Source organism: Miniopterus natalensis, chromosome 15 (assembly GCF_054644295.1).
Source record: "Miniopterus natalensis isolate mMinNat1 chromosome 15, mMinNat1.hap1, whole genome shotgun sequence".
Taxonomy (NCBI): domain Eukaryota; kingdom Metazoa; phylum Chordata; class Mammalia; order Chiroptera; family Miniopteridae; genus Miniopterus; species Miniopterus natalensis.
In genome coordinates this window covers 24213989-24285013 of record NC_142095.1, presented here as the reverse complement: position 1 = coordinate 24285013, position 71025 = coordinate 24213989, and the positions used below count along the sequence as shown (strand labels likewise).

General features: G+C 40.9%; 2 protein-coding genes across 5 annotated transcripts; one reads left to right on the top strand and one right to left on the bottom strand.

Annotated features, from left to right (window-relative positions):
- Positions 1 to 11518: 11518 nt before the first annotated feature.
- Positions 11519 to 51937, bottom strand: CEP63 (centrosomal protein 63). Of its 3 annotated transcripts, XM_016224374.2 has the most exons (16): positions 51689 to 51937; positions 49543 to 49580; positions 43592 to 43660; positions 42548 to 42725; positions 34280 to 34375; positions 33356 to 33478; positions 30703 to 30816; positions 25957 to 26190; positions 25569 to 25708; positions 24600 to 24734; positions 21734 to 21848; positions 20658 to 20855; positions 19217 to 19303; positions 15261 to 15466; positions 13956 to 14235; positions 11519 to 11896 (listed from the first exon to the last, which is right to left on the bottom strand). In XM_016224374.2, the coding sequence occupies exons 1-16, from the start codon at positions 51935 to 51937 to the stop codon at positions 11738 to 11740; spliced, it is 2421 nt and encodes an 806-aa protein (XP_016079860.2). In that variant the 3' UTR covers positions 11519 to 11737. The 3 variants fall into 3 exon arrangements, with proteins under 3 accessions (XP_016079860.2, XP_087681071.1, XP_087681072.1); XM_087824945.1 differs by lacking the exon at positions 49543 to 49580 and having other exon boundaries at positions 51689 to 51849; XM_087824946.1 differs by lacking the exons at positions 13956 to 14235; positions 15261 to 15466; positions 24600 to 24734; ... (1 more) ...; positions 49543 to 49580; positions 51689 to 51937 and having other exon boundaries at positions 42548 to 42726.
- Positions 51938 to 52199: 262 nt separating this feature from the next.
- ANAPC13 (anaphase promoting complex subunit 13) lies at positions 52200 to 59854 on the top strand. 2 transcript variants are annotated; one of them, XM_016224379.2, is made up of 3 exons: positions 52200 to 52216; positions 54948 to 55073; positions 59166 to 59854. In XM_016224379.2, the coding sequence occupies exons 2-3, from the start codon at positions 54975 to 54977 to the stop codon at positions 59289 to 59291; spliced, it is 225 nt and encodes a 74-aa protein (XP_016079865.1). In that variant the 5' UTR covers positions 52200 to 52216; positions 54948 to 54974; the 3' UTR covers positions 59292 to 59854. The 2 variants fall into 2 exon arrangements, with proteins under 2 accessions (XP_016079865.1, XP_016079864.1); XM_016224378.2 differs by lacking the exon at positions 52200 to 52216 and adding an exon at positions 52792 to 52813.
- Positions 59855 to 71025: the final 11171 nt, after the last annotated feature.

The window sequence follows — 71025 nt, the reverse complement described above, 5'->3', positions numbered from 1 at the left end:
AGTGCATGTGGGCCAGCGAGCTCCTTTGGCCTCGTGGGAAATGTATGTTTACAGCAAGAGAGAAGTGGCCACCTGGCTGGGTGCACTCGTGGTGTTTGCCCCCAGGAAGCAATCAGGGCAACCGATCGATCAGAGCAGCGACTTTCTCAGAGGCCCTCTGCTTTCAGCTCTTGCTGGGATCACTCTGTTTCCATCAAGGGCACAGTTGACTGCCTCGGTGACACAAGGAATCAGCCATCATTTCCCCGTGGCTGTGCGGGGACCAAGGTGGTGGCATCCCCTCCGGGTGGCAGGGAGGACTGTGGACAGGCTCGTGGAGCGAGGGCAGCAGGGCAGCCGCGCAGTGAATGACCAGGAACAATTGGGCAGCATAATTAATGTGGCACAGATGTTAGGAGTGGGGGGCCCCTGGCAGCTCCCATATGGACAAAGAACGGTGATAAGGGGAAATGAGGAAACGTTTACTTAATGCAGAATGACTGCAGAGTTACAAACTGCCCAGTGAACGCTTTGCGATGTACATGTATTTGTATGCATGTGAACACCTAGAGGATCCGAAAATTAACATTTTATGATATGATGAAAAATTAAGTGTAGCCAAGGTGCCAGAGGCATTTGAAGGCTGTTCCCCTCCCCCCAGATGCTTTGGATCATCCACCAAAGCATCTGGGGCAAGTGTGGGCACCAGGCAGGCTCTGACTTCCATTTCATCTCATCAGGTCCCCTTCCCCATCTCCCAAGAGAAGCACAGTGAGGAGAAGACGGAGCCTGAGCATGGGAGGAAGTCCACTCAGTCAGTAAAAGCTTCACTCGACATTTTTAAAGCTCAGCGAGAGTGTTAAAAGACCATTTTTTAAAGGAGCGAATGGGAGAGTTAGGGGAAGTGGGTAAATGGTGATGGACGGAGACTTGGGTGGTGAACACACAATACAGTGTACAGATGATGTGTTGTGGAATTGCGCACCTGAAACCAGTAGAATTTTGTTAACCAATGTCACCCCAATACATTCAATAAAAAGGAAAAATAAAAAATAAAAGAAGCGAATAGGCTTCTTTTGGGAAGGTGGCCTCTCAGCCGTTGGTCCCTGTTTGACTGAAAGCTGTCTTGCGCAGTTAAGAGCCGTTACTGTAGGACTGAGGTTTCCGTTTCCTTCTCCAAACATAGGTCTGATTGGGGAGCTGTGCTGCTAGCTGGAGACCCCTCCTCACAGAGCTCTGGCCGTCCTGAGGCTGTGGAGGCCTGGCTCGGACCCTGCGGCATGCAGCAGGAGGGTACACGGTTGAGAGTGCTCACCCTGTCTGCAGCCGGCCACTGGGCTCCTACCCCAGCTCTGCCACCTCCCAGCTGCCTTTGGCAAGTGACCGAACCTCCTGTCAGCTTCCTCAGCAGTAAAATGGGGATGATACCCAGAGTCCTGACCGTGGAAGTCTCTTGTGGGAATGAAATGAGTCAGCATCCATACAGAGAACACAACAGTCCCAGCACTTAGGCAGTGCTCAGTGAGGTCAGCCTTCATCACCACCACACCACAGTTGTGCAGATTTTTGTAGAGTCTTGCATATCTTTTATGAGATATACTTCTAGCTATTTGCAGGCGTATTTTTATGATGTGGTAAATGGTATCAATTTTTAAGTTCATTACCTAATTGTCTCTAGTACATATAAATACAATTACGATGCATAAAATCATGCCATGTGTTCTTTGTGCAGGTGTACAAACAAACACAAAAATACAGCTGTGAAGTGTCAGCGCCGTCACTGGGAGAGTATTGCGCTGGAGACAGAAGAAAGGGTATGGCATGAGAAGGGGCCACAAAGAAATTTTTTAAAATCTTTTATTCTATGTAAGTTTTGAAGCGTATATGATATGTTGGCATTTCTTAAATCTAAGGGAAAAGGAAAGATCCATGCCACCATTTTCAAAAAAGAATCTTTGCCTAACTCAGGGTCACCAAGATTTTCCCGTTTTCTTCTAGAAGTTTTATGGTTGTTGTTCCAATAAAAGTCACTCTATTGCAAAATGAGCCCTTTCTCCCTGGAGGATAGAATACAGATGTGGTGCATGGCCAGCTTTGGTGGCAGCGATGTCCCTTGGAGCCCTCCAGACAAGGGAGGTGGTCTCTCCTCCTGCCACCCTCCCCATGCCCTTTCCTGGGGACCTTGCCTGTGATAATGGGGCTGGCCCACCTTTATTACCCCAACACTGTTGTGGGCAGAGGTTGCAAACTTTACTGTTCAACCTGCACAATGTTTAAAAAAAAAAAGTTAATTAGTGCCAATCAGGAAATTGCATTACAATCTGACCTGCCAGCTTCTCCCAAGAAACTTGTGAATACCTCCAAATGGAACCAAGCTGCAGGCCCCTTTGGACAGACCGATTTGACTGCCCAGGTCACCCCCTAGCTGCCCCGCTGACTGTCTCCCAGACCCTGAGGCCAGGTCAGCTGCGGACGCTGAGTAGGTGCTTTCCCACTGCTTCCCTCTGCCAGGCCTGATGCTACCCTGAGGCCCCATCTACAGCTTTTTTATTCCCTTCCCTGCTCAGGTCTCACCTGGCCCGCAGCAGCCTGCTCAGTGGGGATCAGAGTCCGCATTCTGCATATGAAGAAACCGCCCAAGGACATACAGCTGCTGACTGGCTAGCCAGCTTTGAGGCTTCCTTTTAGCTCTCAAACTCACCTCCCTGGGCCCCATCGCCCTGGCACCGAGCTGTCTTTAAGCATCGGTGATGCAAATTGCTAAGGGCGCAGGTGTGCCTGCCGCGCACACTTGTCAGGCGTTCTGGGAACATGAAGGGAGCTGGGGTCTGTGTGGCATCTTCAGGGAATAGCAGGAGCTCAGTCTTCTAAGATCAGGGCTTTGCTTGATTAAATGTTTGATGAATGAATTAATAAATGGATGAGCTATCATCTGAGTAGCCCACATGTGTTTAACCATTAATCAAAATAGATTTTAACTGCAGAAATATTTTAGCTGAGGCATAAAGAGGCGGAAGGGCTGGCCAACAACACACCAGAACCTGCACCAGGTCCTCGCCACCGAGGTCCTCTCATCCATGGTTGAATATTTAAGAGAGGACCTCCCATGAAAAGCGTAGACAATAATATCTGCACAACCCCCTGGGGTAAACTGAGGAGGATTTAAGGGTGTCCATATGGAACAAATTTCATTACATTTCCCCCGCAATATTTAATTATGACGATAAAAATAAAATGCAAGTATTAGCAAAGACATTGAATTTATATGAAACTTCCAATATGATCTTTTCAAAAAACTTTAATGAAAACTCTGAGCTTTCTTTCGTGACCTTAACTTTTTATATGAGGATTTATGCTTGAAATTGTTACACAGAATTTCTAATCAAGATGGTTTTAATTAACAAAGTCTTTAAATTCTTCATAGTTTGCTTTGATGAGAAACTTTGCCAAGTAGTGATAAGTTTCATTACAACATTAATTTGAAAATTACAACAATGCAAATGATATTTAAAGATTCTAATTGTAATCCCTCTTCTTTCATTGAAAAATTCATTGTTGAAGTTTCTGGTAGTATCATGGATAGATTTTTAATCCAATCAAACATTTTCAGATCTACTGTTGAATAATGCAAAACATGAATTTGGAGGACTTCTTTTCTTGTTGGAGCAGTTACCCTGCAGCTGGTTTGGGGTGAGAGGCAGCAGGGCACACCAGCAGACGGCTGTGATTGTCTGACCATGGCTGGATAATGCTTTTTGCCTTGATTGTGGTATTTATCTTTAGGCCAAGGGCCCAAAATACACGAGTTGAGATTCCAGAAAGATTCAGACTGTTGGATTATTTTGTGAAGACAGAGATTTGAACTTCTGTCTAGAGTTACACTCACAGGAACTCCACCTGGCCCCCCTACATCAACCACCCTCTCCACCTGTCCCTTGCCCCACAGTCTCCAGGCGACTGCACTTGGGCTGCAAAATTCTCCTGGGGTACTCAGAGCACCAGCTCCTCCAGGATGCCACGGGCCCCTACCCATTGTCCACAGTGGGCAGCGGCACCCTCTGCTCTGTCAAAGGAGATGTACAAGTGGTCCAGCTTCTCCTTGGTCGCATGCAGCAAGCCCAAGCTGCCTTATGTCATGCATTGGGCTTGTAATGTATAGAGACAATGGGTTGCTTAGCCAAACCTGGCTTTCCTCCAAGGAGCCCCAGGCCAGAAGCTCTGGCTATCCTGGGCTTGACCTGGCTGCCCCAAAAGTGGAGGGCTGCTAAGACCCCATGGTCCCCCAGTAAGCCAGGTGGAATGCTCTGACTTGTCTAATGTACAACACTAGTTCTCCAAGACATCCAAAGGTGCACCAGGAATAAGTGTGTAAATTGGTTTCTGGTTGCATCCACTTAAAGACTAAGTTCTTAGAGTCACAGGTGACACTAAGCACAAGCACCGCCCCCTCTACACAGGTGAAAGTTCACAGAGAACCAGACTGACCAGATCCGAGGTAAAGCACAAGGAAGCTCAAAGACTGAATTCTTAACCCGGAGTCCACAGGCTCCTTACCACGGGGCCCAAGGACAGAATTTAGGACTCCCTGAATTTGGATGGGAAACACTGACATTCTTATTCTCAGTAGCTCTCCCTGAAAGTGAGCTTTTATTCCATTAGGATTCTAGGCCATAAGCCACCGCAGTGCTGGCAGTGCCTGGGGCTCTTTTCCCATGGAAATCAGATAGTTTCGTATTTCATTACAGTGTTGCAGACATCTCCAAATATTCTTTTCACGCATCTCTGCTTCAAAAGCATAGTAGGTGAGAGACCTGCTGCTCAGTCTTGTTATTTAATGAGTTAATAGAGGCATACATTATATCACAAATTTGTTTTTCTTAGGCTTTGATAACTGAATGCCAATATAATTGGTTTTCTTTTTAACATTGTTTTATTTATGCTCTTAATCATTATTCTCAGGGAGCCACAGGCTCCAATGTTGTAAAAGAAGTCCCTGGCACACAGAAGGTTAAGAACTCTAAGGCCACCAGCTCCCAGTGACTCGGGAAGCAATCCAGGAGGCCATCAGGGAGAGGGATAGAGGGATCTGGCCAGTGGGAGGAAGAGAAAGGCAGCTCTCCCACTTCCCACCTGGCCCTGGGGCTATGGTATATAGCGTTTCCCATTCTGCTTTGACATATTTCTAAGGAGCACTTATTAACACATTGAAAAATATAAAATTTCAGATCTCTGAAAGACAGTTTGAGAAATATGGATTTAAGGAATGACTTAGCCTGGGAAGATACTGGAATTGCTTGGTGGTGTTAAAAAATGTGTGTTAAGCCTTTTTGGAGCAAAATAAGGAGTTAAGATGATGCCTTCTTAGTCTACAAAAGTCAGCTCATGCTGAAGGTGGCAGGTTGAAACTATCCGCAATCTAGAACCTTTCCCATCCTTGGCTCACAGTCCAACATATATTCATATGAACAGGCTGCTGCCAGGGTTCCATGCTGGACTGAGGGACTCTCAGCCAGAAGGGGGATCCCTGGGGAAGCCACAGGTCCCCTGCCCCAGCCACCGCTTACTACCCGGTTACATGGGGACCTGCACATTTGGAGTCCATGCTTCTGCTGGGAGCAAAGGCTACATTTAATCAAGGCTGAAAGATTAATTGGTAGAAGGCACTTCTTGCCTTGTTTGTGGCATTTAACTTTACGCTGAGGATCTGAGATACATCTCCTAGATTGCAGAAAGATCCAGGGACTGGTGAGTTGTTTTACTTTATGCTATTTATCAGAGGCAAGACAAATCCAAGAGATGGCCCACCCAGAGGCCCTCACTGCTCCCCTGGGCCAGTGCCATGGGCATCAGGACAGCACTGGGAACTGGCAATGAGCTCACCCACACTGGGTGCCTCCTAAGGAGCGGCTGTTCTGTGAAAGCACTCGGCAAACTAGTGTCTTAGCCGATCTGTTCTCCAAGCTGAAGACATGAGCGGGCTTGTGTAAGGCACCTGGCTTCTTTCTGTATTTTGCCCAGCCATGCTTGTAGCGATATTGGGGGACTTGCCAAGCAGTCTTAAGGCACAGTCCCATAGTCCCACATTTCCCATCAGGGGTCTATAACCCTCTCTAAAACATTCTGTAAACAGCCCGCCTCTAACCATGGAGGTGAGTGCCGAACACTCCTGCAGCCCCTATATACCATATGCTTAGTCAAGGAGCCCTGCCTGGCTGATTATTATGGACTTTGCTGCCAGAATCCTCAGTAATCCTGGAAACTGCTCCCCTCACAGACAGCCCAAGGCCATGCTTTACCAGAGGGAAAGCAGGAGGGCTGCCATGTGCCGGCCCCGGCAAAGCCCCTCCCCACTTTATCTCGGGGTACAGAACCGCCCCACCCACAGCACTTACTCAGAGCCTGATTGCCACTAATGATGGCTGCCACTGTCACTCCTGAGTGTGAACTGAGAATGGGAAATATGAAATTTTAGACAAGCATGTGCTGCATGTGCTGTGATGTTTTCTGAATTTAAGCTTGGATTTTTAGGTATTGCTATCCATCAGTCCTTTTTTGGGTAATAGCTTTATTAAGATATAATTCACAGGCCATATAATTCACCCATTTGGAATGTACAATTGAATAGTTTTTTGTGTTAGTTAGGCAACCATCACAATTGATTTTTGAACATTTGCATATGCACAAAAGGAAACCCTGTGCCTTCAGTTATCATCCCTTACCCTTTAGTGACTATTTACTTTAAAACTCAGCCTCAGGCTCCTCTAATCTTGTCCCTCTCCCCAGGAAATAGAACAGTATTCTGGGAGAGTTCCAGTCCCTAAAGTTGAGGTTCTTAATCTCGTTTTGGATCCCAGATATCCCTGAGAGTCTGATGAAAACTGTGGCCTCTCTCCCTTGGAGAAATGCACATATGCAGATTTACGCGCTGCATGCAATGTAAGGGAGCCCCTGGACCTAACGCCGCTTGAGCATCGCCTTGATTAGGTTCTTTCTTTTCGTACGTATAAACTTACTTCCGATAGGGCTGTCAAATCATTTGAACGTAGCCATAATGGGCAACATAGAATTTCCAAATTCTAGGTTCCCACGGGGAAAAAGAAGACTGAACTGTGTTATTTGAATTATCAAAATTGCTCTGTGGAGAAATAGCCTTTACAGAAGATTGCTTTAGAGGCCTGCAGGTCATGATCTTCCTAGATGCCCCCCTCTGACCATGCCCGGCCACAAGAGCTTTTCACCATCATGCTCGGGACCCTCTCAGGACTGGTTCCTCCAAATTGCCCTTCAGCCTGTGCATCAGCCTGCACTGAAGCACACTATAAGGAAGCTGTACATACAAATTCCCCGATTATTAGCAGTTACAAAAACATAGGACCTCTCCTAAAGCTCACACACCTAGCTAAATGAAACACACTCAGCACAGAGATGTGCTTCTCCTGAACCCACGGTCTGTTTTCGTCTGGTGGGCTCCATAAAGCTTCTAAGTCATGTTTTCTTCGCTTTTGCCCTTAAGCTCGCAGGTCATTCTTCTGCCTGCCTCTAGCAACTGGACTGGACTAGACGCTCATTTGTGAATCAACATTTACAGCCCTCGTTTCCCCTTTGGCCCAAAGCCACCGCTGGTTCCTTTTTGATGCATTTTTCTATTGCTCTCAAACTACTTCTAGAACAAGCCGACACATTTCTTTCGCTAGCCTTGCCACTCCGCACTTGAATGCAGTTCATGACAACTGTTCACTTGATGTATGTTCTCAATGACAGAGCTTATTTTATAGTTATTTTTCTCACCTGCAACTTTGAGGTGCTAGACTCAGGGTGTTTCACAAACAGATAACCATCACCCGTAGTTTACCAGGTGTTAAGTGTGTGTGAGGAAAGGTAGGATTTTTTGGAGTTAAATAGACATAACAGAAACACAGAGCCTTGTAGTTTTCTATTAAACAAGATACTTCCAGAGCACTTACTAGGCCAGGCACTGATCTAAGAGTTTTCCACGTGTTAATTTGATTTTCACAAATACCCTGTGAGCTAGGTATGATTTTTTATTTCCTCCACTTTATAGATGAGAAAACTGAGGCATAGAGAGGTTAATTAACTTACCCAAAGTCACACAGCAAATAAATGGCAGAGCTAGGATTAGGAACTGGGTCTTCTGCCTGCAGTCCACCTCTAGACCCTGAAGCTCTGCTACAAAGAGCCTGGGCATGCCACTTAAGTCCTCCCTGTCATCTGGGGACAATGGCATCCAGTGCAACCTACACTTGAGATTAAATGAGGCCCATGGAAAGGTAGTGTCCAGCCCACATCGGGAACTCTACCTTGTCCTCTTCGGCTAAATCAGCACAGAAATTCAGTAGGCGTCCAGGCCAAGAGGCCTAACTCGCCCAACAAAGCATCACCGGTAAGCACCAAGAGTAGACCACAGCTCCCTCATCTTTTCATCTCATTTGGGTGCCTGACCACTGAGAGGTTTTCTGAAACGTGTACTAAGAAACTAACTCAAATTTAGTTTTGACACATTTTCTTGTACCCGCACCCGAGGATATTTTTCCCATTGCTTTTCATGGGGGGAGGGGGGAGAAGACAGAGGGAGGGAGGGAGGGAAGGAGAGAGAAACATAGATGTGAGAGAGACACATGGACTGGTTGCCTCGTGCACACGCCCCGACTGGGACTGGGGATCGAGCCTACAACCAAGGTACAGGCCTTTGGTTGGAATCACACCTGGGACCCTTCAGTCCTCAGGTCAATGCTCTAACCACTGAACAAACTGGCTAGGGCAGTTTCGACACATTTTAATATGTGGCATGATCTTTGTGAAAAGTGAAACTGAGAGATTAAATTACAACCAAATGTTCCTACAAACTCAGACAACCAGTTAACCACTTCGGCTTTAAACAGCACAGCATAAATTTAAGGAAGCACATCGTACTTCGTGATTCCTTGGCTATTTCCAGTGACAGACTCTGTCGCTGTGCCTCCTAGTCAATGTGTCCTAGGGCCATTTCAGAAGCAGGGATTGGACCCTACAAAGTTTCAGCAGAAGCTTGGGACAGTCTGAAACTCAAAAGCCCCCTCATGGCAACCCAGAGGGTGTACAGAGTTTTTAGAGTGTGCCAAGCCCAGTGAGGCTGTATTTTCAGTAAACCCTCCCAATGCCATGGGGCATCACCCCCACTTACAGGAAGTACAAGGAAGCCTCGGAGGGACTGATTTTCACCCGCCCAGTAGCTGCTCAGTACCTATCGTGTCTTGGGCAGCATGCTGACTGAGGCCCTGGGCAGGACCTGGCCCCTGCTTTTAAGGAGTTTTCAGTTCAGTGGGAGAGGGAAATTCAAAGAGGAAGCACAGCATGGCTAGTCTTTGAGAGGGGCACACACACGAGAAATGAGGAGAAACTCTCCCTGGGTCTGGTCGGGGGTGTGGGAAAGGTTTCCCAAGTAAGATAATAGAGACACGTGAAAGTACGTGGGAAGGGGAAGCTGACCCAAAGGACAGCAAGTACAAAGGCACGAGGAGAAATGCAGTGCATCTGAAAAAGGACATTTACCCGCTGGTTCAAACTACGTGAGCACCTCCCGAGTGCAGGGGGATGGGCACTCCACTGTGAAGGAGACAGGCAAAGGCCTTGTCCTCAAGGAGTTTAATCCTAAGGTAGAAATAAGTGATAAAAACATAAATCAAATCAAATATGATTACAGAGTGGTGAGCATATGAAGGAAATAACTCGGGGAATGAGCTGGAGAAACAGGGAGGAGCAGATCTTAGGTGCAGCCGTCAAGGACAGGAGGTTTGAGTGCAGAGCTGAGAGGAGAAAATGCCAATCACGGGCGAGCTGAGAGGGACTCCAGGTAAACAGCAAGCACAGGGCCCTCACAGGTTAAAGCTGGAAACAGTAAGAGACCAGTGTGGCTGGAGCACAGTGAAAGAAAGAAGATGCAGTGGGTGATGGGGGTGGGGGTTTGTGGGCTGTGGATTTATCCTGAGTGCAGTAAGAAGCCTTTAAAGGGTCTCAAGAGAAGTAACTGTGAGACTGTTCATTTCCATTTCTAAAGGGTAACTCTGAAGGCACTGAGGAGAATGAATTATTGGGGTTCAGGGGAGGAGTAGTACCAGTCAGGAGGCTACTGCCAGAATCTAAGTGAGAGACTGTGCTTGGATCAGGGTGGTGGCAGTGGAGAAGAGACAGTAGTTGGATCTTAGATTTTGGAGGCAGAAATGACTGGACCTCCCAGTGGCTTGGATATGGAGGTGTGGGTGAGGAAGGGATCAAGGATAACTCCTAGCAACTGACAAACGGGATACTATCTTCACATGGAATATTGTGAGTCCAGAGTTCTCTCTTGGAAATGTTCAACGTGAGATGATCATCAGACATTCAGGTGAAGATAGTCCATAAGCAGGTACCTAAGACAGCAGCTCTGGGGAGAGGTCAACATTAGTTTTGAATGTAGGGGTCACTGGCATGAAGATGGTAGTTGAAGCTTAAACATCGAATGGAGTAAGTGGAGTGAGAAAACCCATGTCAAAGCCTGGGGGCTGAGGGGGGAATGTTAGAAGAGGAAAAGCCAGAAAACTACAAAGAGATGGAGTGGCCAGTGAGGTAGGAGGGAAATCAGGAGTGTGAGGTCATAGAAACCAGGAGACAAAGAGGGAGAGGCCAACTGTATAAAATAAAGCTCAGGGAAAAGTTGGGTCACTGGTGATCTCAAGAGCAAGAAAGCAGTTTCATGGTGGGGATGGAATTGGGGTTGGAGAGAGTTAGGAAGAGAGTGGGAGGTAAGGAAGTATAAATAGTCACTCCACAACTATCTGGAGCACTAGACAGAGAGGCATACGGAGGTTTTGTTGTGTTTTAAAGAAAGGAGAACTCACAGGATGCTTATATGCTGATAGGAAAGGTCCAATGGAGAGAGGGGACACAGGAGCCCTTTGAACTGGCAAGTACACTACAGGTCACCTTGTCTCTAATTGCACATTCTAGCTCTCTGCTGGCCTATTTCCTGTGGTCCTCACATGCTGCCATCCTTCAGGGCTCTAAGCATAGCATTCTGCTCCTCTCTCTTCACTCCCTCCTTGGTAGATCTTATTGGATCTTATCAACTCTCCAAGGTTTCAAATGTCTCCTGCACATGAGATCTTTGTCTCCCACTTGATCCTCTTAGAAATGGAACATTTCCACTGGATCGTCCATGGGCACCACTCACTAGAACCAGCCCATCCCTCCCTCCACCTCTCTCTCATACCTGTGCTCTGAGCCAAGAGGCCTTCCTTCAAAGTTCTTTAACCCCTTTCTATACCTCCAGCCTGGCTCTGCCACATTACCAGCCCAATTGGCTAGTAAGCAACAAAACCAACACATCAATCAGAGCAGTGTGACTCTGAATCCAGACTCCTACATACCTCCCTTAAAGAGGGTCCTGTGGTTACTTCATTTTCAACATGTACCATAAAGTCTTTATGTTAGCCTACAGCTAGTCACATTGAAGTCAGCAAGAGAAAGTATCATCTTATGATAATAAATACCGATGAGAAAAAAGTCTAGCAAAGTGGTTTATTCTTACAAGTTATTGCTGGGAAAGGTCCTTCAAACAGACCAGTGCAGTAGAAATGCCTTGGAGAAGGATCAGCTTTTCAGATTTCTTCACAACAGCTCTATGATTTTTGTATCTCCGTGTCTTTAAAGGGCCACTACTTCAGATGACAGTAACTCTTTGGTGTTTGTTTTTATTTCCAAATTTGTGATTTTTCTGAAGAGGCTACTTTGGGGCTGTGAATTGTTTCACTGTCTTTTCACTCTCTCTTTTCAGTTCCTCAATATGGGCATCCAGGCGTTCTAGAATATGATGAGACCTCAGTTCCTCCTCTTCCAAAAATCGTGTAGCTATTGAACCAAGGGGAGATACAGGCGAGGGACTCTAGAACAGAAACAGATTGGCATATGTAAGTTGAATATTCTGTTTCTAACACATGTTATGCACGATATTTTCTATCTAGTACTATTGAAAGGTGATTTTTAAAAATACCTTTTCCTCTGAAGGGATTGTTTTTGTTTTTATCCTAATGACAAGAATAGTTCGTTTAAAAAGTTCTGCAAAAATTAACACAGATCTCCTTCCTTCTGACCCAAGCTGTGTAAGTGTAAAGCGTCATATAAATATAAGACATTAGTTACTGGTCTGAAAAATGTCTCATTTTAGACTTGTATATCCTTCTATACCCCAGAAGAAAATAACACTTAATGCCTGTTATTCAAACATGGTTTTAAACTCTAAATATGTTACTTTTACTTTAAAACACAGAATATCTACCTATAACATATTAGACACCAGTTAAAATCAATTACTTTTTCCTCCTCCAAAATTTCCATCTGAAGTCCCCTATTTGACACCCTTGGGCTCAGTGGTAGTTCAGAACTCAGACTTTAGAAAAGTGACACAAGACACATATCACATGTAGTCGAGCCTCATCCGCAGCAGTTGTTTTCTATCAAGTCACCTCAAACACTGAATTAGTGAATACAGAATCACTGCCCCTAGGGAAATACACATACACATCTCATACAGATTATCATGCTAAAAACAACTCATCCTAGTAGATTAAGAGAAAATGAGGGCAGGCTGGTGTTGCTAAGTGGTTGAGCGTTGTCATATGAACCAGGAGGTCATGGTTCGATTCCCAGTCAGGGCACATGCTGATGTTGGGGCTTGATCCCCAGTAGGGGTCATGCAGGAGGCAGCCAATTAATGACTCTCTCATCATTGATGTTTCTATCTCTCTCCCTCTCCCTAACCCTTTCTCTCTCTGAAATCAATAAAAACATTTTTTTAAAAAAAAGAGGGACCAAGGTTCAGAAGTGGTTAGTGACTTGCCTGAGGCTGGCCCACTAAGGATGCCAGAGCTGGGATTGAAACCCTGTTCAAGGTGCCCAGAGTCTGAGCTTCTTGCTAAACTGCGCTGCCCATCCCACTCCAGCCTCTGGTCCTCCAGGTACGAGAGCTGAAACAGGAGGGCAGGGCCATGTGGCCACCTCAGCTGGGACTGTGCAAGACTGGTCGCTCAGATTTTTCACAGCTCTGCCCCTGTCCACAAATGATGTGGCAGAGCTGCAAGTACTGACTGGGGGTTACAAATACTTTAAGCAAGGAGGCAAATTCACAAACACCGAATCCTTGATTAATGAGGTTACATTCTGTAATCAAACACACTAATATTTCTGAAGTCAAATGCTGAGTGGGATAAAGTCTACACATATTATCACATTAGTTCAGGGCAGGGCAGGTTTCAGTGCCAAATAAGTGCTGCTGCCAAACTTGGGAAGAAAGTTAGATTTCGGGACTTTTTTGGACTTCAGAATTATGCATAAGTGGGGACTTATTTTAAAACTGATGATGGAAATGAGTGGCCCAAGACAAGTGCTTCAGTACAGAAAGCAAAAATGATGGTGGAGTTTGCACAAGAACAAGGGGCCAGCACAGTGTCAAAGAGCAGCCTCTGCCGTCAGGGCCAACATTGCGCGACTTCGAGTCCGTGTTGTGGACACGTGGAATGCAATCCTTCCTCCACCTCCGCCCACCCCTTTCCCTTTTCCAACAGTTCCTTTTTTCCTTCTTCACTGTCTATGTCTCAGGACTATCCTGCCAGCCAGAGATATTCCTTGAACCAACCTTTCCAATACAAAATGGACCCTCTCTAAAAAACAAAGGAAGGGTGTTTCCAATTAGGGATAAAAACAAAGGAATATCTTATGCTATATTTCAGAACTAAGATGTATTCAGAAAAGTAATCATGGCTGAATGTGTCTTCATAAGCAAAACCATAAGACAGAAACACATGAGAATAATAATAAAGGGTACTTAAGATAGAGAACCAGTGAGAAACAAAATAGAACAAAAACATATCACACCCCTCACCCTTAAAAGTTAAAATCAAACTAAATAAACTTAATAAACTAGGAAGGTCAGAAAGTTTCCATACCGAAGACATTAACTCTTCTTGGTCATTTATACTCTCAGAGATAGTATCAGAAAAAATGGCTTCATTTGGATCTAGCACTGAAGGCAAAGAGTGGGCTTTATACAGAAAGTTGGGAGGCAGAGAGATGCAGGAGCTGGAAGGGCTGAAATGAGAACTCAGGGGGCTGAGGACCGTGGCCACGGGCCCCACCCTCTCCGGCGCCTGTCCTCGTGGAGGACAGAGACCTGCTTGGCGGCGCTCCGTCTTTACTCCATCGCGTCTGTGCTGGCCAAGGGATGGCCTGGAGAGTGGGTGAGGGAACAAAAACAAGAATTGTAGTAATTTTTCCCCTTCAAAACAGAAATGTTGTAGGAAGATCACTTAATAAATGAAAAGGCTAACTAGCTAAGGCTGTAATTTATAAAATAAGCAGTCCACTCAGACCAGGTGTTCTCATTCACTCAGGCTCCAGATGTGCCATCCCCGCTGCCAGGCCACCCTCACGCACTTACAGTACGGCAAGGAAGGCAGAAAGCTGCCAGAGAACTAGCGTGGTTAGTGCCTGGATAAGGGGAAGTGCTGCGCTCACAAGGGCATCTAGCCCCGGCCGGGCAGCTCAGCTGGTTGAAGCATCACCCTGTACAACAAAAGGTTGTGGGTTCGATTCCCAGTCAGGGCACATACCTAAGCTGCAGGTTCGATCCCCAGTCAGGGTATATGTAGAAGGCTACCAATTGATGTTTCTCTCCCCGCCCCCTTTATCTCCCTTCCTCTCTCTAAAAAAAAAAATCAATAAACATATCCTTGGGTGAGGACTGAAAAAAAAAAAAGAAGGGCACCTACCCTTATCTCAGGGTTGAGAAAGGTTAGAGCAGTGAGAGTGTCAGCAAAGGCTTTTGGGAGGAAAACACGTAAATCACATAGAAAGACCTGAAGCCAGGTGGTTTTTCATTTAATGCTGATTTATGGTAACAGCCTATAATTAACTAACCAAAAATACAAAGCAAGCTTTTTCTAAAAAGCCAACTTCTTACGGGGCAAGTGGGGTTGGGGTGGTGGCAGGCAGCAGGAAAAGGCTCAGGGGAATAAGGACATTGTTTATACGGACATCCAGAGTGTCTAAAACCAAAGCTTGAATGAAAGTGCTCTATAACCCCCTCCGTGTTTTAACCTGACAGGAGCCTTACTTGTGCACATTGTACTTCAGAATTAAACATACAGCCCTTTGATGAAGATTTAATATCTAAACATCAGAAATAATTCTCAAAGAAATGAGAATTATATTACAAAGATACATATTTTAAATAAACTGTGAAGAAATGTTACTTGAACTCTGTATTCTTGAACTCAGGTGCTCTGCTGTGTGTCGGTTTTAAGAGCATGTCATGGTTTTTTTTGCACATCTGAGTAGAAATCTCCAGCTTAGATTGGGTGTCCATCAAATCTTTCTGTAGTTGTTGATTTTCAGACACTAATTTATTTAATGCCTCAATATAATTCTCCTGGAGGTCTGCTAGTGAAATCTCTTTTGCCTAATAAAAAAGAATACTAGAGTCACTTAATCTGTATAAAATACTTGTTATCTGTGATATCGCGGCTCGTGGAAAATTACTTCCTTTTTAGTTGTAACTAGTTCATCTATAGCTTTACTTTGGAAAAAGTGAAGATTTGCTTTTGGCTAAGACTAAGAGAGAAAAGGGGTTCTGTCTCTTGCAGTAAGTGGGGTGAAAAGTTAGAGCACAATGGGCTTTAACATGCACCTGGCAGGAGGAAGGCTTAGAACTAGCAGGGAAGAGAGCTCAAAGTGAGAATCAGAAACAGAAAAGCAAGAGAGCAGCCATGGGTTCTTCAAGAAACAGAAGGTTCAATAGCCTGGAATACCTGTGGAAGAAAATCGAGACACCAAAAAGAAAGTAAAGAAATTGAACACAAGTTTCCAAAAAGGAATTCTGGCTAGCAGGGGCAACTTTTAAATACTCTGGCCTTAGACAGTTTTCCATAACGTTTGGCACCTATTTGTGTGTGTGAAATACATTTGGACATGATAAAGCAGCACTCAACTATAAAGTGGGACTGACTGCTCTGATATGGTCTGAATTTTGTGATCATAAACTTTACTGCTCTTCAATTCTAGGTGTTGCCTGGTAATATAGTACCTGGGGGGGTGGAAAGTGGTCTGTACCATTTTTTTCTAATGACAAAATACTTTCATTAGCGGTCTAAAAATTATGGTAATCTCTGGAGTTTAATACAATGTCTACCTTGGTCTTTTCTGTAAATAATTTTCTGAAAATAAACCGATCAAGAGTGGTTTGACATACAGAATTTACCTAACAAAAACATAAACTTTAAAATACAACCTTTTAACTATCTGCGTACACTAGTGACAGTAAGTTACAAAATCTTTCAATAAGTCACCAATGCCAATTAAAATCCACCCCACCCCAAAAGAATTTGCAGAACATAGGATTTAAACTGCAAACTAATGTCAATTTTTAAATGTGGTAAATAATTTATTTTACCAGAGCTATTGTTTTCATTAAGATAACATTTATTAAAATAGTTATTTAACCCTGGCCAGTGTGGCTCAGTTGTTTCCATTCCCAATCAAGGCACATGCCCAGGTTTTGGGTTTGATCCCAAGAAGGGTTTATATGGTAGGCAACCAATGGATGTTTCTCTCTCACATCGATGTTTCTCTCTCACCCTTCCCCTCTCTCTAAAATCAATAAAAGCATATCCTAGGGTAAGGATTTGGAAAAAATAGTTATTTAACCCAAACATTCATTTGTAAAAGCAATTCCACCTTCGTAGGTGGTAAAATACAAAAAGAAACTTTGTAATAACTATTCTTAATATGTACAACATATTCGCACTGAGTGTAACTTCAAAACCAGAGAGAGTTTAAACTGCTGACAGGATTTTCACCAGCCAGAGTTTAATGTCTGGTGTCATTAAATATACTTTTTTTAAAAAGATAATGCTTGCCTTTGCCAGGCATCTTTTAAGTTTTCTCAAGTGTTATTTTATTAACAATTGCAGATAAATGAGTGTAAAAAGGTAATATAAAAACTCAGCAAGCACACACCTGGCTGTATAAAGAAAGGACAGCACTACCACTGTTTGATGAGGTTTCAGGAGAAATAGAGCTGAATAGAATCTCTGGTCATGGTCAGGCTTAAGCGCCCCTGAGAGTTCCCAACTCATATGTGAACAGGTCCTCACTGCATAAGAGAAGATTCTATCAATCAGTTATTGCCAAATCCAGGGTCTTCTGAAGATTCTGTTATAAACCGGTTATTCTTGGCTTTCTCCACTGCTAGCTTGGTACTGGCTTTATCTGGACATATAAAGTCATTTCCACCCCTCCCTCCATCTCCTCCCCTCACAAGATGTTTAGCTGTTGTCTCCTTTCCTATTTTTACCATCCTTGTAAGTTTGTGCTTTAAAAAAATTCCTTTCATTATAGTTTTAGAGGTCCAGGGGGAGGGAGCAAGATTAGAGGCATATTTTCATCTGCCACCTTAAGTGACGGCGTAATATTTCATAGAATAGAGAGCCACAAATTAGCCATCCCTCTATAGATTAACATTTAGTTTATTTCACATTTTTGGATATTGCAAACAATACTGAAATGCCCATTTCTGCATATTTGCTCCTCTAGGATGGGTTCTTTGGGAATGCAGACTGATACGACCTTTCTGGAGAATTATTCAGCAATGACTATCAAATTCAGAAATGCACGAGACTCAGTTTATAGGTTATATATATTTCAAGTTTGATGAATGTTACTAAATTCCCGCTAGAAAGGCTCTATCAATTCACTTTCTCATTTACAGAGCATGAGAGGGCCTATTTCCCTATATTTTTGCCAGCACTGGCTATATTAGTTTTTAAATATCAGTGTCAATCCAATGAGCAATAAAATATTTATTTTGTTTTGATTATTAGGGAGGTTGAGCAGCTCTTCTTGTTTATTGGATTCTTGTATTACATCTATGAATTATCTATTTATGTCCTTTGACCATTTTTGTACTGAATGGTCTTTTATCATCTTTGTAAGAAATCCTTACATATTAATATTTTATGTTAACCTTCGGTCTGTTTATAGATTGTCTCCCCCAGTCCATTAGTCTTTTTTTACAGGATCTTTTGCTGCCCAGAAATTTTACATGTTTAAGTTGTAAAATTCCTTACATTGTACATTCTTCATGGTTTCATGATGTTAGTGCTGACTGTCACAAGTATACACGTGTTTCTGTGTCCGACCATTGCTGACTATTCACGAGATAACTCGTGGCTGCACTTACATTAATTTAAGTAATTTTAAACACCTTGCTGACCGGTCATGACAGAAAAGTTGCCAGGCACACAGGCAAGTTCTGGCTCGAAACAGCCGGTCAGCAAGGTGAGAATCTTACCTTCCCCAAAGATTATAAAAATAGTTCCCCATATTTTCTTTTAGCTGAAATAAAGTGGTCATCTAGTGTTTTGCACTTCCTCCAACCCAGCTTCCATAATCCCTAACTGTGAAATTAGAACTACATGGGAGCAAATAGGGGCACTGAGTAAACTATGCATCTTTGGAGGCCCATGTTCTCTTGGAAGTACAGAAAAGAAGAATTCTACAGTCCTTGAGCATTTGCCCTATATTAAAAAAAGATGGGTTAGAATAGATGGGTCATTCTGCAAGTTATAAGAACTTATAGCAAAACAGCATCACCACTTTATAACTCACTGTTAGCTAATCAAGTTCTCTGATTTCACAGGAGCTGGTACATACTTCTTATCCTCCCTACTAAACTATTCTCATCTCTTAAAGGGAAGAACCCTCTCATTCATCCTTGTGCCATCACCTACTAAAATGCTCCAAACATAAAGACTTCAGAATATTTGAGGGAGTTAATTCAACCTTATAGAAATATAATTAAAACTAAATTATTTAAAAGGTGATATACTTTATAATGAAAAGATATTGTGAACATCATAACTGTAACAATAACAGCACCTAACACTTTTTGTGTGCTTACTAAATGACAAGCATTATGCTAATTCCTTTATATACATACATGTATTTTATCACGTACATAATATAAAAGATATCTTCCAGTTGCTAGAGTGGAGAGTCATGTTTTGCTTGCTTCCATCACTATATTTGAGAAAGTTTCTGCAGGAGGATCATTCCATATTTGATCTTAAGTCTCTCTTTACGGTATCAATATTCACAAAGTGATCTTTTTAAGGCTTAGGTAGCAGAAAAATTTAAGTTTCTATTTATGTACCTCATGTAAACCCACTTCCAGTTTCATCACAATTTCAGAAAGATGACGATTTTCTAACTTGAGTGACTCCAACTGATCCAAAATCTCCTGAGAAGGGAAAAGCAGGAAAAACAAATACACAGAAATAACAAATAAATCAAATATATCCTACACAATGTTTTCACATGTAATTTTCATTAGGCAAAGTTACATTCTTCATTGATAGACATAAATATTTTCTAAAAAGATTTTTTTTAAAAGGTGTTTCAAAGTGAATTAACATACATGTAATTAAAATGTTATTCTAAGAAGATGAATCAGCTCATTGGCAAATCCCTAACCACTCTCCTGTGTTAGCCTCCTGATTGGGCTTCTACCTTCAACATCATCACATGGACTGCACAAAATAATACCTTATTTTCACAAAACAACACCTTATTTTCAGTCCTCATTCTACTCAGCTTTTCTTGACCAAAAAGTCCTGCCTTCCTGCTTCCTTAGTGAAAACTGTTTCCTTCTTTGGTGCTACCATTTTTATTTTTTTTTTAGCTCCATGCCAACTCCTTTTTTACCCTAAATGAGTAATGTCCTCAGTTTGGTCCAAGTCTCTGCCCTTCATACTCTACGCTTTCTCATTATAATCTCCAAATCTCTCAGGATGTTTCAAATGCCAACTTCATGCAAAGACTTCCACAGCTAAATGTCTCATCCTGATTTTAATCTTGAACTCCAGGCCCTCTGTGGAACTATTAGATATTTCCATATGAAAGTTCAGCCTTCACCAGAAGCCAAACCAATGTCCCCTCTCTCGGTTCCCCTGTTTTGTACCTTTCATGCAAATTCATTACCCTCCACAAAACTGCTCCCTATCTTTTTCTCTTTTTCACTAAAGAGCATCACTTTCCACTCAGCTGCCCAAGCTGGAATCGAGTGATATCTTTCTTTAACTCTGTCTAACTCACCTGCCTTGTCCAATCAAATACAAAGCCCCATTGATTTTACCAGCCAAGTATCTCCAGAATTCATCCATTTCCCTCAGCACCTGGGTGGTCTCTTTGCTTCTTGCTCCTTCCATATGATAACCACAGAGATCTTTCATCCTGCTTAAAGCCATTCTCCACTGACAACACTCAAGGTAACACTCAAACTCTTAAGCATGACTGATAGGACCCTTCAGGAGCTAGCCCCTGCTTTCCAGTCTCTTCCACTGTCACCTGCCCCACTTTTACTCTAGCTTGTCACACTCTCACCACACACCACAGCAACAGTCTCTTTCCTTGTATGTGTCTACTCGCACCTCCCCACCAATCCTCACTAGAATGCTTGTTATCAGCATACTCTCTGCTCAAAGCAGGTGTCTAACAAAAACTTACTGAATTAAATGCTATGGAACCGCTATCTTTAATAAATTCAATCTTCAAAAACAAACTTCAAGTAAAAAGAGGTTTTATTCTAGTGTTACCTTGTGCTCTACGGCTTTTTCTTCTGCCTTTTGTATCTCTGCTTTGAGTCGCTTTTCCATGTCAGAGGAAGAACTTTTGGCAGAAGCAATAGTGACATCTCGCTGATGTAACTCCCGAGTCAACTGGGAAATTTCCATCTTCATTCCTTCTAGTGCAGAACTGTAACTCTGGTCAGTCTGTAAAATCTGTTCTTTCAACTACAAAGAAACAGAAAGGAAAGGATGAAAAATTAAGAGAAAGTATGTAGATAGAAAAATATATTAATAGTTAAAATAATATGGTAATTTTTACCGTACCTTCAAGACATGAATTGTTTCCTAGATTCAATTGGCAGAAAATTAGCAATTTACCAAATTGTATTTCTGTATTGAAGGTCATATAGTTATACCCACAATCACTACTAAATAGCAAAACGGGACAGAGGTGATTCAAACATTGAGAACCAGTATCAAAGCCCATGCACACATTATTTAGAGGACAGCACCTGGGACCTTCACTTTTTTTAGCTACAAATCTAAAAATTTTGTTTACATGGTTTCCTGGTCCACAGAAGATAACAGAAAGACAAGAAGAAGAAAGGGGCTAGAAGTCATCTCAAAGAAGTAATAAAAAATATGAGTCAACAAACAGGCCAGAGCCCATTAGTGCAGAGACAAACAGCTCTGTATACCTCAGCAGCCAGCAAGAAAATTAACTACACCACAGCACAGAGAGAAGACATATCCATAACCACCTTTAGTCGGTAAGACAATATTAAGTGCTAGCTCATATAATATCTCTTTGCAAGCAGGAAAGTGTGTACCTTTTACAAATATTTTCATAAAAATGGATTTAAAAGTTTTAGAGTACAAAGAGGGAAGGCCTCAATTCCCTTGAAAATATTTGTGTGGCATCCCTGAGGATGACAAAAAAGACACTTTTCCTAAGCACATTCCAAGTGCTCATCTACTCCTGAATATCAAGTGGCCCTTTGGACTACATTTTCTTCCATTAAAAATAACTCCTGCGACCTTCCAACCTACAGTTCCATTCATAAGCACAAACAATTTTGCGAGCCCAGCATGCAGATGTTTACCTTCTTAACCTCTGCCCTGTACTCATTGTTATGTCCTTCCATCTTCTTCAGTTCTTCATACTTTTCCATTAGTTCCTGGCTCAACTGTTTACATGTTGTACTTACAGATTCCAAGCTGTATGAAAAAAATAGGATCACATGTTTAAAATAGAACCCTAAAACCCACAAACTGAATTATCTAACTTACCTTTTTGATGTCCAAGACATCAAAAACATCACCTCAAATTAAAACTCATTTCCAATTTCCTTATCACCAGAGGCAGCTAAATCCAACTCAAACTCTTAGAGATACTTTTGATTTCTGTGTTTACCTATAGTCTTTCCTTCTGCTTAAAATTTAACTGGTTACAAAATGCTAAAGATTACAGCTAATTTTCCCTCTCTAGTTGTACAGGATTTGCTATCATAATCTAAATCCTCACTGCACTTAATTGCAATCCCAGCCTACACACAGCTGCCAGAAAACTCTTCTCTAAAGAGTTCCCAACTTGTCGCCCTTACTTAAGAATCAATCCCTTATCAGATATAGGAACCTCAGGGGCACCATACCTCTCTTATCTCACTGCACATTTCTACTAATAAAATCATTTGCTTCTAAGTCAACAGGCTTTACTGTCTGTCGTGTGCCATTTGTCACACGTGACTTCCTGTCTCTGCACACATCGTCTCCTTGACCACAAAGTACCTTCCTCTCCCACCTGCAATGGATGGTGAGCATCCTTTCAAGAATCAGATCAGCATTTACCTGATAGAGCTGCCCCAACCCTCATTCCCCTAATCATCTTAAATACAATTTATTTTCCATTTTTTATAGCTTGAATGTACAAATTTTCTAGAATTTTCTATCTTAAATCTCTACTTTAAATTGCTCAGGTCCAAAACATGTATATTTTGTCTACCGAACTACAAATTCTATAATTAAAATAATGTCTTTTACTTCTTGTTTCCCTCCGGCTTTGCCCACCATCCCCCCTCAGCCCCTGGATCATTTGTTCTAAACTGTTCAATAAATGCTTAATAGCTACCTAGAGTATTTCAGCAACACAGTCAACTTACCAGATAAGCTATCATTCAAAAATACCATCTTTACAATACAGCAACACACTAACAATTATTTAAATCCCTCCAGTTAAAGAATATTTTATTCAAACTGAACATCACAAATAAATTATCTAAAAGGGTTCCTCTTCTAGTTGCCTTTCGATACAAAAAAAAAATTTTTTAAAGCCATTGTTTTAGTACTGAACACTGATGTTTGTATTCATTCATTCCAATTTTACCTATCTCTAAAAATCCCAGAGTGCTCTTTTGTTTGGTACTTGGTATGTCAAACACTGAGTTAGAAAGATGAGAGATAACCTTGTCCTATCTACAGTGGAAAAATTGGGGCCTACAGAGGCTAAGTGCCCAAGGTCACACTGCAGGTCAGAGCAAGAGGCAAGTCTCCAGGCCTGAGGAGAGCACAGTAAAATACCGATACATGTTACAGATTACTCAGAAGCCAATCAATGGAAAATCTATGGCAAAAATGTTAAATCAGTACTACTGTCAAAAAGAATAATGAGATTTTATCTTATTTTATTCAGTCTAAAGTGTGCACATATACCTCAACGATGATAACCAGGAATATCTTAAGTATTCCAAGGTGAAAAAGAAATAAAGCAAGAACTATATGCATGTGTGTAGGCATGTATATTTAACATGTAAAGAAAATACTTGGTGGTTTCCAAAAACAAAAATTAAAAACAAAAAAGGTATTACTTAAACTTAAAAGGGTAAAAACAGCAATTTTATTTTTTTTAAAAAAAACATATTTATTGATTTCAGAAAGAGGAAAGGGGGGTGAGAGAGAGAGATAGAAACATCAACAATGGGAGAGTCACTGATCGGCTGCCTAGCCCGCAACCCGAGTATGTGCCCTGACCGGGAATCGAACCCCGATCTCCTGGATCCTAGGTCGATGCTCAACCACTGAACCATGCCAGCCGGTAAAAAACAGCAATTTTTTGTTGTTTGTTTGCCTAAAGGCTAATAGTTTATATTTTTTATCTTTTAGATACAGAAACTGTTAGTGTATAAACAGTCATGATTCGTGTTTAAATAAAATATCAAACTCTCCCCAGTCAAAAAATTTAGAGGTATGACAAACAAAGTTCACAAGTATGACAACAATACAAGTGAGCTTGGCGTGGTATAGCACAAATCAGGATTAAATTAATACCAGGGAAATACCGAAAGCATTTCAGAACAGAGGGAGGGAGCGCCTCATATCCAGTGTGACTTGCCAAGGGCAGGTCCAGTGAGGTGGCTGGTGGAAAGGAAAGCGTAACTGAAGGGGTAGCACACAGGTGGAAGGTGAAGAGAAACTGACAGCACAGACAACTCTTTTGAATAATTTGGTTTTGAGGGAGAGCAGAAAAATATGGAAGTAACTTGATGGGGATATAGGATTAAAGAAAGGTTTAAGTATCTTCCCCAAGATGGGAAACATTAAAGCATATTTTATACAACTGGAAAAGTTATTTATCAGAAAGGAAGAACATTATGATGCAAAAGAGAAGAGAAAAAACTGTGGGAACAGTACACAAGTGGAGTTTTAGGAGCACGGACATGTCACCCATCAATTAATCCACTGTAACAGATTATGGGCACAGATGTAGGCAGACTGATAGATTTGGTGGCAGAAAGATGAGGAAGTTTTCCTTTAATTGCTCCTGTTTTCTCAAAGAAATAAGAAGTTAGGCCATTTGTGGATGCTAGAAGAAAAAAAACTTTGTTTTTTCACTATTAGTTTATCAATATAATGATCAACATCATTTTTAACAACTTGACCACTTTTGAAATGTGTATATGAGTATCTATCTACCTGCTTTCCAGATGAGTCACCTCTGCCTGCAGAAGTTCCTCACTCGTGTGGGTAAAATCCAGCTGGGAGAGCACGTTGTCTAAGTCCTGCTCTTGCGAGGTGTACCGCCTTTCTGTCTGAGACTCCTCTAGTAACCTGTGAGAGGATACAGGGAACTACTAAAGGCCCTTTATCTTTGCATACAAAAACAACACGCAACACGTTCAAATTTCCCAACCGTTTTTTTGTAAACGAAACTCTCTGGGACTCTTCAGTTTGTCTCCTGCTCTAGGAAAAGAACACTGGGGTAGTAAAGAGGAAAGAGATGATGCTTCTAAAAAATGTCAGCAGCAGTGTACCCTTTCCCAACTTGAGCTTGGCCTCATTTTCAACGGGAAAAAACAAAATGATGAAAATCACTTTGTTGTCACTTTATACCCTGAGTCAGAGAAACTGGAAAATTATCAGAGTTCTGGCAACAATAGAAATGCACACCAGAGTTTAATCAAGCAAAAAGAGCACAGCTCCTTCTATTTCTTTCCACTACAAACCTCACAGCAGCAACTCATATCAGAAATAGTCAGTTTTAGAAACTTTTTTAAAAGGGCCATCTCAAAGCTGGCCTATCTATGATATTGATGATAAACAGCTGATAATCATGGCCTAATCTACCAAGGAAGGGAGGCCTTCCAGGAGATGTGAGCTATAATTCCTTTCACATTTGGAGTTTGGCCAAGGGTACAGATTGACCAAGCGGTTCCTAACTTTCTAAACATCAGTCTCTAGGCTAGGGACCCAAATTGGAGGCAAAAAAACAACAACAAACCACACAAAATTTTATAACACTATAAAAATTTAACTCAGAAATTAAAACTGAATAAGAAAACCCATAATATGGTCAAACACAAAATTAAAAATATGAAACATTAAGACTGGTGCTTGATGTCAAAACACCAAGTGGCTAAGATTAATATTTAAGATGAAATATACCTTATGGCCTCTGTTGTGTGTTGAGTGTCAGATGCCTTTAATTTTGCTCGTAGTTTCTCCTTTCGCACTTTTGCCTCATGGATGAAATTTTCTTGAGACTGAAGAGTTGCCTTTAATTGTCTCTTTTCTTCCTGCAAGACCTAAAAATTACTCAAAAAAAAGTCAGATATTATTACAATTTTCCTATTTCAAAAGAAAAGTAAACCAAGGAATTAGACTGTAAGTTATATAACAGGCACTACATTAATAAGACTACAAGTATCTGACCCACCAGATACATAATAGGAAAGAAACCATAGATTTTGGAAATGGTTCCAGATTAATTACTCTCTCTTGAAACATACATACATACATACATTTCCCCAATTATAGTAATTTTAAAACACACCTCTAACAGTTTTTCAGATTCCCTCAATTTTTCTTCTTTTTGCCGCTGCTCTTGCATAACAGTCATATTGGTTCCAACCAAGTCATTGACCCTTATGTTGAGGCGCTCTATTTCCAACTCATTGGCACAGATAGTGTCATTGGCCCGCTCCAGCTTACCACTCAGGTGCTGAATTTCTGACTGGCGGGACAGCTCTACAGACTCTAATTTCTGTTTCCGGTTGGCAAGCTGAGCCTAGAAAAACACAGATTACCAATAGGTAAAAGTGAAATGATAAAAGAATAATCAATGAATAAGGAAAACTAAAATGAAACTGAGCTTTACTTCCGTAAAAAACATAAAACATTAGCTCATTAAAAATATAACCCATTCATGGTAAAAAAAAGAAAACTCTCATGATAAAAACTAGGCATAGAAGGGAACCTTCTCAGCTTGATAAAGACTATCTATAAAAACCATACAGCTACAGCATAGGGAATAACGTCAATAACACTGTAATAACTATGTATGGTATCAGGTGGGTACCAGACTTATCAGGGGGGTTACTTCATAAATTATATAAATGTCTAACCATTATGATATACATCTGAAACTAATATAAAATTGTTATTATATTTTATATGTATTATATTTTATTTTTCAGCTGTAATTGAAAAATAAAAAAAGAATTTAAAAACAAAGAAAAAACATACAGCTAACATTATACTTAATGGAGAAACATGAAGCTTTCTCACTAAGGTCAGATATACAGCAAAGTTGTTCCCTCTCACCACTCATTTTCAACATCACACTGGATGTCCTTGCTAATGCAGTAAGGCAAAAAAGGAAAGCAAAAGGTATGGGAGACATACAATTGTCTTTGTTCACAGATAACATGATCATCTATGTAGAAAATCTGAAAGAATCAACAAAAAGAACTCCTAAAATTAATAAGCAATTATAGCAAGATTGCAGATACAGGTTAACATACAAAAGTCAATCACTTTCCTATATACCAACAACGAACATGTGAAATTTAAATTAAAAATAATTAAATACTAAGTATAAATATAACAAAATATGTACAAGGTCTGTATGAGGGAAACTACAAAACTCTGATGAATGAAATCAAAGAACTAAATAAATGGGGATATATTCCATGTTCACGGGCAGGAAGACTCAATATTATATGGATGTCAGTTCTTCTCAATGTGAACTATGAATTCAACACAAAAGCAATCAAATCCCTTCAACTAACTTTATGAATATCAACAAACTGATTCTAAAGTTTACATAAAGAGATAAAAGACTAAGACAATAGAAATACCCTAAAAGAAAAATGAGCAAAGGGCACAAACAATTTACAAAAGAATGGAAATGGTCATAAGTAGATGAAATAATGCTCAACCTCATTCATAACTGAAATACAAATTAAAAGGAATAATCAGATGCCACTTTTTTCACCCACCAGATTAGCGAACACAAGCCTAAAAGTAGGGAAAATTAAAAGAAGTAATAGTGTCCAATATTGGAAAACTGTGAGAAAATGGACATTCCCAAATATTGCTAGTAAGTCTGTATCAACACATCTTTGGAGAGCACTTAAACAATGTACGTTAAAATCTTAAAGCATGTACAGCTACTCTGATGCAACAATTGCACTTCTAGGGCCATATCCTAAGAAAATAAATAAACATATATTCCTAAATGTTCATATAAGGGTGTTCTCCCAAGCACTCACTATTTATAAGAGTGAAAAAGTAAAAAACTAAATGTTCTACCATAAAGGACTGGTTACATAAATTATGGTGCATTTAATGGTAGACTGAACTTCTATGCAATCATTATGACCACATATTTGTTGACATGTCATATTTAAAAAAGAAAACTTTTCAACTTGTGAAAATTAAATATTGTTTTGTAAAGTGCTTAGCATAGAGCCTGTCACAGAGTAAGCACTCTATGTTTTAAAGTTATGTTTTATAGAAAATTTCAAATATACACAAATATAGAGAGAATAAGACGATGAACCCCTATATATTTTCATCACCTAGCTCCAACAATTAACAACTTGCCATTCTTGGTAATTTTTAAAGTTTGCAACTATCCCTCCCTTATGTGTTTTTCTACCAAATGTATATGAATGCAATGTACACTGCATATAAGCACAGAAAAGGGTGGGAGAAATTTACTCCAAAATATTAATCATGGTAAATCTCTAAAGGATAGGATTATAGGTAACTTCATTTAATTCTCACTTCATCTACATTTTCTCCTATTTCTAAAATGGGCATGTGTTATGTCATTTCAATGGCTGACTGAAAGAAAAGAACTCAAGCAAATACATAACTCAAAGGGTTAGAAGTTATTCTGAGCCTCATTTTTGAATGTTAAGAAATATGTAAGAAAAACATTTACATCAAGAATTTTTTAAAATTGGGGGAAAGCATCAATGTTGATATCCACTTATCCAATCTCCCCGTCTTCTACCTTTATTGTTCAAAGTGACTCATATATGAACAAAATGCAATGTACTTTTATTGGATTCAATTTGAGCATCAAACTGTAAAATGACATTATTTCAGACAACTGGGGAAATTTGAACACACTGGATATTAAATTACGTAAGAAGTTATCTATTCTGCTAACGTGATACTGGTATACTAAAAGTATGTTTTTTAAGTTCTTATTGCTGGGAAAGAGACAATGTGTGTCACATGCTTTGTAATACTCCAGCCCAATAAGAAGCAAGGAAGGCTGAAACAAGATTAGCAGATGAGTTTTCAATGGGCACAGTCTTAGATTTTGCACTTTGAAAGGTACTCAACAATCTGCATACAGTTAACATTACTGTGCTATATATACTCTTTAAAGTGGTTAAGATGGCAAATTACAGTTTTAAAAAACGATTGGCAAAATGATAACTATTAATGCTGGGTAACGGTACAGAAAAGTTTATTAAAAAGTTTTTGTGGTTTTTAATGAGGCCCATGCAACTCAGCTACAGAGTGAATCACAGAAAGACTTTCTTTGGTTAGTTTGCTGAGGGAGAGAGAGAAATGTGAGTAACGTTTTCTTTAGCTAAACAGCAGCTTTAACTAAAACAAAACCACCAGAAGAATAATTCAAATGCCCTAGAAGGGAAACAAACATTAGCTTTCTAAAGGCTTTTCACTCCAGCCCGAGCTGAAGTGTGGTAAATAAAACCTCACTTTACAGCCAAGTTTCAATTATGCAGCGTAATCACAGTAGTAAGTTGAAAATAAAGGATCTGCAATCAACAGTAAGTACTCGCCATAGATGAATAATTGAAAACTATTAAAAGCTCAATTTTCTTTTTTTGCCAACCTGAAGGCTACGATTAGAATATAATGATACCTTATGGGTATTTATGTTTACTTAGTGCTTAGTTCAGGTAAAAAATCTCAAGTCTAGACATTCAGAATTTTATTGGCCCATTCTGGTTATGTAGCTTACTGTAGCTTTGAAAATAAGTTTACTCCCTGAGGCCGCTGTGAGTCCTCCTGCCATTCTCAGTGGAGTCACTCACAGCAGAGCCATTAGTGGTGTTTATCATCCAGCTGATATTTCAGGGGCATGGTCAAAAGCCAATACATTGCCCTCACTGGTGTGGCTCAGTTGGTTACACGTCCTCCCAGGCACCAGCAGGTTGCTAGTTGATTCCTAGTCAGGGAACATGTCTGGGTTGTGGGCTAGATCCCCAGTAGGGGGCATGCAGGAGGCAGCAGACTGATGTTGCACTCTCACATTGATGTTTCTCTCTCTCTCCCCCTCTCCCTTCCTCTCTTTCTAAAAGTCAATAAACTACTCTTTAAAAAAAAAAGCCAATACATTACAGAGACTTGAAGCAAAAAATAAGCAGATTATTTTCTTTTTTAAATAAAAAGCTTCCCTCCAGCTCTCTTAACTTATTCAGTCTATTCCCTCCTTCTATAAAACTGGTAACTACCAATCTCAACAGATTATCATATAAAACAGATAACATATAACTATATATTCTAGAGAATTGTATCTAGAAGCAGCATTGATTGAGACAGTGTCTAGCACATAATAGATAGTCACAAATATTCATTTCCCTCCATGTTTCCCATTATTTTATTGGTTCTTAATTGAAAAAGCAAACAAACTGAATGTGTCACAAAAAGAAATATTCCTAAATTGGTGGCTATATTTTGGTTTTGCTTAAGCCATTAGTTCTTCATTAAAAAACAGTTTGTACTAGTGTTCTAAAAAGTGTTTCTGTTGCCACAAAGATACTGCTTTTAATTAGTGTGCACACCAATGCAGTGTGAATCTCTCAGCATTTGTGTCCAAACAGGGAGACTTGCTGAAGCTCCCGCTGAAGCACCTCAGCCAGTGTATGCCAGATGCCACAGTCAGAGCAAGACACAGCCAGAAACAGCCAGAACAGGTAAGCTAGAGACACAAAGAAAGGGAAAAGGCAGAGAGAACAGGGGTAGAAAAACAGAAGTGGAGGGAGAGGGGGAGAGAACAAGATTGGGAGAATGAACATGAATGTGAGCGTAGGGCGAGCACCAGAATTAGAGACACCGACAGAGTAAGAGCAAGAGAGCAAGCATGAGTGAGGGAGAAAGGAAGCCAGGGAGGAAAGCAAGCAAGCAAAGGAACAAGTGGGCATGAGGACACACGTGGATATGAGTAAGCACATGTCCACTGCATCAAGCTAGTTCAAATTTAATCAAAACCTCTCTGCCTTGAATTCTTTTAAAACGTCTTAAGTCCTACCTGAATGATCTCTGATTGTTCAGCCAGAGCTTTCCTTTGGGCCTCCAGAGAGGATACCTGTTGCTGATAAATCAAACGTTGCTTCTCCCAGTCCAGTGATTTCTGACGAAATTCCTGAAGAGGCAATTAGGGCACTTAACTTCTAAGTACTTCCCTTGCTGTCATACTCCCAGATTCACTTTTACTTTAATTTTCCCCATGTCCCTGGGTACACACACCCACAGCAGGAGCCCCATTACTCACTTAGCTGATAGACTGTAGAGTAATACTGAATTCCTTACATACTGTGTATCTGGGTATCTGTCTTTCTAAATTTAACGCCCTAATGGTGAAGAGTAGGAAACAGAGGGGCTAATACTGGGTTCATGACCATTTTCACTGATTTGCTGCCACCTAAGGGTTATTATAATTTTAGTTATTTTAGTAATTTTTCAGAAAACTGATGCTAAGATAGTTAACTAAAATTTCAAAATATGATTACAGATATCCCTCGCTAGCCAAATTCTTTTTTTTTTTTTTCAATCCTCTCCCAAGGATATGTTTTCATTGATTTTTAGAGACAGAGGAAGGGAAAGAGAGAGAGAGAAACATCGATGTGAGAGAGAAGGGGGAGAGCATGGACAGTTCCTCCAGCAGGAAGGCAGAGCACATGGGCACAGCTGCAAATAGGTGGATAGAAAGTATTGGAAGTTTGTGAGAATTCTCTTCTCATTGCTTCTACTTTCTCAGTGAAACAGAAAGTGAGATCATCACCCAAAGGTGAGGATGTGGGGAAAAGTGTTGAAAGTTTGAGAAGAGAAAAGTATGAAACAGTCACGGAAAGCAGGAGAGTGGAAATACAGTATGATTCTGGGTAGCATTGGTACCCAATTGAGGTGAGCAACCACAAACTTAAAATGAGGTCAGCCAGCATGATTACGTTCTCCAGCCATGTTCTGCCACTCACAGCAAGTACGGAGTGGGCAGAAAGCAGGACTTAACCAGAGTTATGGTTTTGCCAAGCAAATATAATGAAGCAAAAGGAACACAGGCACTGAAGGGGGGTGTAAGTAATGTAACCATGGAATTTACACTGAGTAAGGACTGGTAAGTGAGGACACGAGGTAGATATGGAACAGTGAAGAGAGGTGGCCGAATTCATTCACTTTAAGGGAGGGGGTCAAGTATTACTGAGAGGCCAGGGACTAGAGGGAGAGTGAGCTGAAAAGACAGGGATGGTAGTCAGAGAATGAGATGCTTCAAATGTGATTCTAGGAGGGCTGCAAGTATTGGTAATGTCAACACCTAAGGAATGGTGATGGGAATAGATGGATGAGTCAGGGAGGAGATCAGAATATCTAAGGAGAAAAGAACACCAAGGAATTTGAAGACCAAGGGTACTATAAAACTGAACACTAAAACCCTCAAGAATTATGATAAGAGAGTGGCAATGAACTAGGAGCTGAAATCTTTGAACCAGGGGAATAATCCAGGGATCAGAAAGTGACTACTTTGGTTGTACGTACATTGGTTGGTGATATAGGCTGATGACATGAAAATCAAAGATGGGGTTTCTGAGGTAGAAAGAAAAGAGATTGGTCAGGAAATAGTAATGAGGAATTTGCGGGGGAAAGTCCAGGTATCACTGAAGAGGGTGAGAGAGGAAGCAGTATCTCTGCAGTCCTCAGTTTCTAAGCTCTTCAAATGTATAAAAATATTGAGATGCACAAGAATATTCAACAGAAATTGCAATTCTAGGTAGTAATAATATATTGGCATTTAACAGATTGCTCTGAGTAGAAACATTGTAAGTAATCATAAAAGGATGTTGAACAATGTTTCTCAAATTAGAATCAGCTACGGGAGTTGGATAAAATGCAGATTCCTGGGTCCCATGCCATACTACTGGATCAGCATCTCTGGGAACCTGAAGAGGACTCTGGGTGGTTCCTAGGTGCACTGGAGAACCAACGGCAGAGACAGAGGAGGGGAGCGGCAGATTCCTGGAGAAAAGTGTCAGCCCTGTGCTGCTGCTCCATCTACTCTTGGCAATGTTAACTCAACGCTCCCTCAAGGTCTTCAGGGACTCCATATAGTACACAATAATCAAAGTCAGCAAAGAGGGAGGTAAATGGCTCACTATATCTGAATGGGCACTGAGGACAAACAATCTGATATGCAGAGTACTCTGTACAGAAGAGCCCTGTGCTTTCAATATTTACTAGGCTCCTACTCTGATAAGTAAGACAAGGACACTGCCACCAAAGATTGCTAGTAACTGGTGGTCAATGTTTCTCAATATTAGCATTCTGGGTACAATAATCCTTTCTGTGTGGATCAGTCCCCAGCATGTTTAGTGTCCCAGGTCCCTGTCCCCTAAATACCAGTTTCACTCCCAGTCATTTTGACAACCAAAACAATGTCTCCATATAGTCTCAAATGCCCTTGAAAGGTGGTACTGCTCTGTTGAGAATTACTGATAACTAGTAACCCCGTCAACGAAAGGGAATCATAAGATGATAGGATGTATAGATCACCCTTGACCTTTGAAATAGCTTGGTGGCAGTCCTCGAGATGGGAGAAAATTGATTTCAGAAACGAACACTACCAGAAACAGCACTGTCCTCTAAGAAGGCTGACAATCACTATGAAGAAATTATTACTATGAACGTACCTCTATTTTTCCGGTTAACCTCTCAATTTCAGACCGATCTTCCCTGTGGTTTTTGGAGTTTCCTCTGAAGTCCCTTATTTGCTTTTTCTGTAGTTTTTCATAGCTTCTCTTCAGTCTGCCTAACTGTAGACACAGTTATTTCTAGACTTAAAATTTAAGAATATGTAAACAGTGGTGGTGGAGCAAATTGGTATTGTGAAAGCAAGAGCAGTGCGAAATAGTACTACCAAAAATAGATTAAGAGCATCTTTGATTTGCAAATTAATACAAAACAACTCAAACTATATATAAAACATAAACACTAGAGAAGAAATACATTGAGTCAAAGATAGTATAAAGGGAAAATATTTTTAACAAAACTTTGTTATTACAAAAGCCCTGGGCTTAGGATCCCCGCAGTTCCTCCCACCCCCATAAAAGCAGCAGGGCTGTGGTTTTGAGCCATTCTCCTGCGGAACCCTGAGAGTCAGGGGAGAAGTATTTTGGAATGAAATTAAAAGTAATTTTCCCAATCTTAACAACAAAATTGAGTTGACAAATTGTCTTACTTATTTATCCCAAAATGCTTCTGAAACCTTTGGATCCTCCATTACTTAAAATCTAGTAACTGACTTAACTCAAAAATAATATTTAATGTAAGTTTTTGGTATCAATAGGTCACAGTATTATACAAAAATAGCTTTATTTCTTTCAGGTACTCAACCAAGAAACACATTTTAGAACCTCTGTTCTAGGTAGTATCAAATGTATAATTAGGCCAAGATTCTTTGCCTGGACTTAAGAACAGAGAAATCAGTTCCCACCCCTGTTCCTCCCAGGGAACATGTACTTTCCACTTTACAAAGCAGAAACTGGCCCATTAACAAAATTCTCAAGGATTAAAGAGACAAAATAATACAACACATAACAGAATTAAAATCTCACTTCTTCATGTAGTTTCTTTAACTCCTGCTTATATTCCATGGCTATCTCCTGCTTGGCTTTTTCATGTTCTTCCACCTGCTGACGCAACATTCCAACCTACAAGTAGACAGGTGGTAGCAGTGTTCATTATTAGCATTGAAACAATATCCCTGAAACATAAAAACAGAAAATAACCTTTGTACTTATCTGTAAACACAAGTTCTCAATTGTATATGGTATTACCCCACTTCTCATTTAAGTCAAATATCTAATTATTTAATGGTCTACAGCATTGCCATAAATGAGAAACAAACAACTGTTCTATTTCTACGTTTAGATGAAAACTTGTTCTCACTCTCTGATTTAGTCTCCATAACCCTTTCTATAAAAAAAAATTTTTTTAATACAACACATGAAAAAATTAAGAGATATACAGCTATAAGAACCTTGGAAACTAAGAATATTGAACAAAACTCTGAGACGGCAAGAATAAGTTCTATAAATCAAAATGCAAAATAGTAATGTCAGACAGAAAAGACAGTGGGAGACTTACACCTGCCTTACCATTTATCCCAATTCAGAGAAATCAGTTCCACCAACCAGAGCAAGGACATTATCCTAACCCATTTCACAATGGTTTGAAACTAGCCACAGGCAGTTCAGGCCCAGCCCTCACCTCCATCAATATCCATCAGTATTTCTCGGCCTCTCTCCCAGTTAGAACTGCATCTGTTAGTAAGTGAGGAGGGAGCGGGGTGAGGAGGATCAGGAGGTAGTAATCTCAAATACAATATAGAATGGTAATTTTAAAAATAAAGCAAAAAATAGATCTTAAAAGTTCTCATCACAGGAAAAAAATTTGTAACTATGTATGACGATGATATTAAGCAGACTTATTGCAATAGTCATTTTGCAATTTATAAAAATATTGAATCATTACACTGTACACATGAAACTAATATAATGTTATAGCTCAATTATACTTCAGTGTAAAAAACAAGAAAAAATTCTTATAAGAACAAAGAGTTAACACAATTCCAATGAAAAATTCTAGTAGGATTTTTTTTTTGAACTTGAAAAAGTGATTCTGAAGTTTAAACTGGAAGAATGATTAAATGTAGCTAATAAAATGGAAAAGAGAAAAACTACTTTTTAAAAAAGATTTAGTGAATATTTACTGGATTTCTGGGTAGGAGGAAACTTTCTAAGCTTAAAACTGAGTCATTTCAAAATAATAAGATTTGACTGAGAAAACCATTTATAAAAATGTTTTAAAGAATTTTTAATTTTTAGGTATCTTCTCACTTGTTCTATGTTCAGAGATCATTCTCTATGATTTCAAGCCTTTGAATTGTGTTGAGATTTACCTTCTGGCCCAGCAAATGGTCAATTTTGGAAAGAGTTCTGTTTGTGTTAGAAAAGAACGTGTACTCCAACTCCCCTTGTGCAGAGTTCTGTATGTATAACTTAGGTCAAGTGTTGATCACGATGCTCAAATCTATATCCTTACTGATATTTGTCTCTTGTTCCATCAGTTACTAAGAAAAGCAGGTTACAGGTTGTGGGCTCAATCCCCAGCAGGGGGCCTGCAGGAGGCAGCTGATCAATGACTGTCATCATTGGTGTTTCTATCTCTCTCTGAAATCAATAAAGATACATTTTTTAAAAAAGGGGGGGGTTAAAATTCCCCTATACTATTATGACTTATTCTATTTCTCTTTGTAGTTCTGCCTCTTTTTGCACACAGATAAGGGAGAACGGGAGAGAAATTTCTTTTTAAACTATTTTATTAGATATTTACAAATTTCAATTTTTTGGGGGTTTGTTTTAGTTTGAGTTCTCCCAAAAGTGTAGCCTGAGGCATGGACTTCAGAGCACATAATTGGAAGTGATCCCAGGTAGCACAGTGAGGAAATAGGAAGGGAGACCCAAACAAGGAAAAAAAGCCAATAAAAGGGTGTGTGATTGAGTCTATTTCTTCAGTTAAGCAGCTGGGGCTAAATGACACTGGGAACTCACCAAGGAACCAGACAGAATGTGTTTCAGAATTGTCCCTCCAGGATGAGAAGCTGCAGAATATGCACCAGTTCCAGTTCCCCCACTGCTTAAGGCCTGCCTGCCCCATGAGTGTTAACATCCCCACACTTCTAGGTTTCACCTGAGCAGCCTTCTAAGGCTCCAGGAAGAGAAGCATAGGTAGTGAGATGCTGGCAGTGCACAGGAGCCGTTGCACAGCCAAGATGAAATCAGGAGGCACAGGCCACAAAAAATGTCTGCTACAGTTACGTGCACTGAAATTTCATATTTTATCATTATGAAGTGTTTCTCTTCACCTGAGTAATGTTCATTGCTTCTGCCTCAAGTTCACTTTTTCTAATATGAATATACCTATACAATATTTCTACTCAAAGTGTTTTACATGATACACAGTTTTATTTTTATTTCAACTTTGCTGTACTTCACAAACACCAAATAATTGAGTTTAATTACTTTTACCCAGCTGGAAAATTTTTGTCTTTTAATTGAGCCACTTAGTGTATTTACATTGAATGGGCTTCTTTGGATTTAAATCTATCATCTTATTGAGTGCTATTTGTACTTAATAAGCTTTATGTTCCTTTTTCTCTCCTTTTTTGCCTTCTTTGGAACTGGTAACTTATCATTTCATTTCTTTCCTATTAGCTTGGGAGATATATACTCTATTAATATGTTAATATATACTTCTAATGGTTCTCTCAAGATTAAAACATGGGTCTGTGATTGAACAAATCTAATGTTAATTAGCTGTTTTACCAATTCCCAGGCAACCCAAGGACTATAGAAATACTTTGATTCCATTTACACCCCCAAATCTGACTTAAATGAGATCATAATCCTACACGTGTTAAATTGAAAGGTTATTGTTGTTACTGACCGTCAATCTTCATTTAAATTTACCCACATATTTACTATTTCATTTCTTCCTTAATCTCTTAAGCTTCCATCTGGGATAACTTTCCTTCTTCTTCTATTTTATTTCATTTCATTTCATTTCACTATTATTTCATCATTATTTCATTTCATTTCATTAATTTTTTCCATCATCATCACTTTCCTTCTTCCTGAAGAAAATTCCTTAGTATTTCCTTGGTGCAGGTCTGTCAATGACAAGTTCTCTCAAGTTTTGTTGATTTGATCTTTATTCTGGGTATAGATTTCTGGTTTGGCAGGGGAAAAAGTCATTTCTTTGTAGATATTCTAGTCTTCTGGCTTTCACTGTTTTAACTATCAAGTCAACTGTTAAGAACTGTTTGTAGATAATCTGTCTTTTATCTTGGTAGATAATCTTTCTGGTTTTGTTTGTTTCTTTGACTTTTTCAGATTTCTATTTTGTCTATAGTTTTCAACCTAGGTAAATATTTCTTTTTATTTATCTTGCTTGAGATTCTTGGATTTCTTAAATGCATTGTCTTTCTTGCTTTGGGCAAAAACCTCAGCCAATTGACCTCCCAATACTGCTTCGCCCATTCTCTCTTTTCTCTTTCAGGGATCCCAAAGTGCTCCCTGTGTCCTCTTTCTCTTCTGTATTTGCTTTCATTTTGTCTATGCTTTATTCTAAACATTTTCTTTTGTGCCATCTTCCAGTTTACTAATTACCTCAATCTTTAAGACCTTGATTTCAATTATTCTATTTCTCAATACTCTAATGTCCACTCATTTTGGAGTTTTTTTATAGTTTCCAATTCTTTCTTGAATTGCACAATCTTATCTTTAGTCTCTCTGAACACAGTAAATATAACTACTGGAAAGTCTAAGCATGATAATACCACTATCTAGATTTGCCTTGGGTGTGCTTCTATCGTCTATTGCCTCTGTTTTTTATAATTTTTTTGTCTTGCTCCTTATGTGTCTGATGTTGCCTCCTCAGTGGTGATCAAGCATTATATTTGCAAACTTATTTGAAGAAATAATTTGAGAGCCAGAATGGTGATTTTTTTCCCCTTTGGAGAGAAAATGTAAGTTTGCTTTTTTCTAGGTTCCTGGAAGCCCTAGCACTCTGGAGCTGCCTAGCACTCTGGAGCTACTCTAGATCACCTTAAACTAATTCAGAGATTTAAATGTCTGCAGCTTAATAGCAGTTCGAAGAGGGCCTACTCTACATCTGGCCCATTCTTACTCCTTTCAGGTTCCCAACCCAAAACGAGGAGGGATTCAGGCCCACGTTGGACATCAAATCCTTTATTCTCTTAACCCCTTGAAGTTATCAAAAGCCCTATTCAGTCTCTACCTGCTCTCAGCTGCCATCTCTAGTTTCAGCTAATAATTGCCCCAAACCCTGAGCTCACTTCTGTGGACCTAGATAGCTCAGTGCAGACCCTGGCCTGGTAATTCTTCACTGTCCTGTTAGCACTCTACTTCAAGCGGACTTTTTTTTTTAAGTCTAACTTATCTACTTGTCCTCAGTAGGTGAACTGGCGCAAATTACCTAGTCTGCCATTACCAAATGTTAAAGTCTGAAAGATCACATTTAACTAAAAACATCCAGAGTGAAATTTACTTCTAAAGCAGGATTCCACAGCCAATCAAACTTTCAATCAGATGCGAAGAGAGAATAAAGGTATTTTTTGATGCATAAAATTATCTTCTACCAAAATGAAGAAGTAAATGTATAAAAGCTCCAGAATAATGGTGAAATGAGTTCCCAAGATGAAACTCTCCTGCATGCCTATATACTGTATCCATATTTGAGAATGGCAAGCTCCAAAAAAAAAAAGAAGAAAATAGGTACAGTACCTGGCATGTCTGAAAACAGTAAGAAAACTTACATTTGTGTCAGAGTTTGGGAAGTATCACTGGTAGGTATGCTTTTAAAAAGCAAATGAAAACAAGACAATTATTCAATCCCAAGAAAATAAAAATTACACAAGAAATAAGTTTGATTATCATTATACTATCTGACTAAGCTGTGAATAATATTTACCATCTTAATGATGTAAATACTGAAAACCTAGCTAACCAAAAATTAAGATATGTAATCCTGGCAGGATGAGGGAATGGAAATAGTATGGAAGAGAGCAAAATCCTTAATTTTCATAGTAGAAAATCATTAGATATATAGCTAAACCTGAAAAGTAGGATATGTAAGTATAAAATGTTACTTAGAAACATGGGGAAAATACCAAAAGAAAGAGAAAGGCATCGAAATGAGTGCTTCAGAGAAGCAGGAATCCTAGGTTCAGGGGGGTGGGACAGACAATCACTGTTTTTCTTTATGAGCCTGTAGGACCATTTTTCTTTGTGCTTATTATATATGGCAAACATAAATATTAAATGTGAAGGAAAGATTGTTTCATTTTATGTACCAGGATCTGGCTCATAATGGGCACTCAAAATATTTAACTGTCTTAAACAAAAGGAGGGGAAAAAAGAGGTTAAACCTGAGAGTGAGGGATGGCAGGAGGCAGAGAGACGGGGGCCAAGGTTTGAAACAGTTAGTGTGGGTGACAGAAGGGCTGAAATCACTGATTCTAAACGCAATTTATAGTTTTCAAAGTGCTTTCTTAAAAAGTAACTTAATCTTCACAACAACACTGTGACTTAGGGTTTTTAATCCTAATTTTACACATGATGAAACAGCCTCAGAGAAGTTAAATTATTTGTTCAAGGCCAGTCAGTTGAGAAGAGGCAGAGCCAGGACTCCAAATTCCTTACTCATTTCATTAAGTCTACCTGCTCTGTAGGGTGTGACAAGGTAACAGCAGCAGAAATGTCCATTAAAACCAACCCAGTCCCAACAGTGTAATCAGAAAACATATAAAGCATTCGCTTAAAAAATGGGCTGTTTATACGTACAACCTATGAATGGGCAGGCGCTGGCCACAACAGCAGGTATGAGGAGCTTGAGGCAGGATGTAAATCAACTGTGTCACGAAACACACTGTTCAGTGTAGCTGACATTTTTATACAGCAAAACCTTCTATGAAGTGAAGGACACAATGCACTGATTTACATTCTGCTGTAAGATTTTTAACTCATTGTGGGCCCATCACCTGAGCAGCTCTGGTTTATACCACAGGACTAACTGCTTCTAGGCTGACAAATAAGAATGAAAAAAATTTACAGCCCTATTTTCTAGTTCTCATGTCATTTACTGTTCAAAGTAGAATATAAACATAGTATTACCAATACAATTTCTTTTCTTTCTTTTTTTTAATCCTCACCCAAGGCTATGTTTCTAGAGATTTTTAGAGAGGGAGGGAGATAAACATCAATGTGAGAAAAACATCAGTCGGTTGCCTCCCATACACGCCCCGACTAGGGATCGAACCAGCAACCTAGGTATGTGCCCTGACCAGGAATCAAACCTGCCACCTTTTGGTGTACGGGACGATGCTCCAACTAACTGAACCACCAGCCAGGACCCACCACAATTTCACAGACAATCTCTATGGAACAGATTCCATTACTAGTGTTTGGTAAAAGTGCTTTAGTTCTAAAAAGTTAATCAACTTTCAGCAGCCCATTCAATGAAGCAGCAAATTGGCCAGACAGCTACAATTCTAAATTTCTTTTATGTGCCAGTTCAACCCTGTAATCTTCAAATCCTTAACATGGAACCTATAATTTCTCTTTAAGGTATTAAGTAATAGCAATAACGCTCTTGACATCCAAACTAAGCTACAAAAATAAGTTCAAACAGCCTCAAAGTGACTAAATACTCTCATAATCACACACACAAGAATTACTTTAACAGGTTTATACCAAAATACATGACTTGGAGACATATATATAATGTTTTCCTTAACTGGAAAATCACTATCACTTTAACTTACTAAACTGAACTACTTTTGTTTTGCCTTAAGAGAAATAAAGAAGTGGTAGTGAAAGCAGCTTACCAGATAAGGAGCACTGACTCTACCTAAGTCACAAGTTTTAAAATTAAATATGATTCCATGCACTTCACCACCTATCTTTGCATGAGTTGTAATTTTAAAATAAATTCTCAAGTTCTATCCAAATTTTGAAATAAATTCCAGTTTAGCAAGGGGCACTCACAGAAACTGAATTTGGCATGGCCAATATTACTATGTACTGTTTTGACCCAAAGTGCCAATGGCCAACCAATGAGAGCCACTTGACAAACATAATACACTTTCATCAAGCCTCGCTCCTTCCTTGCTAAATGAAATAGTCTAAAATAGTCTTGATAAGTCATCAATAGAATCACAATTTCAGTGTGCCACTCACAGAAGTGTACCTGAATAAAGTGAACAGCAGCACTAATGAGTGGGGATCCTATGGAAGGAAGTCCATCAGAGTAGGACTTGGGACCAGTGTTTCCCTACGACTCTTCTAATACTTCGGAGATTGACATTCATGCCAGAAATTTAGAGGCAATTCTTGCACTTACAAATGCTTTCTGCTTCCCTTCCAATATTCCAGGTACTTCTACTGTACCAGCGAAGTTATAAGAAATCAATCAGCAAATATTAAACTTTTCCCCCAAATCACCAAAATCTGTGAGTGGCAGGATTGCAGGTAATTTTTATTTTCCTCTTTTTTCTTTTCCCCTAATTTTGAACAACAGCAATTATAAATTTTTTAAAAGGGATTTTTGGAATTTTGTTTTAAATCTAACCAGAAGAGGTAAATTATTGAATTCTGGGCTTAACTTTTTCATACTAGGCATACAGTGAGGCCAAAAACAATGCTGACTAACCTCAGTGAATGTTAATATGGATATATAGGACAGAGGTTATACAAAGATCATGTGACAAAATTCACATTTTTATAAAGAAGTTATGTATGTATTATATGTGACCAAAGCAACATGCTCATTGAAATAAATATTTATATTCTTAGGCATTTTCACAATAGATTTTTCTTCTAAAAGAAACCATGGATGGACCTGGAGAACATTATGGTAAGTGAAGGAAGCCAGTCAGAGAAAGACAAATAGCATATGATTTCACTCATATGTGGAACTTAATGAACAAACTGAACTACCAAGCAAAATAGAGACAGACTCATAGATAGAGAGCTGGCAGACACCTTGGTGGAGGGGTGGGGATTGTTGGAAGGATAGAGGGATGGAGCAAAAAAAGAGAGAGAGAGAGGGAGGGAACTCATGGACATGGAAAACAGTGTGGTAATGACTGTTTAAAAATAAAATAATAAAAGAAACCATTAGAATTAAAAGACAACATAGAAACTAAAGACACAAAAATACTTTGTTCAACAAATATTTAAGAAATATATTTAATATAAAAGGTCGAAATATCAAAAAGAGGAATAAACCAACTGCTTTACCTCTCTGTGTTTCATATCCAACTGACTCCTAAGAGACTTAAGTTCCTGTTCACGGATGTCCAAGCAAGCCTCTAAAGCATGTGTCTGCCCTTCCCATTCAGATTTTTTATGAGCCACCATTATGTCAATCTGTTTCATGAGCTCCTGCAGTTCTGCTTCACAGGATGTCAAAAATCCCCTATAAATAAGAACACAGAACATGTCAAAGTGGGTTTTCATCTTTCAGATGCAAAAATACAGCAGATATAAACCTACCTGAGGGGGCAAAATGTCAATAAATAAATTATCAGAAGCAAAGAACTGGACTCCAGAGCTTTTCCTTTTGATGTTCATATTAGGGTGATGACTTTTCCCAAAAATATTTTGTCTCCCTCTAACAGCCAACCTAAAGCCTAAGTCATTTGGTCAAACACAAAATTGATGTTTTAAGTCTGGCCTGTGAGTGAGACTTCGACAGCCAACAACTAGTGCTTTTCTAATATTCTAGGGAAGCTTTCAGGAAGAATCCAGGATGGCTTATTTCACAGTCTCAGTCAAAATAAAAAGCCTTGGAAACAAGTAGGCTATTGGGAAAATACAATTTTAAGAGCTGTTTCAAGAAATTCATCCTTGAGTCAGATTTATTTCAACTATTCTTTCCCATCTTATTAGCAGAAACTTACTGCAACCTATCTGATTATTGTAAACTTACTGGTGTCCTTCAAAGTTTTGGGAGATGCTAGATATGCCAGAGTGGGAAACAGCAAAGAACGCTCACAGACAGCTATAACTACTGAGGCTTAAACACTTTCTTAAGACATTGTTCTCAGTGTCACAGAAGCTCTTTACTTCTATGTTTGCTTGTTAAGAGTAGAAAATTTAAAGAGGGATGAAGGGAAGCTGAGATGAGGCCAACAACAGAGAGAGATGCTATCCACAACATGAATCAGCTTAGCTTTGGCTCAACACTTTTGCTTCTATACCCAAAGCACAAAATGGTCAGAGGCATAGCTCACATACACTGTTTAAACTGAGGGAGAAGCTTAAGGTCAAAAGCAAACTTACCCATCACGTCCCCGATTTTGTATTCCTTCCAACAAAGCCTCCATCGCCAAATCCCCTTTGCTTTGGCAACTGGAAAAGCAAAAATATCAGTCAGGAGAAAATCCATTTTTTAAGTTCTAACATTCCAACTGACAAACTTAAGAATGTGAACGAAAGCATACAAGTAATAACGAGAAAATGCTGCGCTTCTCAGGATGACTGAAGGAGCAGTCAAGGAATATCACTTCCAAAAATATTAGGGCCAAATACATTTCAGACTAAAACAAAATGACTTAAAGGGATCTGAGCTGCTGTTGACTTTCTCCTAGCATGACTGAAATCAATACCTCATTGTTGTATCCCTACTCCCTAATATAAGGGTGGAGGGACACTGACATAGACCCCCATACAGAAGAAATTAGGGGTCACACACATCAGAGAAAAAGTGTAGCTTTTTTTTTTTTTAAGAAATACTATAAACAGATTCAATGCCCTGAGCTTGCCCTCCTTGGTCCATCACAGGAGATCCTACTCACCCTCAATGTGACAAACCCTTGAAGCTTCCTAGAACACCCTCCCTCCTCTCAAAGGAGCTATGTGGGCCCTCCCTCCTCTACACTTCATCCTTCCTAGTCCTTAGGTTCTTTCACAGGAGTTACACCCAGTGGAACATTCTTTCTCCTTACTGTCCATCCCTCCAGGGCAAAAAACCAATGTTATTCATCCCTGCAGCTCCAGAGCTTAGTGTAGCATTTCAACAGGGCATGTGCTGGATGCTTTCGGCTGAGCTTAATGTCAATTCCTCTCCCTTTTACCTATCCCCCTATGCAAGCTGGTCACAGCTGGAGAAACACAGGAAGGGTCTGGCAGAGAAAGAGAAGAGGAGGGACACAGAAGAGACTGTTGTAGAAAGGGAAAGACACCATAAAGAAAGGAAGGTGAGCCCAGCCAGTGTGGCTCAGTGGTTAAGCGTCGAACTATGAACCTGAGGATCATGGTTCGATTCCTGGCCAGGGCCCAGGCCCAGGTTGCGGGCTCCATCCCCAGTAGGGTGCGTGCAGGAGGCGGCCTATGGATGGGATGATTCGATGATTCTCTCTCATCATTGATGTTTCTATCTCCCTCTCCCTTCCTCTCTCTGAAATAAAAAAAAAAATGTTATAAAAAAAAAAAGACGAATAAGAAAGGAAGGTGAGGAGGAAAGGCCACCCTTATATTCAGAAGTACCAATGAGTAATAATAGCTATTGTTTCTCACCTATTATTGCAAATCTTCAAAACCTGAGTCAATGTCAAACCACTTCTCACTCCTGAGATAACGCTTTTTTCCTAAAACCTTCAAAGACTCAATCCTAAGTTAGTCTCTTAGGTGATTCCCAAATACCATGTTGTGGAGGTTCTGCCCCTCTGTCCTAACGTCTTGTCTAAAAATTGTATTTCTCTGAGGATTCTTTCATTCAACAAAGAATTCAGTGTTGTACTCACCACTAGATATATAGTGATGAAAGACATTGCCCTTTCCAAGGAGTTAATAGTCCGGTATGGGAAAAAAAAAAAATAACCCAAACAGTTCTCCCAGAGGGAAACTGTAGAGACAGGCAGTCTCCTGGAAACAGGGGAGAGTGAGAAAGCTGGAGACTACAGCTGCTGAGAGTTATCTGTACCTATCTCCAAAGTTCTAACAGGAGTAACAGACTACTCAAGCATAAATATGGCAGAGAGGGTTCTTTCCAGTCAGTTTGTCCTTCATTAGACAAAATAAAAACCTAAAGAAAAAGGTTTTTATGTCCTACTCCACTTTCTTTCAAAGCATGATACGGTCAATTATAACACAGCCCAGACTCCAAGTTTGGTCCACTCTAGAGAACTCAGAGGCAGTACAGGGTTCACCCAGTTCCATGCAGGTGGAGACCCAGGATACAGCTCTGCTCTGCAACTAACTAGCTTTGTATCCCCGGACTTCAGTTTTTGCATCTGTAAAATAAGGAGTATGTACTATAATCTCCAAGATTTCTTCCAGCTTTTTCATGGGATTCTAGTAGCCAGTTAAATATCCACTGTAACCAGCATGCTCCTGACAACTATACATGGATATTTATAAAATATGTAGGAAAGTGCAATTATTCAAAATTATCATTAGCAAAATTATATTTTTTAGGCCATGTTATTCTTAAATATTAACATACTTAGTATTATATATTATTAATACACATTTAGTAATATATAATACATTGATACATTTTCTGGATGGCATTATTTAATAATTAGCAATATTTATAATAGAAGCTAAAAATCATTGAGTGCTCAACTGCTCTGCCATGTATATATTAACTAATTCATTCTTCATGACACTCACAAAAGATCAATGCTATTACTCTGAGGAAACAGACCTAAATAACTTGACTGTGATAAACTACAAATTATTATTCTAGGATTCAAATGTAGGCAGTGTGACTTACAAGTCTCAGCCAATGTACAATCTTATATACTTTACAGTATTCCATATCTTAAAATATGTCTTCTTCAACAGAGTCTTCTTGGCAATAAAATCAAACCAAATCAAAAGTAGGAATACAGGAAAAAATAAAAACTAAAGTATAACATCATTACCATAGCCACCAGGTGGCAGTAGCACAATAGTGAAATAGTCCACATGAGGAAAATTACCATTTCAGAAATCAAAATAATTGTCTAAAACAAAGATATCCCTGTTTTTAAAGAGGGGCTGGGGGGAGCAGCAGCATTCTCTGTGTAAAATGAAGTAAGCTTATTAATGTGTAATGTGTTTCTTTAATAATACCCTCACCATCTGCTTGAGTAGCTGTCAAACACCATCAATTCTCGTTCCTTAGGATCAGGTAAATAGCAAGGACTCAGATTTTCTGTGGACTTTTCTCATTTCAGTTTCTCATAGCCATATCATTAATTCCTTTCCTAACCAGCCTGACCCTCACTCAACTCTATGCATTATGTCACTTTGCTTTCTTCTTTGCCTGTGCCATGTGATAATTATGAAAAGTTAAGTATCTTTGTTCATAAGATTAAATACAAGGTTTAAGTAATTACTCTTTGGTAATCTGCCACTCCTGGCCACTAACACTTTTATAAAACGCTAATGTGGTTCAATGGAAACTGTGTAGCTCTACAATTGTTAGAGGGCAACCTTAGTCATTTCTGCATTTAGACCAAGACATCAACAAACAAAAGTTATTAATTAAAACTCTCCTTTGAAATGAAAGCTGTTTTAAATCAGTGAAATCTGGAATAAGATGATTAAAGGAAATACAAGCTTTTTCATCAAGTCTGGGAAGCAGGGAAACACACTTTATTGTGTGTTCTGTTTGTTTGTTTTTAATCCTCACCCAAGGATAGTTTTTCCACTGCTTTTCAGAGAGAGTGGGAGAGAAACATCAATGATGTGAGAGAGACACATCAACTGGTTGCCTCCCTCATGGGCCCCCGCCCCAAATGGGCCAGGGATAGAGCCTACAATCGATGTGCATGCCCTTGGCCTGAATTGAACCTGGGACCCTTCAGTCTGCAGGCCAACGCTCTAACCACTGAGCCAAACCGGCCAAAACAGAAACACACTTTAAATCTTAGGGGAAAAAATAATCCAAAAAGGACATCTGATAATGGGCAAATGCTTGAAATTCATTAACATATTTCTAGGAATTTAAGAGCTAGAAAGAACACGAAGACCTCCAAGTTAATCTCTTCGTTTCACAGATCAGGAAAAATATCTAAAGTATGCAGCCAAGATAAAATTACTCACAAAATGGGACACAGGAAGAAAAAACTCTGGATAGAATTACAAATAAATGTGTACTAATAGAAGAGATGGAAATGCCTACCCATCAAATCTCATTTAAAGGATACAATGCTCTGTCCCTTACTTGCCTTGGCATTACTATGATTACAAAGATCGACGGCTCTGTCAGATATACTAGGGCTGCTCCAATAAACAATCAATATAATTTACCATTGCCCAGAAAGGTCCCTACTTAAACTTAAGGGGGAAAAAATCAGCAGATAAAGTATCAAAGAAATTTTCCAAAATAAAAATAAAATTGTAAAACACTGTCTAAACTGTGATTCAAAATCCAGAAAGAATAAGGGGAAAGACTAAGAAATCTGAGTAAATAAAAATACATTTTTACATGGGAAAAATGTCATAAGCCAAGTTAAAAGACAACTGACAACAGTACTTGAAAGTTTTATCACAAAGGCTTAATTCTCCAAATATACAGAGAACCTAAAAATTGAGGGGGAGGGAATCTATAGAACAAGGAGCAGAAGACATGAACAAGTAGCTCATAGAAAAAGAAATGCGCCCGGCCGGGCGTGGCTCAGTGGTTGAGAGTCAACCTGGGATCCAGGAGATCAGGGTTTGATTCCCCGTCAGGGCACATGCCCGGGTTGTGGGTTGAAGCTTATCAATGACTCTCTCATCATTGATGTTTCTATCTCTCTCTCTCCCTCTCCTTTCCTCTCTCTGAAACCAATAAAGATAAGTTTTTAAAAAAAAAGAAAAAGAAATGCAAATAACCTTAAACATATGAAAAGATGTTCAAACCTTGCTCATCAAATTTAAACTACACTGAGTTACCCTTCCTGCTGTATTAGTTTAACCAAAACTTAAAACTCAGATTAACCAAAAATTAAATATATACTCATGAAGCATGGGAAGCAGGTACCCATACACATTGCACAAGGAATACTAAATGGCACAACTACTATAGAGGAGATTTCAGCAATACCTAACAACTGATATATATGCATTTATTACCTTTTAATCCAAAAATGTCACTTCTAGGAAACTATCCCAAAGATACAATGGCAAAAATATGAAATCACATATGCACAAGGATATACACTGTACAACTATTTGCAATAGAAAAAACACAAATGCTTGTCAATAGGGAACTATTTGAATATTCATCCACCAATGAAATACTATGAAGCTGTAAAAAGGGATAACAATCCGTACATATTTCTGTGGAGGGATCTACAAGGGCATATATTATCAGGTAAGAAAAGCAAGCTACAGAATAGTATATGGGAATACTACCTTTTATCTAAGCAAGGGGAAAGTGTGTGTGTGTATGTATGATGCATCTGTTTTTGGGAACAAACCCTAACCCCAAACTAGTAAATATAATACCTACGAGAGAGGGAATAGGGTGGAGAAAACAGGGATGAAAGCTCAACTTATCTGGATGTACTTTGCTTTACAGGTACTTGTTTTATGGAATCTATGCTAATGTTTTATAGATAATAAAACAAATCCAAATTGTTTCATGTCTTTAAAATGCAATAATTGTACTATACATATCCAAGTGGAATATATATTAAGAATAAAAAAGAACTGCAAAGAAATCCTGTACACTATTCAGGAATCATATTGTTGATAATAAAATAGGTATTGTTAATTTGAAATAGTTACATACAATATAGGATAAGAAAAAAGTAATTATGTTAATAACATTAACTACCAATATTTTCAGAAAGAGAAAAAGATACAAATATAAAATCAAATACACAAAAAACCCTATAAAATTAAATTATAAACATCAGTATGAATTCTGTATATTTCTCTTTAAAAAAATGTATTTCCTAACCCTGGCTACTGTAAATCCTAGAACTAATGACCAACCTAGCAACAAGAGTACCTCTAGTACCCAGAATGTGGTCTCTAAATACCATCTTCCACTCAAAGGAACCAGGCTGCTTGGTGGCCAGAAATGTATAAGTGGGCCAGGAACATGTTTTACCAGAAAATGAGGAAATTATCAAAGACTACTGGTCTTATCAAAGTGGACAGGAGCTAACTTAAAGGGGCCACCACTGGCCAATGACAGGACAATCTGAGTATCCAAAAATAATGACTGCAATAGGTTGAAACAACTTAAATATATTTAAGTCAGTAAGTTCATGATGTTTTTTTAAAAAGGTAAAAACCCTCATGGTTACCTTTGGAGGTTGTAAGGCCACCAACTCATTACTGTAGTCTGAAAATAGAGGGAAAGAATTAAGCATTTTTCTTGCCTTTCTTGTACAAATTCTATCTCAAACAACTGATGGTAGTCAAATAACTGGTGGGAAAAAGTTCTTCATGAAAGACTTCCAGTTAATAAATACTGAAGGAATAACAGAATTAGAAAATCACCATATTGCAACTCCTAATGCAATAATGGATACAGGCAATTTAAACCCATGAAAAGACTGCACCATTAAGTGAAAGGCTCCTGGGGAATTTCTTAATGGATGGATGGGGCTGAAAACACCTGAACCCACTATGCTGCTCAATCTTAACATCACAAAAAGAGATACAATTCATTGTGTGAGTCTCTGATAATTAATGCAACAGGAAGTGTATTGCACCACCTAGGAAGTCTTGCCTCTACCCCAACCAAAAAAAATAAAATCAAGGTTGAATCTGATCAAGCTTCTATATCAGTGCTGTTCAACAGAACTTTCTGCAATTGTGGAAGTATTTTATATCTATACCAAACGGTAGCCACGAGGCACCTGTGACTACTGGGCACTTGAAATGTGGCTAATGTGACTAGGGAACTTAATTTTTAGTTTTATTTCACTTTAATTCATTTAAATAGTCACAGCTGGCAAGTGATTACTATAGTAAACAGTGTAATCCTAATTCTAACTACTGGTTTAAAGAAAATATAAGAAATAAATGTACATGTTAAAGGATATGGAAGCAAAGGCAATTAGCTAAATCTAGAATATTAAGGGGGAAAGGGAGGCAAGGGAACTACTATATTTAAAAGATTTAAAAGATGTATCAACCAAATGCAACATGTGGATCTCTACAGGATTTTGATCCAAACAAGTTAATCATAAAAAGACATTTAAGGGGCAATGGGGAAATCTGAACTCAGACTATTGAATGCTGAGATCAAGGAATTTTTGTTGATTTTCATAGGTGAATGATAGTACTCTGGTTTTGTAAAACTAACAACATAAAAATAAAAAAATTCAGTTCCTGAAACCTATGTCAATGCTGCCTTCAGCTGATTTCAAATCAAGCTGACTTTTTTTAAAAGTTGGAGGCTCTGAGAGTGGACTACTGATGCTGTCACTATCCGCCACCTCTACTACAGAAAACAGGAGGGACCAAGCAAAGGTCTTCCTTTTAATGGGAGAAAACTGAATCAGTACAATTGACACACACAATTACTACAAATAATTTTTAAAACCTGAATCTACACACATTTAAAGGGCAGTGTGACAATGTTTATAAATCTTTAACACATTTTACATTGTCCTTTTTACTTGATTATATTGATCACTGGTAATACACAATCAAAGGGCAAGAAGGTCAGGATAAAAATCAATCCAATGAAGGTACTACATTTCAAATAAGGCAATTATAATACACTTCATTATATAATTAAGCTACAGCTATAAATCTAAACATAAGTATCTGAAGGTGACTTGCACCTGCTAATCCTTATGATTTCCTTTTCATATCTATAAAGTTAAGTGCAAGCATGTTGGGGTACCTATAGGGTACCTACCCTACAACATGATTTATTAAAGGAATAAAATAACACTTAAGGTTTCAGGAATCGGATGTAAGGTTCAAGAAAAAGTACTTTGCGCAAACAGGTGTGCTGTAACTACAAATGAAGACTAGTCATTGACATCAGACTCATCTTCACTCTATTCTGTTGTAAGGGACCTAAGAAAAACCTTATGAGCCTAGATTTACCGTCTCAGTATCTTCATTATTAAAGTGTCCCTAGGGAACCATCCCTTTCATACCCTCGCTCTGTCATTTACTTCCCATCCGTGAGTTGCATGGAGCAACCCCTAGTCCAGGGTTCCCCAACTTCAGTCCCTAACGATTTCCACATTTCCGTCCCTCCTGTACTAACAGTAACATTTTTTAATGAAGTCACTTTTTTCAAATGGCTAAACTTCCCACCATGAATGACCCGGCATCGCCTGCCGTCGATTACCTAAATCGCAACGACTAGCAAGCTAACCAGACAGGGCAGGCTAGGCAGGAAGGCTAAGAGCGGGGGACCCGGGGCGCCGAGGGCTCGGGAGCAGCTCGCCCCCGCCGGCCCGGCCTCCGGGAAGGGCTGACCACCTGGCTGGCCCGGACGGCGCGGCCCGCAGGGCCATGTCCTCCTTCGCGGGTCCGCAGGGCGTACGCGGCGAGTCCGAGGGGCGGGGCGCCAGGGCGAGCCCGGGGCGGTGGCGGGGGGCCTGGCGGCCGGCGGGCTGCAGCGGAGGCCAGCCCCGGGCCATACAGCCGCGCGGTCGGCCGCACCGCCGCGGTGTGCGCCGCCTCCGGACTGGGACACGCCCGCCCCTCGCCTGTCCTCCGTGCGCACATGCGGTTAGGGCGCCGCCGCGCGCGCGCCCGAGCCTTCCCGCCGTTACCTCCGGCCGGGGGCGCGCGTGCGTCACCGCCAACCTGACGTCCAGCCTCCGCCATCGGCACGTTTGTTCCGCCCCCTACCCCCTCAATTTTAATGGGAACAACCTCCTCTTGACCTCCCCTCCGCGCGGGCGAGTGGGCTCGTCCACATCCGGGAATCGGAGGAAGAGGCGTGCCCACGGTCACGTGGTGCGGAGGGCGGGCTCCGGCGGCGGCGGGCGCGTCCCTGAGTCGGTAAGGGTTTCCCGCGCCCCGAGCCTAGGCTTTGGAGGGCGGGAAAGAGTTCGTTCCTCAGCGTGACGCTTTCCCCGTCCTTGCTAGGCCGAGGCGGAGGCCTTCACTGCATCCTCGTCGCTGCCCTTACCGCACGCCAGGTCGTGTAGAAAGGGACTTGCGTCGCGGGCCTGCCCCGGTACCTCCCGGCCCTTGCACGTTTGGTATATCAACCGGAAGTCGGTGCTGTGGGCGGCCTCGCCCACCTGTGCAGATGGTGGTGGCCTGCGAGGGTCATTTCTAGAAAGGGCAAAGGCCTCCTTGCTTTGATCTTGTAACTAAGTACTTACGAAACTCTAAAACAGAGGTGTGGATAAAACGTGCCCCTGCTCCGGGGGACGCACGCCCGCGTGTCTGGAAAAAGCATGAAACGAGCAGTGTGACAAGCGCCCAGTCGGGGTCACTCAGTGCGCCCGGGGGGTTGGGACCCGCGGAGGGGCGGGTGCCGCCCTCTGCCTGGGGCTTGAAGAAGAAACCTAGTTTTTTATACCTGCTGGGGTGTTAGCTGGGGAGAAAAGGAAGAGGAAAGGGCATTCCAGGATCGGGACTATCACACGTGTAAGGAGAGCTTGTTCGGGAAACTGGTAATGGTTGATTCTGTCGAGTGTAGCAAGTGCTTGGGACGGTGGCTGCGTCCTGGACTGTGCCTCTCTCGATGCTTTCCAGCCCCTTCAGAGTGAAAACGCCTTAGCGCCTAACTCTGGAAATGGGATGTTGACCCTGATGCTCTAACGCGCACCTTTAGTTTGAAAGGAAAAGTACAGGTTAGTGATGGGCAGAAGAGGCTTTCAAGTGCAAAGGGCGGAAAGTGTGATAGGGTTAGAGGTGTTTGAAAGCGTGACAGGTGAAAAAAGATCGAGGCCAAATTGGGGAAAGATGTGTTGAGTCACTGATACAGAATTTACACGTAACAATTAGAGATGATAATACCTGAGCAATCAGTCACACAGCCGACCAGATATGTTTAGTGGGTCATAAGAACAGGAAGGAAGTATTCAAGGGCAGAATGCTGCTGAAGCTGGAGTGATTTGAGAAAACTTGACCAAAAAAGGTGGAATCTCTGTGGGCCTGGGAAAATCAGCAGGTTTTGATCAGCAGAGAAAAGGGAGGAGGGTATCCCAGAGGACAGGGCATCAAGAACAAAGGAGTGACAGCAGGAAAAAGGAGGGCTCTTGTAGGACAGGGACTCCAGAAGTATAACTGGAACTGAGGGTAAGGAACCTCCTGTGAGTAAATTTCTTAAAGACAGGCTCCTTGTGCGTTATTTACGGGGTAGTACTGGATTAATTCTTGTGTGAAACATTAAGACCTCATCTGGTTCACTGATTGCAGAAGTAGCTGGGCACCTTTTGCTTCAGTTTTACCTAGATCCTTATCTTGGGTAAAAACTCTCCCCCATTCCAACCTGTATAATTATTACCCAAGTATTAAGGCAATCTTGCAATCATACTATTGGGGGCAAACACAGGCCTGTGTGGAGTTGGATTCCACTCCCAAAGATTGTTTCTTGTATGAGTCTTCATACTCTTAGAAGTGGGAATGACAGTATCTTTGGTGCCACAGACTTCCAGGATGGCTTTTTTGTAGCAGGGATCACAGTAGGGTGATACCTGTGATGAAGAATAGCCCACACTTGGAAAGAAGGAACCCAGAGGTACCTTCCAAGCTGGCTACAGCTGTTTAGGGGGGGATAAAAGAGGGTGGGGAATCAGTGTTGATAAGTAAGCATCTTGACCAGGCATTTCATTAAAGGGTATCCAGCATTAAGAATCAGAGGAACCCCAAAGACAAGAAGAAACAAGTAGCATGAGGTCCTACCACTATTGCCCACTTGAAGATAACTGCCTTCAGGGCCCAGAGTGGGTGTCATCTTAAAGGAGGCCATGGCCCGGCTGGGCATGGCTCAGTGCTTGAGCATCGACCTAGGATCCAGGAGATCTCGGTTTGATTCCCGGTCAGGGCACATGCCCAAGTTTCGGGCTCAATCTCCAGTCAGGGGCATTCAGGAGGCAGCCAATCAATGACAACTCTTTCATCATTGATGTTTCTATCCCTCCCTCTCTCTGAAATCAATAAAGATATATTTAGAAAGAAAGAAAGGAGGCCATGTCCTTTACAGACTCAGCTGAGGATTTCTGTCAGGTCTGTGGTTGGTCACTTTGTATAACCCAGTTCAGTGTTATCTCCGTATGTTCATTTGGCTTCTTAGCCTAAGAATGCCAATATTTGAGCCAAGGCAGGTGGTGACTCTTGTAAAATGGTGCAGGGAAGGCTAGAGGGACCAGAGAGGAGACTTCGTTATGAGTCAAGGACTCATCAAAGGAATCCTGAACAGGGAAAGGTGAATGTGCAAGTCAGGAGAGCAAAACTACATTCTAGATGTACTGTGGCCTCGGAACAGAGGCCCTCAAATACATTGCCTTCCTGTCACACTGACACTGATCTGCCAGCTAGGCTATGTCTGATATCCAGTGTACACTAGAAAGCATCCATTGGCTGGAGGATGGGGGGATAGAGGAGGGACTGTGATAATAAAAGTAAGTTGTCACCTGACCCAGATGTGAAAATGAGCCTTTCCCAGGGTAGTATTATGCCAAAAGGCACATCCAGGCTAAGAAGCCTGGGGAATCCTAGTCCTGGATTACATCACCTCCTGAGTCTATGTTTTAGAAATAACCTCTTTGGCTTACAGATTTGACAAGATCAAAGCTGCAGGAGAATGGACAGTGAAGTACAGAGAGATGGAAGGATCTTGGATCTGATTGACGATGCTTGGCGAGAAGATAAGCTGCCCTATGAGGATGTTGCAATCCCACTGGTAGGCTGTCAATTGTGCTGAGGGTGATGGGTTAAAGGTATGACCTGGTGGGCCCTAGGACGGGTAGAATATCAATGGGCAAGTAAACTAGTAAGGCAAAGAAGTCAAGGCTGTGGACTCCACTAACTTTAGAAGCTTCCGGAGAGCATCTAGACTTTTTATTTGAAGAGAAATGTGGTTCAGAGAGCTGATATGACCAGCTCAGTTAGGGGTCATTCCAGGACTGGAACCCAGGTCTTCTGAGCCATTTCCTGTCAACTACACCAAAGCCAGTAAAGCAGATGAGAGTTTAATGCATAAGATGGGGAAGAATACAAAGCCATGGCATATAAGCTTACTTCCCTACCTGTGGCTTGTCAGTCTATTAACATTTTTAAAAATTCACATTTTTGGAGCACACACCTATCCTAAAAGACATCTGACTTTTCTTCTTTTCCCTTTAGACCAGCAAGCTCCTCTTGGAATATACTTTTTTGCTCTCTGGGAAACTGTCCTGCAAGCAGTTTGTTAAACCTTATGTAGTAAATGATCTAAAAATTTTGCTTGTATAAATGCATATTAAATATCCTGTTTATGTCATAGAGGCCTATGAAGGACAAAGATATCAGGGACCAGGGGGACTGGTTTTCCTTAGAGTATACAGCTGTCCTGAGAAGAGCTGTTTATAAGATAAAGCTTACAGATAGACTGCTGCTGCTGTTACAGAGAAAGAAAATTCAGCTCACTCACGTTTTCATTTAAGAATAAGAGATAATAGGTAATATGTTCAATGACAAATACACATATCAAATAATAAGTCACAGCTTTATCCAAGTTTAGAAAAATAGTCGAAAAAGAGTGTAATGAGAATTAGAGTTGCCACGTAGTGAATACCAGTTTTATGCCATGGACCAAGATTGAAATTAGACATACGTTAGCTCTAATCTTGAAACAGCCTTTCAAGGATGGTGGCGTTATCCCCATTTTATGGGAAGAAATAGGATCAGAGAGGGATACTTGCCCAGGGTTGGGTATCTGATGAGTTGGACTGTGAGACTCCAGATCCTGCCCTGTAAACTTTGGTTTCTTTCATTCCACAAACATTTCTTTGGAAGCTGCCTGTGTGCCAGATTATATGAACATAAGACGCGGTTTCCGCCCCTGGGGGTCTAGAGAGGTAACACATAAATAACTAATTATAATAACAAAGGTTCTAAGTGGGGGGGTCACAAACAGCCACCATGGTATAGGAAGTAGCTCTTTGCCTGGTGGGCATCAAGAAAGGCCAAATAGAGAATGTAATGTTTAAGCTGGTCATAAGGGAGGACCAGTAGTTTAGTGGGGGTGGACAAGGGCACTCCAGCAATGGGGACACGTGTGCAGAGGCTAAGAGCTTTTAAAGTCTTTGAGATAGAGTGAAGTATTCAGTGGGGATGGAGAATCTATCATTCAAGGTAGGCAAAAAGTTGGGCTTGGACCAGGTTTCAAGAGGAATATTTCGTACCATGCTAGCCCTCATCCTGGGGATATTCAGGAATGAATGGTCTTCAAAAATAGAAGTCTACCATGCTCAAATTTAGGTTTTGGATAATCAGCGTAGCAGCACTGTCAGAGAGTGTCTGCCATGGAGAAAGGGGCAAGTGACAGGACAGAGAGACCGGAGAGGCCATGGTCTAGGCAAGGGAGGAGGGCCTGAACATTGGCAAAAAAATGGAGGGGAATAGGCAAATTCTGGACCTGCTTATGGCAGGATTCAGGGACCATTTGTGTGGTAGGGGACAAGGGAGAGGGAAATGTCCATGCTGACTTCCACGTTCTAGCCTAATCTGGTTGCTAATCCATGTTTTTCCCCAGGTCTTGTGATTCTAAGGCATCACGTATATCAGTTAGCTTTTGGTGCTGCCCAACAAGTCACCCTAAAACATAGTAGCTTAAAACAGTAGCTACTTGTCTCGTGATTTTGTAGCTCAGCTGAGAGGGTCTTCTGGTCTTCACCAGCTCAGCTCATCCCTGCTGGAGTTGCTTGTGTTCTGCAGTCATGCAGCAGGCGAGCTGGGGGCTGGGTAATTCAAGACACGTTCTCATGTCTGGCAGTTAAGCAGGCTACGAGCTGGGATAATGAAGTGACTAGGCCACGCTCTCTCATTATCTAGGAGACTCACCCAGACTTCATATGGCCCTCTCAGGGTTCCAAGAGCACCATCAGAGCAAACTGCAAGTTGCATGGAGCTTAGGCCAAGAGCTGACCATCTGGCACTGCAGCTGCTTTCTGTTGACCAGAATAAGACACCTGGCCAGTCCCAGTCCAAGACTGGGGAACTAAGACTGCCTCTTTATAAGAGTAGCTGCAAAGAATTATGGTCATTTTTACAGTGTGCCATAATAGATGGTTGTGTTTATGATATTTTGTTTTCCAGGTACATACGCAATTTTACATGTTGGCATTCATTGCCAAGAGACAATAGTGACCAAATGAAAGACATTATTTTAGAAAGCATACCACAGATGGGATGAAATTAAGCAAAGTTGCCTGCCTCTGAATTAAATAATTCATTAAGCAAGGACTTGTTTATGCTTTGTCAGCTATTACTAATTACTGGAACCAAACTTTCTCTTTAAGTTCTTTTCCATTTGTACAAGTATGTTTGAATTTCAGTCTTAACATTTGTAGAGCAAGATGTATGGGATTCAGATATGCTTGTCATATTATAAATAAATCATTTTATATATACTAACATAATTCTCAAGGAGAAAAGCATTATATTCATATATTACAAATTGGAACCCATTGGGAAATCATAAGTCTGGATAGTGAGTAACGGTTTGCTGACGCTAAAAAAAGTATAAATTCAGATAATTAAAAAGAAATATATTGGTATCAGTGAACTCTGTTACAAAGCAGAGTCCTGGTAGTAATACATTTAAGTTTAAAATATAAGGAAACTTCCTTAAAAGTTCTCACCACACATAAAAATGGTAACTATGTGAGGTGAGGGGTATACTAACTGACCTTATTGTGGTGATCATTCCACAATGTATATGTGTATCAAATCATATTTTACACCATAAACTTACAGAATATCATATGTAAATTAAATCTCAATAAACCTAGGAAAAAATATATATATATTTACATATATATATTTATATATATATAAATAAGTAAGAAAGGAAATTATTCCAGATTCTACACTAAGTGTGGCCTGTGCTTACCATTTTAAGAAAATGCTGGCAGGATCTGAATTGATTATTTGCCATGTTTTATGGTGCCCAACTCCACCACTAGGTGGCGGTCTCATGTTACATTTTCACTGCTCCCCGCTTAGCTCATTATGATCTAGGTATGTTGGGTACAGGATAGTTTATTAATACATTTCTTGTGCTTAAGGAATATGCCACCAATTGTGATATTCTATTAAGGCAGCCCTCCCCCCAAAGACACAGTATTAGCCCTTTTCCGTTTTCTAACAATAGCAACCAGTCACTAACAATAATAGCAAATATTCCTTGAGCATGGATGCCCTGACTAGTGCTGAGCACTTGATCTAAATCACCATGTTTAGTCTCACAGCAGTCCTGTGAGGTGATGGCTATATTTCTCTCTTATTTTCAAAGAGGAAACAAAGGTTCCAAGCGCTTAAATACCTTCCCTGAGTAACCCAGCAAGCAGTGGAGTCATGGGCTTGGATCCCAGTGGCTTCCAGAAGCTCATGCCCTTAGCCTTCTGCCACATTGCCTCCTGCACAAGTGCTAGAGCCATGAGGCCATCGTTCCCTTCTGCAGAGGACCTAAGTGATACTTCTTTTTTTCCCCCCCTCACCAGAGGATATTTTTCCATTGCTTTTCAGAGAGAGAGAGAGAGAGACATCGATGTGAGAGAGACATATCGATTGCCTCCCTCACACACCCTGACCAGGGCCAGGTAGGGCCTGAGTGATACTTCTGATACTAGCTCACATCTTTTTATTCTAGCTCACTCTTTAGGATACACTTTACAAATTATGCTGCCTGTTTTTAGGAACTCAGGTTTGAATTCTATGTGCTCTTAAGGTTTTAAGGGGTTTGTTAATGTATAGTTTACTGTCATTCTGAATATCCACTGTACCTTTTCAGAATGAGCTTCCTGAACCTGAGCAGGACAATGGTGGCACCACAGAATCTGTTAAAGAACAAGAGATGAAGTGGACCGACTTGGCTTTACAGTACCTGCATGAGAATGTGCCTCCAGTAGGAAACTGACCCTGGCTCCGTTCTCATGGACAGATTTTTTTAAATATAGAAATACAAAATGTTTTCTTTCAGTCTCCTAATTCAGATCTTTCAGCGATAGATCAACACTCAAAAATGTACAGCCACTTAGTTTGTGGCAGCAAAGTGCAATGTGGAAATACCAGAATGAGAAACAGCTGGAGATTTCTCAGGAGCACAGAATATTTGGCTCTTTGAACCTAAAGTTCTTCATTTACTAGCTTGTGTTTAAACGTGTTCTGTTAAACATTTGCCTTTAACTCTATAATTTTGCTTTACTGTCAGAGTTTAACACTTCCCAACTGCTTATGTGTGTCCTGTGACAGAGGTGGTTGAAGATATGAGAGGAAAAGACTAAGAGAGGAAGCCAACATAGGGAGAATTACTAACTTCTTATGTGCCCTCTTGGGGAAGCAGTCTGAGTGTGTGTATATGAAGGCTGGAGATATAATAGATATTCAGAAGCCCATTCACTGACTGCTGGGATTCCTGAGACTCCCCATGATGTTTTCAAACTGTGGATACATTTATAAATAAAAGACTGTCTGACAGTTCCTCTGTTCTCCCTACCACTTCTTTTGATGCCTTTGGAAAGGATTATTGGCTAGATGCACCACTAGTTTTATCCAATAATGGTATTTATTTTCTCAAAGCCATTTGAGATATAACTGAAACACCATGGAGTCCATATTACTTATACGTTTATATGAGAACTTTTATTTTGCAAAACATGTATTTATCTCCTGGAATTATTTGCCTCCATTAAGTGGTGTCTGTCTTGTTCTCTATCCAGACTGTAAACTCTGGGACGAGGCCCTGGTTTATACTTCTGTATCCATTATTGGAAAACTGGAAACAATAATTGAAATCTCTTTTCTCATCCCATTTTTACTGGGTCTTTCTGTTTACCTAGCTTTTAGGACGACGAAATAAATCACAAAACAAGTGAGCTGATTTTAGGAATTCAGTAGAAACCTTGTGTAGCAACTCTCCTGTGAGCCGAACACATCCAGGCTGATCTCCCTGTTCATCAAGTGTCCTGCTGAGAAGTCATTCAACTCAGAATAAAGACCCCAAGGCACCAGCCCCACAAATAACCAAAGAAAAACAACCTAGTAGAAAAGAGAATTACAATTTTTAGAAAAAAAATTATGCTAAGAGAAAGCTTTTCAAAAAATTAAAGAACCTATAATGTTCTTCCACATTCTGTTTAAATGAGGGTTTTACTACAACTGTATTTGTGATGTGTAATATCTGAGACACTGACATCCAACTAGGAACTTAGCAGGTGTTCATGTGAATCCAGCGTTGCTCGTGGGCCCAGCCTTCCCAGGAATATTGGTAGACCAATAAAATATTAAAGTTTTTTTTATTTCAACAGAATCAGTATGATTGATACCTGTAAGGTAGACAGCTGTTGGTATATGTGCTTAGCTTATTACCCTCATCTGAGAACCTCTCCTACACCAAGTTTCTGAACTGTGAGATGGTGGCAGAATCAGCTCATTGTATTAGGAATTGGGTAACCAAGCCTGGTCCAGTCGAGTTGTCAGCTGGGGCTTTAAAGTCTGCTCGTCTAGGACTGGCTTGAGGATGGTGAGCACAAGAGATTCAAGGCTGCTGTAGGGTGGCTTTCAACCATATATATTGACGCACCCAAGGAAGAAAGTGCAAAAGGAGGCTAGAGGATCTGTTGCACCTTGGTTCCTGCAGCTTCCCAGGTGAAAGCATGAGTGTTGTCCTCTGGAAACAGAAACTGCATGCAGGAGCTGCCACCCCTTGAAGCCCAAGTTAGACCCACTTCTAAAGAATATGGTAACAATAACAGTTAACTGAATGCTTCTGTGTGCTTTAGACACACCTCTAGCCCTCATGGCCCTTTTGAAGGTGGATATTTTTATCAATAGGAGATGGCGACTTAAAATTAAATGACATGTTCCAAGTTAAAAGACTTATTCCAGGTCACTCAAACTGCAAATGAATTCCAGCGTAGGCAGTGTGATCCCAAAACCAGTGTCCTTCCTAGACCACATGACCTCCCCGGAAAGCTTTCTGTGACCACTCCTTTCTAAAATGGGAAAAAAATTCTGCCGGAATACTTAGAACTTCAAAATGTTAACCTTGTTTCTATAATTGAGCTAAAGAACTGAAAGAATAATTTTATTAGAAACCTGGGAGTCATGAAACATTTAAAAATTTAACCTATTACCAAATCCATATATAACTCATAACTTGAGCAGCATGAGTCATGTTGTTTTCACTGGTTTTTATTCAAAGTTAAATCCCAAGGGTATATTTTCCAATGTTGGTACATTGAGAGTGAACAGTTTAGTATCAGTGCTAGTTAGTAGCATACCAGCAAGGGGCATCAATTCCTATAAATCAATTGCTGGCTGACCTTTTAGAAAACTTGAAACAAGATACTGAATAAATGTGGTATTTTGTTTGGAAGTGATTATATGTGAAGCCCTGGGATTCAGGCCACCCACTCTTGGGCTGGGCAGCTCACCTAGTGGGCTCCTTGCTCGTGCTTTGTAGGAGGCCAAGTGAGGGCATCTGGAAGGGGAGGGCATTTCAGAACTTTGCCCGCCTGTGACCCCAACTTATACTCTTAGTCAAGGCCTGGGGATTCTTTCATTAAGCTTTTCCCCCATGTCTTTGTGTTAAATCATTTGGATAATTTAGGTATCATCCTGGAATAATTGGTTTCCAAAGCTTCCTTTCTTGATTTGGCCCTGCCTTACCCACAGTTAAATTCTTTCCCCAGTTCTTTTCCACTCCATATATCATGAGTGAGCTCCTGAGGAAAGCAGTGGGGGGCTAGGGGCTGGCATGGAAAGGCAAATTGGTAGTCTTGAGGAAGCTTCATATCCTGTGGCCTTCCTGGCCCCAGGTGATGACCTTGGCCTTTGACCCTTAGCCAACAAGGACTCGCTTCGTGGGCGTGCAACCTGTGCAGTTGCACAGGGTCCCACACTCAGAGGACCTGATGTGGCTGTCTTGAACACTAAATTTTTGACCAAGGGACCCATGTTTTCATTTTGTACCAGGCCCCATAAATTATGTAGCTGGTCCTTAAATGTATGGTAGCCATCTGTAGAGGTTCGCTGTTGGACAGTGACTAACTTGACCCAGCAAATGCTCTCACCTTGGGGTTGAGAATTTGAGACACTATGAAAGTAATCCTTTGGGGTGACAGAAAATCAGGCAGGTCCAGGAGAAGTGGCTGGAGAGAAGCTGGGGCAGACCTTCAAACTCGCTGTGACATCCCATAAGCTGTTGCAGCTGCTGAAACTGTTTCCTGAGCTCTACTGAGTCCTGTGTCACTCCTTCCACCTGAAAGCTAGCCTGACTGACCCATGGGGTAGAGAGAGGTATAGAAATGCTGGAAGCACAGCAAGACAGGTTTGTGGACAGCTAAGAGAACTTGAAGCAAGGTTATCGCCTGATCCCAGGGCACGTCCCTGCCCGAATTTCATTTGGCTCTTAGTCAACTGCTGTATGAACTTGCACTCTATCGCCTTGGGTATAGCAATGAAGTTGCCTCAGAACAGAGCCTGACTGAAATGAGATACCGGAAGCACAATTACAGAGCTGGGAGCAGTGGTCAACACTTTGGTTTGTGAAGGGTTTCTACCTGGGTATTTAATTTACCCTATCACGTTGAACCGTATGAAAAAAAACATTTATAAAGATCAAAAAGTGTCAGTCACAACTTCCTATGTTTTTAGCTCATTTTATTCTTACCTAAAGCAAGCTGAGCACATATACACACAAACACACATCCACACACAACACACGAGAACCGGATTTGACGGGTAGAGGTGGGGAGCCGGCAAAGGGTGGAGAATTTGAAAACAACCAAATGACTCGAGAGGAAGTGAGGGAGGTGGGTGTATAGACCCATCCCAGTTATTCCATGCCTTCGCTGGTGACTCAGATCCCCTTTACCGTGATGCCACCGCCCGAGGGCAAAAGGGGTTTTCCTCCACCCATGCCAGGATCTTGCCTCCACTCTCAGCATCCCTGCCATGCTCCCTCCCGCCCTGTCTCCAGCAGTTCCCCGCCCCACCACCCTGCTCGCAGATTGGCAGTCGCGCTAGCTGCCATAGAACCTAACTGTGTGGCACTTCCTGAGGGGGAGAGGCGGCGGCACCCCTGCCTCTTTGACAGGGGGATGCCCTAACATCTGTCATCCACTAAGACCCCACGTGGCCCCCGGCTCAGCCCAGACAGAAAGGCCCGTGGGCCGGTCTGGCGAGGCGCTTCCCTCCCCCCACCTTCTGGCCCTTGGGTCCCCAGCTGCTCCGCCAGCCTCCCTGGGGCTGTGCAGATGCTGAGACATCCCCCCTCCCCTGCTCACCCGGGGCTGCCCTGGGGGGGGGGGGTTAGGTGCTCACGTGTCCCGGTTCCTAGCCCAGGAGGACAGGCAACACTGGCTTCGGGAGTACCCGAAAAATGAGCATCCAGCTGAGTTGGAGAGTCCCAGGTGGACAGGACCCTCAGCAACGGGCCCCCTCTCCTCCCACCCGCTGCTTCGGACCCGGTGGCCCAGTTTCTCGCTCCCTCTCAGCCCAGCGATGATTGGCCTTCACCTCTGTGCGTTCCCACTTCATCCCTTCCCGCTGCTGGTCTCCCTCCATTCAAACGCTTATCTAGGTATCTCACGCCAAGCCCTAGACTCATCTTCTTTTCACGTTGCAAATACTCTTAAAGCACAACTCACATCAAGTTTGCCCTTGTTTTATTTTATCTAATAGCTACTAATTTAAAATTACGTATAAGTAAAATTCTATAGCCTGCTGCAAAGTGTAACAGCTAAGAGTACAGAGGCTGGAGACAGAAAGCCCTGGATTCGAAAGCCAGTGCAGCATCCCCAAACCAGGTACTCGCCTTCCTGGACCTGGGACTCCTCGTTGGAAACAGGGCTGATAATGCTGCTCACGTGCCAGGCTTACTGAGGATAAGAGGGGACAGTGCAAGTGAAGTGGGTGGGAAAGTTTCTGGCACGTGGTTAGCACCTGGTAAACATCAGCTGTTGTTTGTTTTCAGTTCAAGAAAATAAACTTTCCAATGAATTCCATGTTGATGCTTTGAAGTCAAACAAAGAATAATTCCATTATGTAAACAATCATTCCCGAATAACCCTCAGGGATTCTGTTGCTTAGTAGAAACAGAATGAATTAGGAGGCAGAAGATCTGGGTTCAAGTTTTAGCTCCACGACCTTCTGGCTGTGTGACCAGAAGTTTGCCTGTCAACCTCTCTGAGCCTACATCACAGGGCTAGGGAGTAAAATGAGTACAATGTATTCAAAACCATTTTGTAGTTATAAAGAACTATATACACTTAAGTTAAACACCATAATTTATTTACTTCGTAAATTCATAATTTATTCTCAAATTCATGTTTTATATAGCTCTTAATATGTGTGCTAAGTTAAACACAATAAATGCACACAGAGGCACAGCTGTATGTGAAAGCATAAAAATGTTTTGAAAAGTCTGGAAGAAAAGACAGCAAACTATTGGCAGTCATTGCCTCTAAGGATAAGATTAGACTGACTGAGGAAGGAAATTGTCACATCCTTATTTCCTTCTGAAAGTGGCGGGGTTATGGGAAATTTTCAAAAATAATAATGTAGACATTGCAAAAATCAGAATAGCATTGTTTTGCAAAATATTCTCACTGCCTTTGAATAAAGATTTGGAATGTATGTTCCAACTTGTGTCAGCATTCAGCAATTTTCATGCCGTGGACATTCAGCAGGAGCACCAGCTCTGTGCGAAGCATTCTGGGAGATGCAACTGTGGATCAGACATGGGATTATACCTGAGATTATAATGTGTTAGACCAGATAAAACACTTATGCAAAAAGCCATAATCTAAGAAGAAAGTGGTCACTGTGCCTAGTGCACTATAAGTGCTCAATAAGTACTTACTGGAAAAATGGATGGATGGATGGATGGATGGATGGATGGATGGATGGATGGATGGATGGATGGATGGACGGATGGATGGAGACATGGAGATAATATCATGGGAGAGGGGAATCAGAAGAGGAGTAGATCTACAGTGGAGGGATTTTAGAAAAGCCTTGTGAAAAAGACAACCTTTGAGAGACAGGCTTGATTTGATTATCTAGAGATTAGAAGGGAAGCTGGGAAGGTGCCTTATGGTGATGATATCCTGTCATTTCTAATTCCATACCAGTTCTTCCCTCTCTCTCTCCCTTCCTTCCAAGTAAGGGGAGGAGCTGGTGTGTTTGGAAACATGTGGGAAATTTTTTTGGTTGTAGGGAAGGGAGCGTGTCAGGAATCCTGCTGCATCTAGTGGTCGGTTGACCAGGGCTTTTAAATATACTGCAATAAAGAACCATTCTATCCAAAACACTGACAGTGACCACATTGAGAAATACCGGTAGGTGAGAGAAGCATCATAAACAGATCATTACAAGGTCATAAAGAAACTGTTGACATACATATCTGCACATGTTTTCTGCTTTTGTAGCCAAATCAAATGGTGTGACCTCCCTTCTAGACAAAGGAACAGGGAAATAAGATTGGAAAGGCCCAAAGGGGATGCTGAGTAGACAGAGGGGTAGTCAACAGAGATTAAACGTTGATCTTGAGGAAAGGGGAGATTAGGGGAATGATCTTGTCATATCTGTGCTTTAGGAAATACCAAACCCCTACTCATTAAAGGCTTTTAGAGAGCCCAAATGTGAAGTGATAAGTTCATTTTTTTTAAGCTTTTCCTGCCTCTGCATCAGAAAAAGTGAAGAAGTCATTCTATATTTTAAAAACTTCTCCAAATTTAAGTATAATAAAAACAAATTCACTCAACAAATTATTCTAGGATAATTGGCTTTCTATTTAAGAAAAAAAGTAAAACTAAATTAGCTCCCTACTTCATGCCACATACTCAAGATGGTTTGAAAAACTAAACATAAAAAAATTATGAAGATGTTAGGAGAAAATGTAGTTGAATACTTTAGGAACCTTGAGGTCAGGGAGGCCTTCTTAAGTAAGTTACAAAACCTGGGAACATAAAAGTATAAAAATAGATTAATTTGGCCCTGACAAGGTAGCATAGTTGGTTAGAGCGTTGTCCTGATATGCCAAGGTTGCAGGTTCGATCCCTGGTCAGGGCACATACAAGAATCAACCAATGAATGCAAAAATAAGTGGGACAATGGATAGATGTTTCTCTCTCTCTCTCCCTCTCTCTCTCCCTTCCTGTCTCTCTCAAACCAACACATAAATTTTTTTAAAAAATAGATAAACTTAAGATTTCTACGTGACATTAGATACAATGTTAAAAGAATAGAAGTGCTCATAACAGATACAACAGATGAAAGATTATTTGCTGGATACCCATAAAGCTTCTATAAATTAATAAGTAAAAGATAACCCAAATAGGAAAATGGACAATAGGTATAACTGGGAAATTCACAGAAAAAAAGACACAAAACATGAAAATGTGATCACGGCAGATGTTTTAGACTGACTCATTCAGCTCCATGCCTACCACTTTGTAGCTTGCCCTGCTGCATGCTGGAGCTTGAAAAGCTAATGCCCCACAATTGCCAGGCTCCCTTAGGGCTGAGCCTCTGCATGTGACGTGGCTTCCCCTGGGCAGATGTACCCTTGAGAGATCTACTGACTCTGGTGGGGTTGAGAAGCCCTTGTTTTTTATGTTGGTTGGTTTGGGTTCTCCCTTCATCAACATGGAGCTCTCAGTGTCTAGATGCAGCCTCTAGATGCTTCTTGAGTGTTGTAGATGGATGCAGGGCATCCATCATGTGACTGAGGCTGTGTAATCCTGGAATCAGGTGCAGCTGAGGCTTTCTGGTTTCCAGATTGCCGAGTCAGCAGCTGGGGCACAGTTTGGGGAACCCCCAGCCTTCTGGTCATGGCAGAAGGGGAGCCTCCTTTGGTGGGCTGGTTCTGAGCTGAAGTTCTGGGAGTCAGTCCTAGAAGCTCAACCAAAGACCTGCTCTTCCACCTGATCTGACAGAATTGTAAGCACCCAGTGTCCTACATTAACTCATGCAGTTTCCCTACCCCGTGTCTGTTTATCTTTCTATATAAACTGTCATCTGTCGATGAACTCTGACACAGTGGTCAACTTTGCTAATAATGAAAGAAATACAAATTAAGCCAACAACGAAGTAATTTCTCATTCATCAGTATGTGAACACTTAAGAAGTGATAAAATTCAACGTTGGTGAGGGTGAGGGGAAACGAGCTCTCTCGGAGGCTGTGTGGGTTGGAGCAGGCGCCTCGTAGAGCACTTTGGCGGTATCCATCCAAGGGTAAAATGTGCATCGAATCCAGCCCAGCGTTCCGCCTCTAGACATCTGTCAAAGAAAAATACTGCCGCATGGCCTTAAGGAAACATTTGCCATGGATATTAGTCACATCATTGTAAGAAATGGAAAAACAACAATAAATAGCTGAAATATTCGTCAAGATGGAATAGTTAAGAAAATTACTGTACAACCGAATACTTTGCAGTTGGCAAAGTGTGAGGCAGAGCTACAAGTACTAATATGGAAAGATCTCAGACATATTTTCAAGTGAAGAATGAATTGCAAAACAAATGTATAGTATGACCTCAGTTATGTCTTAAAACATATGCAACAAAAGTATACATTTCTATTTTAACATGCACCTGTCTGCAGAAACACAGACAAAGGTCAGGAAGGGCACAAAGCAAACTACACAGGAGACTGGGGGAGGTGAGCTGAGGAGGGGCTCGTGCGGGATTTTTGCTTCCATTTTCTAACTTCTGTTTCGACATTTGAATATTTTACAAGAAGAATGTTATGTTTTATAGAATTACATTAATACATAAATTAAAAGGTTATAAAATATTATATAGATGAGATTTCAACTTACAAATGTCAAAGCAAAAGCCATATAGAGACTGATTATTCAATCTATCATATCTAGAAAGAGAGAAAGAAAGCAAATATGACAAAATATAACACATTGAATCTAGGTGGAAGAATATAAGTAGGTATTCATTGTCCTAGCCTCTCAACTTTCCTGTATTTTTAACATTTTTCATAATATAAAGATGGAAATGAAAACAAATACACATCCTTGGACACACACACACTTTTCCTGTGCAAGCAGATTTTTCCAGATGTGGAAGCCTGTGGCTCGGTCAGCTGCAATTATGGCAAAAGGCATTGGCAATCTTTCTTAACCGTTTCTTAGAGCAAGCATCTCTCCCTCCTGTGGCCAGTGTCCTGAGGAGCCTGCAAATGCCTCAGTGCAGACGGACTGAGGTGGACACCAGCCCTCTCCCCAGTCCCTCTGGGGGCACAGTCAGGGCCAGGGCCTTTTGGGGAGCAGGGACCTTGCTGTTCCTCCTTTCTTCTCCCTACTGAGGCAGAGAGCCCATGACTAAGGACACCTTTAACATCAACTATGCCCCCACCCCAGGCGCATATTTAAACCATAACGGGGGAGGGGACCACTGGAAAGGAGAGGAGCTGGAGGCTCCGTCCTGGCCACAACGAGGGCTCTGAAAAGATTCCACTCATTGGGGCTGGTATACTCTGGGCGCCTCATTCAGTTTTGAGATAGCCGTTTGTGGATAACAGGGTGGGGGGAGGAAATAGAAAAAAAAAAAAAAAGGAATTGGAATTTTAATGAGAACCATCTGGAGGGCTTGCCAAGGGTGTAATGTTTTTAGTACAAGAAAGTAATTCCTCAGCTTCAATGAGGAAAAGAGCAATGGAGAAAATGGTTAGATTGTGCTTCCCCCAAAACTGGTGTGGAACAGAACCACCTAGAACAGGCACAGGGTGCGCAGGACCCGGGCGGAGCTCCGCAGGGAGCAGGAATGTCACCCCTCTGCCAAGGAGACTTTGAGGGATGGGTTGTGGAGGGCCCTGGGCCAGAGCCTGGAATCTGGGTAACCATGGAAACGGGCCCGAAGGGTGACAACAAACACGGGATGGAATTTCAGCGTTTGCAGCCAGACCGCAGAGGCAGAGGAATGGGAAAGTTCAGGAAAGTTTTGTTTGTTTTTAACCCAAGGGTCGGGGGAGCCACAGGAGGGAGCAACAGTGTTCCGAATAAGGGCTCCCTGCCCTGCACCTCAACATAGTCACAGGGAGCCGGATTCCGGACTCTCGATTCTGCATGATCAGTGTGCAAATGCCAACTAGCCTTGTGGCTGAAGAACAGTGGGCCTTGATCGAATGAGAAAAGATGTATGTGATGGAGGGAAAATTTAACAGAGTCACTAGGTAGAAAAATTTTTGAAAAGAGCCTATGGACTCTAGAATTTTCTTTTCTGAGGCCTTTAGAAATAGAATGGCTAGCATGGTGCCTGGGCAGAATCAGGGCCTGGGATGGAGGAACCATAAAGACATCTGCTGCAGGCTCTTTGCTTTGCAGACAGGGGAAAGCAGGGCAGAATGGGGGACTCGCTCCCTGTCCTGGCTCCTGATACAAGATTCCTTTCTTGACAGCATGTCAAGGAGCCCAAAACAAGCCCATAGTAAACCGTTGGAGTCCGCAAATGGGTTTAGATGAAATAGTATAAATTGGCAGTGGTAAAATAAGTAACAATTGCTACAGGGCCTAGGATTGTTAACCCTGGGATCAAAAAGGGGGAGGGGGTAATGCATAATGGATGGGCATTCTTAGAAATTGAAATTAATATGGTGTAAAGTCCACTCCAGTTTCACTCTTACAACCATCAGTAGTTGAGAAGGAGCCTCTGTTCTGAAAAGAGAGACTCAACAGTTAAGAATTCAGCGAAGAAGATCGTTTTAAATAAGCAAGTTACATAACTTTATAACTGTTTCAAGAAATCATCTTGAAACTTCATTAGCAAAAAATGCCCCTGAATCAGCCAACAGGAAATAAGAAGTCCAAGGAATTTCTGGAAATAGGAGGGTGTTTTTTTGTTTGTTTTTCAAGTGGAAAAAAGTTTTTAGGGAAAAAGGAAGCCCTGACCCACATAAAGATAGGGTTTCAGTAAAACTAATTTGAGAGCAAGAGGGAAAATGTAAGCCTCAGCAATGGAGGGAGTACCCAGGACCTGGACGCTTCGGGTGGAATGCTAAAAACAACTACAGCCCCCCAAAGTGGGTGCAAGAAAGAGCCAGTTTTACACTAAAGATGAAATTCCATTCCCTGAAAACACCAAATCTGCATGAGACTGTCCATAGCCCTGTTGACATTTACAGAGCAACTTAAAAATTGTTTCCACTTAATCCAGGAATATTTGCTATTTATTCATAAGTCACTGATTCTCCTTAAAGCTCTGCTTTGTAACTTTTTATCCTGAAAACCCTTTTTTCCCTTATTCAGATGTTAAAACTGGGGGGAAGTGTTGCTCACTTTCTCAGCAAATATTTTTGACAATTTACTCTATGCCGGGCCCCGAGTATAATGCTGTGATCCTATCTGATTATTATTGCCTTTTTGGCTTAATACCATATCTGAGTTTTTAATATTAAAATGCAGAGTCTGCTGGGAATCCTTGAGCCTCTCATAAAATGCTGAGAGTTGTTCACCTTCAAATACTTAAGTACTACGCAAGCTTAAAGAGGCCACTGCCCATTCCTAATGAGAATCTTCTGTTTATGATTCATGGATTAAGCCCTTATAAATGGCTTTATATACATGCTCAAAATATGTGGATCCACAAGCGGTCTAAGAGTATTCATGTAAGTATGTATTTGCTCGTGAGAAAGTG

Coding starts and splice junctions, on each gene's coding strand:
- ANAPC13 (XM_016224379.2), top strand. CDS start 54,975: ATGGACAGTGAAGTACAGAGAGATGGAAGGATCTTGGATCTGATTGAC. Junction 55,074..59,165: donor AGGATGTTGCAATCCCACTG/GTAGGCTGTCAA, acceptor GTACCTTTTCAG/AATGAGCTTCCTGAACCTGA.
- CEP63 (XM_016224374.2), bottom strand. CDS start 51,937: ATGTGCGCACGGAGGACAGGCGAGGGGCGGGCGTGTCCCAGTCCGGAG. Junction 30,817..33,355: donor GGTTAACCGGAAAAATAGAG/GTACGTTCATAG, acceptor TTGCCTCTTCAG/GAATTTCGTCAGAAATCACT. Junction 20,856..21,733: donor ACAGGGCAGAGGTTAAGAAG/GTAAACATCTGC, acceptor GTTTCTTTGTAG/TTGAAAGAACAGATTTTACA.